At 37.0% G+C, this 72,089-nt stretch overlaps 1 long non-coding RNA gene across 2 annotated transcripts; it reads right to left on the bottom strand.

Moving 5' to 3' along the window:
* Positions 1-33,176: 33,176 nt before the first annotated feature.
* Positions 33,177-67,865, bottom strand: LOC138105608 (uncharacterized). 2 transcript variants are annotated; one of them, XR_011148561.1, is made up of 4 exons: positions 67,780-67,865; positions 48,555-48,652; positions 41,825-41,914; positions 33,177-33,624 (listed from the first exon to the last, which is right to left on the bottom strand). It is a non-coding gene; the product is annotated as an uncharacterized lncRNA (long non-coding RNA). The 2 variants fall into 2 exon arrangements; XR_011148562.1 differs by lacking the exons at positions 33,177-33,624; positions 41,825-41,914; positions 48,555-48,652 and adding exons at positions 54,200-54,784; positions 55,503-55,591; positions 56,477-56,588 and having other exon boundaries at positions 67,780-67,843.
* Positions 67,866-72,089: the final 4,224 nt, after the last annotated feature.

The raw sequence follows: 72,089 nt of genomic DNA, 5'->3' as shown, positions 1-72,089 counted from the left end.
TTAGTTTCTTCGTATATTTTTAGCTTTGTAGATTTTTAATATACAGTTGTACAATTTCTAGTACTTTTCCTGCCTTTCCTCACATTTAGAATAACATGATAACTTTTTCTAACACATTCTTGAAATTCTGTTTGATCTTAATCTTAAGAAGAGAATTTCTAACAAGGACATCTTGTTTTCCACCAGAACTGAAGAGATATAACGAAAAACAGGGCAAGGAAGCCCCTGGACCAACTGCAAGGGGTGGACCCAAGGATGGGTTACCAGGACAACTGATCTCCTATTGGATGTACCTGCTAGATAAACTAATGAATTAACCTTATAAAAATTGTAGAAAGCCTTTATCATGTGTGCACATATAGACATATTTGTGCACCTGAAATCTTTCATTAAAGAATTGCTTTTTATCTTACCACTCTTAATATTGTTTAGAAATTTTTGTCTTTTAATTGTAGGCAACACTAGGATTAAATTTTAATAACAAATTCTATTAGAAAATTAACAGGTGACTATTGCTATGTAAGTGAGCAGGGGACAAGCAAAGAAAGAGCAAGTAATTATATCTTGTTACTCTGGGAACTGGTGAGTGAAATTTTACTCAAAAGGAAAAGAATCAGGAAACACTGTAGTGAATCTGAAATCATACATTCTTAGACTTCAGGCTTATTTCATAGAAATAGATGATTCATCAGAAATCTATTTCCACAGCTCTAGCTGTGAAGATACTGCTTTAGGCTGCATGTGGGACAGTTTTGGAGTGGTAGGTGGCACCCTATTAAAGAGCACATAAAAAGAATAAACACAGCTTTTCTTAAATCCAGAGCATTTTCTATCTTTCCTAGTTCACAGCACCGCCTCTAATCTCAGGAACTTTCAATTGAATAATAGATCACTTTAAATAGAAAAGCGTTGTTTTCCTGCAGCTGAGACTACATTTGAAAAGGGAACAGTGCTAACCTTGAAAATTAAGAGCTGGACTGCAAGAAAGGGTTAACAAAAGCATTCATCTACCAGTCACTGAATAGAAGTTCTCTAAATAATTACATATTTTAAAAAACCCCAAAACTTAGAAACGTCTGAGTCAAGGTGTGATTCCCATATTGCCTGAGAGCAGTGTTTTTCCTTCTGTGGATGGTTCATCACCATGAAAATCTGTAATTTTGCACTGCACGATACTGAACACAGGTGACTGCTGGCTTCTAAGCCAGGACCAGCATGTGCTATGATATGGCATCTGCTACTTTTGGTCTCAAAATAAAAGATTAGGTTTTTTCAAAACAGGAACACTTACTGTCTGAAGTTTTATAGGGAGATAGTGTGAATTTCTGGTTTAATTATATCCTCTTAAGCAGATATGATATTTTGAATGGAAATAAAATTATTATTCCCACAAACTTGATCTTCTACTAGAAATTGGCTTTCTTGATATCTGCTTTCAAGTGATTTCACCTCCAGGAAAATTTTGATGGATTTCTTTCTTATGACAAAATTTACCCCTCTTATTCTCTGAACAGATTTTTAAAAGTTCTCCCTGATCAGCTACAAGTTTGTCACAAGATTCACAGAATGGTTTGGGTTGGAAGGGACTTTAAAGATCATCTACTTCCTACCATTTTCACTAGACCAAGTTACTGAAAGCCCCATCCAGCCTGGCCTTAAACGCTTCCAGGGATGGGTTATCCACAAATTCTCTGGGAAACCTGTTGAAGTGCCTCACCAATTGCCATGTAGCTGTTGATTATGGTGGTGACATGAATGAACTCTGGCCTAAAAGTAGTCATCCCTCTTTAATTTCAACCATTAAGACCATCAGCAAACACACTTTATTATTTGAGATGGCCTTCTCTGTAGTTTTGATGCCATGTGGCAGCTAGACTAGTGAATCATAAGCTTCAAAGGGTCCAGTGTTGCAACCACGTCTACAGTGCTGTACACACAGGTTGAAGGGTAATTCTATCAATGCTTTATACTATATCACTTTAAACAATGTTACAAACCTGTAAGTCAGGCCTATTCTAGTCTGTAATTCACCTTTTAAAGCATTTGCAGTCTCTAATTTTTTAATGTAAAAAGTTCTAGTAAGCTCTACATATTCCAAAATTTTAAAAATATATATTTCACAATTTACAGAGATAATGGAGAGAATTTTTTTGTTTGTTTATTGTTTTTCTATTAAAAAGAATAAGAATTTCCTAAGATTATTTTTTTGCTTTTTTTTCTCTACAGCATCTTTACAAAGCTGCTTGATAACAAGACATTTAATGAAATAGCAAGGAAACTTTGCTCTAGAGAAGCTCGAGCATTTTTTTAATCAGTGGAAAGTAACAAAGACATCTGTGACTGTCTTTTCTACTGGGAGTATCATCTTCTGTGTTTACACTTGCTCCCAGGAAGTGCAGTTTGGTGATGTGTGCTGCTCAGAAACAGACACATTCTGTTGTTTTTATTGATAGAACTTGAGTACTTTTTCACTTCCATATGGCCAAAACACATCACAGATTTCCAGATCCTGCTGTGTGCACTAGGTTGTAGACCTAGCTCTGATATTGTTTTCCTCATGTCTAAAGCAACTCAAGCACATTCTCCACATGAATCATGCTGTCCGCGTTGCTTCACTGAGTTGGAGTGTGACAGGGTATATATATCAAATGCAATTTAGATGGTGTGTTTTGATATGTCGTTGGCACTGCAGCTAAGAACAATAGAATTGCCACAACAGGACAGAAGCAATGGTCCATCCAGTCCAGCATCCTGCCTGAGGCAATGGCTGCATGCTTCAGAGGAAAGCATGAGGCCTTGGCATGCACACAGAATTTAACCATGGAAGGAAATTGCTTTTTGATTCTGTCTGTTGCTCAACTAACGCTACAAAGCATGAGCATTACTTGTCCCTGCAATTGTTATCCTAGCCAGTGGAACTGTGCATGACAGTCTAATTTATAAATGTCTGATTCTTTTTTGAAATGTGTCACGCAATATTGTGAGGGTTACTATGAACATGTATGCAGTGTTGCTGAAATGAAGATTAACTTTTGATTTATTTAGTTTTTAAATGATAAAATCTCTATTAGCAGGTGGTGCTGTTGCAGAGACCTGTGTTAGTTCCGCGCAACCCAACATATGGGCAATTAATTCTTTAAAGGATGATCTACTGTCAGGTGTAATCAGTCCCTTTGGTTTAATGAAGGCAACACCAGAAGAGCTGACTCCCCTTCTTAGTGCTGGCTAATTTATAGATTTTTGTTTCTTAGTTTCAGTTGCTGTTTGCGTTCAGTTCCCATGAGTTAGCAAGTGTTATTAGCAAAAACTAGAAGTTATGGATGTCATGTTGCAATTATTTTCCTATCTCAAAGTGGGTGAATTGAAAATTTGTGTTCAACAGACTAACTAGATTATCTCCATATTTTGCTACAACATAGCAATGAACAATAGAACTCTAAACACAAAGGCTTATTCATCAACATGTGCTTTCCACTCCATTCCTGTTCCAGAAAAATTAAAAACCATATAGTACCATTATCATAGCTACACTAATGTTTAGGTTGTACCTATTTTCATCTGCTTGTTCTGTTCTTCTGTGAGAGGCTGACTCCTCATCTTGCTGTGCCCTCCTCCCTCTACAGTCACCACAAGGAAATGTCTTCTCCATCCTCCCCAGTTCAGTCAGCAATCAAAAGTCACCAGTGGATTGATTTGAAATGACCACTTGAAGGGCAAATGTCATTCCCTTCTGCTGATACCACCATGTAACAACTTTGTGGAGAGGTGTGGGGCAGGTTAATACCTTCTGCAATCTCCTGAACTGCTGCTGAACAGCAGAGCATATTGTGAGAGTACCATGTCCTAGGCCTCACTTTTATGTCAAGAAGTACACTTGCTTGAATAGCAATCTGTTGCAATGGGATTAAAATCCAACTATTGGGCTACAAAGTAAACTATAAATCCAAAGTATTTGCAATCAGTCCTCTTTCTATTTAAAAGAGTCATGGAGACCCTAAATTATTTTTCTACATCAAGTAGAAAGATCGGAAAGAAAAAAAGTTATTTACTAACCAAAACTTATGCCAGCAGTTATATAGACAGAGATTAAAAAGACAAAGACATGTAAAAATTAGTGTTAAAATAACAGCCTATCTGCCTTAGTTTATTCAACTCACAACTGTGAAAGTAATTATTATCATATTCCCTATGCATTTCGAATTCATCGTTTTCTAGATGATCTAGCATCTTGTAGCAACAATTTTTAAATGAATAGAATAATCAGAGTAATTAAGCTGTATGAAAAACTAAGTTCATAGAAAAGACACAAAATACTTGAATTTCATAATCTGCAATAATGGATGCCAGATAGAGTTTATTCTTTTTTTTTTTTCTGTCAGTGTCTGGATCAAACTGAATGTCTACAAAATCTTCACAAGTCACAGGCTCTCATCAAGCGTTGATTTAATGTCATGTTTAACAGATTATTTATCAGAATAGAGCTGGTGGGGGGACACAAATGATTTGTAGATCTGGTTTGGCCAAGTCTATGCTAGACATAACTTGCTAGATCTCAAGGGATCTTGTTACATTGGAGATGCTAGACAAAACCTGTTAGATCTACTTGAACTGGGCACCTCACAAGAAAAAGATGTTTGGTACCATCTTAATAAAAAGTAAGTCTTATTAAATTTTTGCTAAATTCTTTATATCTGTAATAATTTTCATTTCTCCTTTCCCTTCACTCCTCCCCACAAACTATACAAAATAAGGTGTGTACTTTGCTTGATCCTTTAAATATACACATGCATCCCAAAAAAATCATATTCACTTTCACTTACAGCCAATTTTTAGACACAATAAAACTTCATAGGAATATGAAGTTTGGGAGAAAATGGATTCTTTCTAATCCTTATTTTATGAACACTTTCCTTCCTCTAGTAAATATTGAAGATCTTAAATAATCACTTCAAGTGTAGAGTCCCTCCCATCTAATGCTGAATTTTCTAGAATCTTTACATTGTAGGCTGGATAAATGTGTTATGACATTAGAATATTAGGAAAAGACCATTAGAAAAAGCTCCACATTTCATTTTATACCACAATCATACGTGAGGAGTAGTTGTTAAGAACACTGTAGTCCAAATTTTTTTATTAATACTCCTGATAAGATCTGGGAATTTTTGCATATATATTATCAGGAAAGGGAGAAGTTTATGTGGACATGTATGATGCTTTCAAAGAAAAAAGTATGATGATTTTTTGATTAATTTTATTCTCACAAAGGTCTATCACTGATCTGAATTACAGTTTAGTTTAAACTAGAGTCTTCTGATATTTACAGAGATGCAGATAATAGACCGTTATTCCCCAGGGTATCACTCTGATTAAATTGTACATATATTACTTTTTTTATTAGCTTACCCAGTGTAACATTAGTGATATGACAGAAATCTTTCTACATCTGAAGCTAGGTGGTCCCCTGGCTTCAGGCGATTTTGGTAATCCTATGCTTATGATGAAAAAATAATGTAACCATCAGAGGTTTATTAATATTTTGTTATTGACCCCATCCCCTTAAACCATATGGAGTATCGGTTTTCACGGGCAAGATTTCAGAGCTGGCATTTTTTATTGCTGCTTTGTGGTATCAAATTTGACTTATGACTTAACATTGAGGGTTTAATGTGATATTTATGGAAGTATCAAGCCTTCACATTACTGTTACAATGACCGAGTTCTGCTTTTAACAGCTTTCAGACAGTGAAATGTGGCTGTTTTAGGGCAATGTTGACAAGCTTCCTGTGAAGCTCATCTAATCTTTACAGAAGCTCTGAAGTTGTCAGCATTCAAGTGCCATAGCTACTTGGACATTGCACTTTCCCTCTTAGCAGAAATGCTGAAACTGACCCTCACCACTGACTGCTCAACAAATAAGAAATTTTATTACCACAATTAATTTCAATATATGTTAGCAGTCATTGTCCACCTCCTTTATCTTCCTTCTTCCTCCTTCCTCCTTTATTCAGAAGACAAAACTTCTGACCAGTTAGGATTGAGATTGTATCTCACCAAATCACCTTCCTCATCATCTCTTCTTCTGTTTGGAAGAGTTTGAATTCACAACTAGTTCTCAAGAAAAAAAAAAGTGTAGAGACTATGTTCCATGCAACAATGGCATGTGAGCTTCAATTTTCAATTATCAAGTGCTCTCCATGATATTCAGTGGCAGTAATCTAGAATCAAAATAATCTTGAGTGATTTCTTTATTTCAGTTTGGCTAGATTCTTCCATAAAATGTTTTAAAACATGGAAAGGAAAATTTTGGTTTCTACGAGTAAATAAAAAAAAAAAGACATTTTAATTTATCCTATTAGCTTTTACAACCATGTTTTGCTCCTGGATAACAGATTTATTTTATAAACAGCCCCTACTGCATTACAAACCCTGCCCACATTGGCCTGGTAAATTTATACTCTTATAAAAGAGCCTTTACTGGTTTAAGGAAAAAGATTCCAATATTAAAATAAATTAATTTGCCTATTTTCAAATGAAAGATTCTGCCACATTTGAAACAGAAGCATCTCACTGGTCCTCTTTGGTTTTGTCCTTTACTGGATTCACCCACACTGCCACATGCTGCCACATAGCTGATCTCACTCTTAATTTTGTACATTATTGAAAATGGAAAGTTACTTTAATGTTCAAGTTTAAATCAAAATTATTTTTAGTATAAATTGTAGGCCCAGAATTCTTTGATCCTCCGTGACATCTTTTCATGGAGCATTAACATAACAAAGCAGAATAAAAGCATCTGGAAGAGAATGGTTCAGAATTTCTTTGCTGCAGAATTTGAAATGAGGCAGCTCTAGATCCCAGAGACATGAGAGTGTCATTTACTTCTTCAGCTATTAAAATGACTTTTGATAAGAAGAGAAAAGAGAGGGCCAGAGCATCACTCTTTCCAAAGGTGGACAGTAGGCAGGTTCCATATTTTGTAATTCTGCAATCATATTTTATATTTGCCACCATCTTACTCTTGACTACTGTAATGCATATAGTGATGAATTTTGTATTTCTAAGTGGTCTACAGCAGAAAAGTATCTCATGTTTGTGTTCTAAGTGCAGAAAGTTTGTCAGGAGTTCTGTTCAGTTGCATAGTTTAAAAATGCTAATACAACCCCCTCAGTTTAGCAGCCCTAGTGGCAGAGGTATGATTAATAGGGAATCAATAAACAAATTTGATTTGGTTTCAGAGCTTTAGAACAATATTTAGAAGACCTTTAGGACAATATTTTTGCCTCAAGTGTCAGGGTTTTTTTTCATTCTTATTCATGGGGAATATCTTGGTTAAGTTTTATGAAAACTACATCCACAATAAAAATGTGATTTTCCTGTCATTATGTACTGTATTGAACACATTGTAAAATGCCTCTGTACTGCACAAGGTCTTAGTTTTATAATCAAGTGACCTTCAGGGGACCAATATACAGACAATGGATGTGCTGCAAGACAGGTGTTTAAGATAGCCAATGAATATTATCCTTGAGCAATGGTAATCATAGCAGAATGAAAAACTGTATATTTTTATTGGTTTATTATGCATATAGAGCTATGATTACACTTTGGTCTATAGCAAGCCTTATAAATATGCTAAAATGAATATGCTATTTAAATGAATAAATACTTTTTTTGCAATTGCAAGCTAACCTATTACTAGATAGAGTTTATAAATACTCTGAGGAGTATGTGAGCTTGAATTTCAGAGGAAAGTCATGCTGAAGAGTTCAAAAGAACATTGTTCTTTCCTAATTTCAGATGCCTAGTCTTAGCTGCCCATTTCACATTTTACTGATACATTTTTTATAATGAGTCAACTTTAGGGTCATCTGAAGGTTAAACCTTACATCTCTAATATTATAATAAACTAAAATACTTTGTAATACATTCTTCTCTCTCCTGTATCTCTGCATTGAAGCTTAACACACCGTGTTAAAGTGCAGGCTTTTCATGTCATCAATCAGAGGTAAGGTAAGTAAAGCTTCATTAAATGCTTCTGATGAATTTTGTATTTGTATATTCCAGAAATTCAGGAATATAACCAAATCATTGCTGTACATCCAGGCAAGCTGCTTTCAAAACACAGTTTTCTAGGCAGTAAGTGGAAAATAACACAATTTCTTCACTTGAAATAGCAGAATATTCACAAGAGAAGGAGGAAAGGACTTTTCTAAGTCTCCAGCACAAGCAAGAACCTCTTTGTAAGCAGAATTTCCTATTCCTTTATAAAATATCCTGTGTGCATGCAGTTAGTTTAAACACCTCAGTATCTTATTGGAGAACATCTGAGGGGGACAGATGATGATAAGAAAGCAAGTAGGAATATTGCAGGGAGCTGGAAGGGAAATAGTGTAGTTTTGATGAACTCTGGCATTTCTGACAGTATAGAATTCTTGTGCCTGATGTCAGCCCTTCGCTTTCTGCCGTTCATAAACACTGCTGGGTGCAGAGTGCAGATAAGTTTACTTCTGTGCAGAGGGGAGAATATTAAATGAATGTAAAGAAAGCATGCTCCATGGAAGAGAGATTTCATGCTTTTTCCAATTAAGCTACTCCATAAAACTGATGTAGAAATGGCCAAATTTAACATTTTAAGGATTGAGTTCTGAGCTGTGTAAAATAGGATCTCTGCTAGCTTGGACTTACAGGAGCTTCATCATCCTGGGACTCTGGGTTCCACACAACATGTCCTGCTGTGTTAATGGAAACTGAAATCAACAGCATTTTAATTTAATGTGACAGATTGCCACTTATGATGGCTAAGGAATGGACAAACTGCCATTTGTGATGCTTCTGTGAGGGGATGGCAACCTCTGGTCTAAGTACAGAATGGACAGGTGAAGACAACTGCTGTCATTGCCCATCACAGGGAAATCCAAGAACAGCCATCAGTTTGAACATCTACAATGAAAAAAAAATATACTTGACCTAGGCTACAGTGAACTTTCTTAGAATTTTGTTGAACCTAACATTTTATGGAAAAGGAAAGCATGCAACCCATGATGCCTCCTGTACTGTTTTTTTTTCTTTCATAGGCCGTTAACTTAAGGTTTCAACCATGTGAGATTTCATATCAAGGCTCTTCATAAGAAAATACAAAAGAGATCACAAAGTGTAATGTGTTACTTGCAGAAAGAGTTACTGCTCCTACAAGGCACAATTTAAAGTTCAAATCATCCTTTCTGCAGCTTTCAGGACTCAAGCAGAAAGAAAAGCAGTGTCAGGTGGTTTAAATTTGCAATTAGCTGAGGCAACTGCATGTTTGAAAAGAGAAAGACCCACCATAAGCATGATTTAAATAAGCAGAAGTGCCCATGCTTCCCTCTCTAATAAAATTTGTCTGCCTGATCCATAATATATTTTTATCTTTCGTCTGCGTAATAGGAAACAGTGTTTCAGAGATTAACAAATTGAATCACTGCAGACAAACAGTAAATATTTATTTGTACTTAACATTTATACAACACTTCTCATCCACAATGCAAAAAATATTTTATTATGTTAGATAAGCATTACTACTCTGATGCTGTGAAATAAAGTACTGATTTGTTCACAATAATAATCGGGGTAAATAATGGAGCTCAGGTCATCTGATTTCCCATCCAATCTATACACATTGAAGGCTTCAGCTATTTCTATATGCTATTAATATATTTTATTGCATCCAGAAATTCACCAGAGGTTTGTGTCCCAGCTTTCTGGCGTTAGTAGAAACACGTAAGAAGGCATTCTCCAATGAGCTTTAACTGATCAAAAGCAAATACTTAACTTCTGTAGTAGTTCTTAATTTTGATTAAGATTACAGCAATAAGTCTAATGTAATTTTTTGTGAAACATAGTACCATTTACCAAGTTCTGAGGGAAAAAATTAAATTACATTAATGTGAATGCACTGGTGCACAATGAAATCACATGTATAGCAACACATTAGGAAATGTATTTTACCAGAGATTCCTGTATAAAATCCAACTTGATTGCGTCAGCTTGAATCACATTCCAAAATAGGCAGTTTCCTCTATTTTTGATTGAATGGGAACAACATTGTTTAGGCTTGTAAAATATTTTAGAATACATTCCGGTTTGTAAAAAGGCAAACATGCATAAATTATGAGGTCAGAAAACATGCTTAATATCAGAGGAATTATCTATAAGGGTCTCATCCTGACTTCAAATGATCTAACAGAAAACATTTTAAAACTGAAATTACCACATTCATATTTGCAAATACTGCTGAAAAGTGCAAGTTAAGTCATTCCACAGTGAACAAGTCAAGAGTCATACTAATATCAATTTTATACATAGCTATAAAATTTGTACATGGACAAGCATAAAGTGATCAATATTTGATATGCTGACAAAAAATTTCAGAGATTTTCAAAGGTGAAAATAGCTCACTGAAGAGAATTGGGTCACTGATTAATGATCTTGCTAATAGTGATAAACATCCAGGTTCCATTGTTCTTAAGTACTGGAAAACATGTAATTTTTTGTATTTTGTGTAATTGTGTAATTTTTCCTTTGTTCTTGCTTCTGATGAAAAGTGATTACTTTTTTAATTTCAGCCTTTCTTGCATTAACTCCTGATAGCCAAACCACAAGAGGCACTAACTATTCAAAATAAAGCAAAAATGTAGCAAAATGACATATTCAAAAGCAGTACATCACCAGGACCATCATTTATCCAGATTCAGGGGTCAGATTCAGTTTTGATGCCACTGGATATGTTCTCCCCAGACTTGTGCTGCTACCATTCCCTTTTCTAAAGAGCAGACATTTTATAATGTGTCAACAATTAAATAAACAGCAAACAAATTCTTTTACTGCATATAAAATAACTAATATCTGGAATAAAGAAACCAAAATATCCACAAACAAAAAAATGAGAAAAGGAAGCATGAGAATAAAAAATGCATTACACAAGCTAATATAATGTATAAGTTGCATTTTAAATGGAGCATATATTTAAACTCTTAAGAAGACATAGTTCTCCTGGAAACCTGTAATGTCCTTCTGAGAAATAAGTGAACAAAAGCTGAAATATGGCACCCCTATGCCCACAGAGGAAGGTTTACCAAAAGCCAACCACCCCTTCCATTTGTCCTTCCAGCCTGCCTGCATTTTGGCTTTTGATGCAGGCAAATGCCTCACAATTCCTTCTGCTTTCCCCTTTTTGTTTGCTTCCTCACCCATTTCTTTACGGTATGTCACAATGTTGTGCTATAAGAGTCTCTAAAAGTACAGTCGCTTCTTATCTCACTGCTAAACCTAAATATAAAGTGTGTTAAAAAGAAACAAGGTGGGGGGAAAAGTGTTGCTTAGGACTCTGTTTTGTTCAGGGCTTAGAAGACTTTCTTCCTATAGCAAAGGCAAAACACAAAACACAGAAAAGATTAATGCTTACAATGTCTCCAAAATAACTCTGTGTTTTGAGATGTTGTTAAGAATGTGGCAGGTCTCATGTCCTGTGAATATTTCTCATAACTCAGCTGGTCTTTTTTGACAGTATTTGTCCAAACTGGCATAAAATTGAAGCCCTATTATAGCAAGCCTTGTGCTGCTCAGGGCAACGTTCATGCAGGTCCATTGTGGTGTGTTCAGGACAATAACCAGCCTGAGCAGGTGTGCCTAGACAGGAGGGGAGGGGAGAGGAGGGGAGGGGAGGGGAGAGGAGGGGAGGCGAGGCGAGGCGAGGCGAGGCGAGGCGAGGAGAGGTAAAACTCTAAGCCTGAAAGGCATTCTCATTATACCAGTGTGATACCACTCCTGAGCTAATTACCTCTGCTTTTGATAGGACCAGTTATTTTGACTCAGTGTAACATCGATGTACATATAATATTTCTGATTCTCACACTAAAAGTACTAGTTTCAAGATATTTACCCAAAGTAGGCATGTCCCAGATGACTTTGAGCAGATCACAAAGTTTCTACAGCAGGAATAAAGTGCCTAGAAAAAAACTACCAGATAATCTTTGACACCTCTATGAATGACGGATTGGATGCAATGCAACCAAGTTAAAGTCTTTTCATTCCTTTCTGTTTATCATCATATTAATCCCTTCTTGCATGTGGTGTGTGACCCTAATGAGCATAAAAGGAGAAAAATTGAGTCCATGCAACCAGCCTTTCTGTTTCCTCTGCATGTATGGGGGAATAAACAGCATGCTTTGTGCACTGGTGAGGACCAGTTTTTGGGCAGATCCTGAACTGATGGAGCCAGTGTCTGTTGCGGAATGTCCTACTCCACAGTAAGGGCCTGCCATGGCAGTAAATGTGCGTTCTTACTCACTAAAATCATGGCATTTATGTATGCAGGAAGAAAAATCTGCTTTCCCCCATGGTTTTCCTGAGGCCATATCAAGCACTTAGCTGAGTCCCGAGTTCCTGGCATTGAGCAAATTAAAGAACCAAAATTACTCCAACAGAACTGATTCATAATGCTTCAGTGAGGGAATCCTGTCATGATGCTAAACCTGGAGTAAAGGAGAAGACAGAAGGCATCTGCTATTGTATTTTTAAGACTGCCTGACATCTCTCCTTGTTGTAAGCCAATAAACAGTCACTGTTTCTAGTGGAAATACCAACAACTGGAAACAAGTCCTCAGGAGAGCCTGCTGCAACAGGGTTGTCGAGTTTTTGCTGTACTTAAAATGTTGTAAACTAAGTCATAACTCCTTTGTCAAGGCCAGGATGGAATTTTCTGTGTTTGTTCCTGATACCAGAGTGCCACAGAGATGAACCCTATTAATTGTGTATTCCCTAAAATACACATAAGATATTAGGGCAATGAACAAGTCTGAGACAGGTGTCAAACACAATTTCTTACTGTCAGAGACTGAAATATTATAATTTATGACTTAAACATTTTCTTGAAGGACTTTTAAAACTGTGTTACAAAACCTGCAGAGAAGACTACCACACCCTGACTGAGGCCTTACACTGCTCGATGATGAAGGTAAGATAAAGTAACAACTCAGGGCTGGGGACATTCACAAAGCACAAGCTTACCACCTCCAAAATTAGAACCACAGCCCCAGGGCTATCAGCTGCCAGGCTCACACAGACCCTCCACCAATGGGTGGGGGGAGGAGAGGCTCTGGGTATCTTGGAAAAGCCTCTGGTCAGAGGCTCAGTGACCGCCCATCCTCCACTGTGCAGAGGAGCCCAGCTGAGGGGTGCTCACTGGGGGGAAGGAAGCTTATCCACAGCAGAAGGGGTGACATGGCCCATCAAAGGGGTCCCCAGACCCTGCACCAGAGATGATGCAACAGACCCTCAGTGCTGCAAGGGACAGTGTCAAGCCAGCCCTGCAAGGGAGATATGGATGTTCCCACCTGGCCCAAAGTGTATATTAATCCATGGAATTCTGTACTCTTTGGCATGTGGTGTGGTGGCACAGCATGGCAGTGTGGCCACAGTGGCGACGGGGGACCCTCACCCCCAGCAGAGCAGATGGAGGGGTGCAAGGAGACGTCGCTGGGACCTTCGGATGGGTGATTGCTTCCACCTAACCCCTGTCACCTCTCCCTGCTCCCCCACCCCCCATGGACACTTCTTTTTTCCATTTCTTTCTCTCTTTCTTTTCTCTTCCCTTCTCTTTGCCTCTTTTACTATTAAATAAAATACATCCATTTTTTGGCATCACCATCTAACCTCGTTTGGTTTTAATCTCGTTTCTGGGAATATTTTGAACCTTCTAAATTCTTTCCAGTTTATGCTCAGAGACTTAGCTTGCTTTGCTTTTCTGAGTTTGAACCGGATCGTAACACCAAACACTTGTTGATCCTAGACAAATACCAAAGAAGAGTCTAAAGTTCTTCTTGCCCTCTAATGTCTGTGTATCAACATCTAAAAAATATTCTGAGTAAACATTTAAGTAATCTAGTATACGAAGAATGTGATCACCTGCAATTTTACTGTAATTTGTCTATCCTACACATTATGGTCATTAGCGAAGTCTTTTTAAATGAGAATATACATTGTCAAGAAGGCAATAAATATCAGTTATTTGCACATGTGCTCTTGTAAAGTGATTTACTTATCTATCATTTTCTTCTGATATTATTGGTCACAGCAGCTAGGAATGAATAATTTACTCCTAGATTATGGTCTGTTAATTTTTTTCAGTCATACCATGATATAAATGGTGGAACACATAGGGCTTTGCAGACAAATTATGTTTTTGACTCAGAAGTTTTGTTAACAAAATTACCAAAAGATTGTTTGACTGAAAAACAAAAATCAAAATCAGAATCTGTTACATTAGTTGAGATCATGACCCAATCATTTTAATTTACATGTGGGCAGTTGTGCCCATGAAGGCTTTCACAGCCTTCTCTTGCTAATTTTTTTAATCTGTCTGAGCACGGGGGGGGATCATGTGTATTGTCTCAGACATCCCACAGATTCTGTATACTTGTAAATGCAGAATTTGAATGTAATGCCTGCCCATCACTTATCAGAACCATTAGCCCTGTGTGACAAGCCCATAAATATACTTGTCTGAAGATAGATATACCCTTTTGGTTCCTAAAGCATATCAGTAAAAACTACCTCTAACATTGTAAGGCCATGTTCACACAAAAAAAGTGCCGAAAAGCATAAAATCATAGTGGAATCAAAATGCCACAGAGAATCTGTGAAGCCTCCATTGATAACTCTACCTGTTATTGCTTTGACTTAGTTAATGGTAATAAATTGTTTCCAATGTTTTTTTCTGAGTTTTGCAATAGACTTCCAGATAAGGAAGAATAAATATGCCTAAAAGCTCCTAAGAGAGCCCTTTAGGAAGGACAAGCCATTGATCCTGTTACGTTTTCATTATTTTGACATTGATCAGAAAAACAAGTGCTCTTACATTTAGATGTAAACCAGTGTATAATTCCCACAAAGGTATGTATTGTTCTAGACAGCAGGGCAAAATATGGTACTTGTAAAAAGGAAAAAATTTGAATTGAAGATTCTAGATTGTTTTTTTATTACTTTAATAAAATTATCCTAATAAAATAATTATGCACATTCTTTAGTCATACTTATTTCTTCAAGAGATACTTACTGCAAAATTCTTGAAGACTGAAAGGAGAATTATTAACTATTTTCATTACTTCCAGCTAAATTTAAAATTAATTTTATAGCAAGCATGTCAATCTCCAGAAATATTTCTATCTTTTAGCAGCAGTATGTGATACTTTAGAGATGCACCCAATGTCCTGTAGAAGAGGTGTGGTGTTAAAATCCTCTTGATATCTGGATCTCACTGTTCAGTGAATGCATGCATGACATGTTTGTTCTCAGGTGTCCTTATTGCATCATGAGTCCTGGTGAAAGCAAAAAGGACTAAATTCCTCCTTTGTATTGAGCAGAAGAAATGGAAGGAAGAAGAGTTGTCATCTTAATTTCCTAAATGCAGAGGCAAGTTTTCCATTATAAAGGAGCTGTTGTGTTAAAGGAAATGATAAGTTCCGATTTTGGTGGGTGGCAACTATGACATCTAACACTAAATCATAATTCTAAGTGGGCAAAATTAATGTTATTTTAATCAATTGCATTTCCTTTCACATTATCTTATTGAACCATCAATTTATCAAATAATTTAATTTTCAAGTTAGTAAAAACAATGATTTGTCTCACTAACTCACAAAGTCATTGATATTAAGAAGAGAATTGTGCAATACCTGTTATTAGTTAAATACTGATTTGAAACCAGCTTGAAATTTCATAAAATGTTTTGGAGTGTTGTGAATAATACTTAATTTTTAACTTGTTGGAATAATGATTTTTTTCATCTAAATTGGATCTGCAGTGTTTTAAAACCTTAATAGTAGAAAAATGATGCAGATTACATTCACTGTTGTACTTACTGCAACACAAATTGAAATGTTTGTAAAATGAGATGTAAATTACAAAATTGAAAATATCTTCTAACCAATCAGAGCATGTTGATAGAGATAAATCCAAAATTAGTAAACATGGAAGATAGAAGAATGCTACACTCAGAACACTGAAGAAGTCTTTACCAGATTTAAAAGCTTCAAAAGGAAATATTAAAAGACAGTGAGGTAGAAGAAAATCCAGGTTGATTTTCTAGCTGCATAAGCTCTCCCTTCTACATTCCCCATTTAAACTTTTTCCTGCTTTTAGAACAGGTCAAGTTCTGTTCTTTTTGATCTGATAGATATATGAGCACCTAAAGTAGGGGTGACTATAACCTTCATTTATCATCACAATAGTTTGCATTTACTGTTATAAAGACATTTTAAAAATTAAGATAATTTTTTTTTCAATTTCCATACATTTTTGCCCCTTATCTTTCATTCAGAAATTCCAATCAGACTTGCAGAAAGAAGTCTTAAAGTCCACCATAGATAAGTTGGCTGAAAAAGATCAGAGATACAGATGCATTATTGATAAAATCTGTCGAGACACAACTGTATTTTCTGTTTCTAGAGGAACAAAATTTATTTCATATTCTTCTACTCAAAATGTTTTACTTCCTTTCTTCCAGGCTATGTAGACTTTTCCCAAGGAAGCACCCATGGGTGGAGGTACTGAATCATTTGTTGGGCATATTCTTTTTACTTTCTGAAACACAGACATTTCATTTTGTCTTTGTCTCTGTTCCTTCCAACAACAAAAATGCTGATCCTGTCCCTTGCAATCACTGGTATTAATGAATGACCTTCTTTCCATCAGAAACATCTCCCTTACAGAGCACACAGCTGTGAAAGCAAAACACTGACATTTAAGACATGTTAATGTAGGGTAGAGTGAAGCATGGTTTTATCCTAAACCACTAATGTTCAATTTCAATCTGGTTTAGAGTATTGAATGTGATTAAAACTGATTATAAATGAGAAGCTTCTACTTCATTCCATCCACCTAATATTTTAGCCTCTGCTACACAGGATTTGTACTTTTCAACAATTCCTCATTTTAAATCACCTTGCACATGCTTGTTTGTGCAAAGAAGAAAAAAATTACAAGTCTCCATTTGGCAAAAGGACCTCATGTTCCGAGATGTCACATCCTCATTTTACATATAGCCCACATATAAATTTGTGACTTAATCTTCTTCGTGTATTTACGCTATGTCATAGGAGAAAATAAAAGCCAAGGGTAAAAAGGATCAAACTGCCAGCTATTTTTAGCATTTTGTAAATGATTTAGAATCAGGTTGTCCTTTCTGTGCTCAGGGCCGTAGAAAAGAGGGTGGCACATCTGGTTGTGGCTCGCTTGTTCCAAGGGCAGCCCTATGCAGAACACGAGCTGACTACACCTTAGTGGACTATCAGAAAAACAGAACAGAAGTCTGGCTTTACTTTCCCTGTCATTTATTTTCTTTCATGGAATAAAATGTTAATGCACTGAATCCCTCAGCTGCAGATCATCAAAGACTTCTTAACTTCAATAAAGAAATTCTCAAGTCACTAAGACTCTTCATTTTCTCTTTAGTGAATAGAAGGTACAACCAATTTTGGTCCCCATGAAGTACATAATCTCCTAAAATAAAGGAGCTCAAAAACCAGAATCTCAACCTCTTTTATTAGAGAAAGCATCATATTTCCTTTGGGTTTTCTGCCATGTCCGCTTTCAATAGTTGGTCCTCTGACTTTATCCTTCATATCATGGCAGTCACAGACTCTTAGATTTGTGCTATCTGTTTTCAGCATACCCAAAGAAAATCTCAGGCTGTGACTCAGAATAAATTTTACTATAGGTAATAGAATTTGTATGCTGTAATTCAATATTTGTTCAGGGGTTTTTTTCAGAATTTTCTCTATTGACCAGAATCCAGATCCTTCTGAAGATTCATGTGCATCTCTGTTCCAGCTTCAAAGCTGGTAAATCTTTCACTAGTATCATCTTTGAAGTTCAAAGGGCAAAGGATCAGAAAATAAAAGGAATTGTATGGAGGTTTAGATATGAAAATTAATGTCTGCATATGTTCACTAGTACTATTTTAATATGTATAAAAAATGTCTGCATTAAAAGAATTATATGTTTATGAACACAACAGGTAAATCAGACGTTAGTTGGCAAGTGCCTGGTGTACCTGGAGGACACAGTTAAAAATATCTCCAGTAATTGCTTCAGACCCCCATAAGGGCCATATTCTTTGTATGTGTTGCCCCTTAGAGAGATTCACATGTTCATACCTGCTGGAAGCTACAGTCATCATCCATGGCTGAATATACTTCCCAGGTATAATAAATACGTGTTCAATTTCCAGTCCCCGAGAAGCAGGTGCATCTCAAACAGATATGTGGTACATCTGTTTGGAGGCAGATGAATCAATAAGACAATGCCTCTTGGGCAGGTTACTATTCTGACCTGCTTGAAAAGGAGGTCACTGTCAAGGGTGCCTCCAAGGCATCGTCTGTTCAGCCAGCATGCACTGCAGCTTCCGAAGCTGGTGGCATGGCAGGTTTGTTTTAAAATGAGCTACTAGGCATGTAACTGGACTCAGGACTGCAGGGTGGAAACTTGTTCAGGCAGCCAGTCAAGTCAGACTCTCTTAAAGGTCACAGAGGCTCTGTAATAACAAAGACCTCATTGCCAAACTGTATAATTCCTTTCCATTTTGCTCTCTTATTTATTTTGTCTGCTTTAGCCTTTCTTCTTGCTGCTTCACAATCTTTTCTCGACAGTGAATCATGGCCTGAGCTTAGATAACCTCAGATAGATCCCCAGTGAGGAAGCCACAGTTTTTTATAGTCTAAACCTTCTCTTTCTTCAGTGCCCAATGCAGAACAGGTCTCAGACCCAGTGCCACTGGGACAACCTCTGGGCTGATTGCTCAGTGCTAGGGATCTCTGCCTCTCGGGTCTACGGCAGAGAAAAAGAGCACACCAGAATTCAGGGCATTTCCCTCTCTTCTCCATACCTTTAATTGGTATGTCTGGGCACAGCAGGCTGGCACAGGGTTATATAAATTGGTCCTGTGGCTGAAGGGCTCCCCTACATCTGACTTGAAGCCTGTATTTTCCCAATGAATTGCCATAAGGAGAAAAAAAGGGATTAAAGCTGCACAGGAGCAACTTTACAATTTACTCATGACAACGACAGGGCAAAGTATAAGGTATGACATGGTGTTCCTTGGTGGATGGCAAACTGACATTTTACATTGCCAAATCAGTAATAACATTAAATTAAATTTACTATTCTGGTGAAAGAGTTACCATGTCTGTACCCAGTGAAATGCAAACCAGTGACCTCTGCACCCACATTCAAAATTTAGGCTCATTTAAAACTCTCTGCTTTGTTGCTGCATGATGTATGTGCCTTTTGTGAAAAATCAGGAGTGACTGTCCCTCTGCAGCTGATTTCTCATGGTTTATAGACCAGACCAACAGAAGATTTCATGTATCGTAACTGTATCCTGAGTCCACTGAGAAAAATTACACTATGCTATCATTATGTTTATATATATATGTGTATATATATAAAAATTTCTGAAAAAAAACCCTTAAAATTTCCTGTGGCAAAAATGTTTGCCAAATGAAAGCTGGTAAATGTTCCTTATGACAAAAATGTTCTTAAAGTAGAAATTGTCAAAGAAAAGGATCAGGTTCACATAATAACAAAGAAAAGCAAATTATAGAGTTACTGAGTTTCTGTTAGAATTCAGAGAACCATAGAATGACTTCCAAACTATTTTCAGCTATAATTAAGTGTCTACATTTAAAGAGAAAGATGGAAGGAGATATTTCAAAACTATTTACATTAAAGATTTAAAATGCTTCAATCTGAACTTTTGGGTTGCATGGCTCACTCACAGAAATTAAAGAAAAAATAGAATGGAAACATTTGAATGGTGATCAAGGACAGAAAATCCATCATGTTTGATTTTCCCAGATTTCTTCCATGAGTTGCCATAGCTCTATTCAGTGGAGGAAGTTACTTGAGAGGCAGGTGAGTAGCGTGTTGCTCTATTTGCCCTTCATGTATTGCTGCATCTGCTCTCCAGGTTTCAGGCCACCTTCAGGTTCTGGGCTCTGCTCCCAGTGTGGTGCCAGCTCACCTACCTGATAGGCCAAAGCTGGTTTTCTTAGATAGTTTCTACATGAGAGGTTTATTTGGACAAACTGATGCTTCACAAGTAAAGCACTGTTTGTTGCAAGATGGTGGAACACAGAGTAGACTTACCCCTGCAGAGATGTAGGTGCCAAAGCAAGTCCATCTGCTGTGCCATTGTTGTTGGCTGTTCACTGTTTTCTCTGATGCTTTCAGTCACTCTCCCTCAAAATATTGCCCTAAATACAAATTCATTTTTCACTTCTAATAGGTTATAAATTTTCAGAGACCAGCAACTCTAAATTCTTATGACAAAATGACTTGAAAATGATGAGCTACCATTGTCTGACTGACTGGAAATTATTTGGGTTACTTTCTTGTCATTTATAATTTTATAATGGTTTTTGTATAAGCCAGGCATTTGGTTTTAAACGTTTAGTCTTTCTGTACAGAAGCAGCCACCTCTGTATCTGTTTTCATTTGTACCTGCCCCCAGAGGCTAGCAAACAGAAGGAAAGTATTATACAGTCAATAGGAAAGACTTCCAACCAGATTTCCTAACACAAAAATTCCCTTAAATAAAACTCTGATACAGTTTTAATTCAGAAATCTTTTGATTTTATTCATATATATTGTGGTATATACCATGCCATGTGTCAGAAGCAGTTTGGAACTTCAAGAGCAGACAGTTACGTGTGACATTTTTTGACCTCAGCTGCAAAAACGTTGTATGTAATTCTCCTACATGCTTGTATTCTGCATGACAGAATTAATGAATACAAGAATAACAGGCCTCCAAGGTGATTTACATGCATTGATTAAATGTCAGCATTGAAATGCAATAGGTTCTATTGCTACAGATGCTGTGAACAAAGACAGGAGATTGTAACCATTGGTTAAACAAGTTGCTTATCAATTCTTTGTAGCATATAATTACATTTTCTTGTTTTACTAAAAGGAAACTCAAATAATAAAACATTTTGAAAGTTGTGCATAAAGTTATTTAGGTTTGAACTTACAGGATGTATTATTAATTCTCTTACTGTAAGCTAATGTGTACAGTACAGTAAAGCTGGGCACAATACTAACTTTAGCAACATAAACGAGAATTCAAGATATTCATGGGATAGTAAGCATTGATATCAGAGGAAATAAAATTAAAACCTTGCCTCAGTATAACTTAATAGACAGACTGTAAAAATAATTATGGCATGGAGAGAGATTGTTCAATTACATCACTGTGAAAAAAGTTAATTTTCTGTCATCATTAATATACATTAAATATCCATCCTAACCATAACAGCAACACATTTAATACTAAAATCACCCAGGAGATTTCATAACCCATGAGTGACAAAATTCCTTTCTCAACAAATAAAAAAACCCAAACCACAAACAAGCAAACAAAAACACTCAAACAAAAAAAGCCAGCCAAACAAGCAAACAAAAAACAAACAAAAAACCCTGCACAAAACAAACAAACAACCCCCCCACACACACACAAAAAAAAAAAAACCACCAAAAAAATCCCCAGTGACTCAAAATGTCAAAACTACTTCACTATGGTGCTGTCTCCAAATTTCAGTCCAACCTGTGCACAGTGCATCATATGTTGTATTATCCACATGTGGCAAGTACAGGTTAAATAGCTCTGCACTATAATGGTAAGACTAGCCTGCTTGATCAGTGGTAGCAATTAAGTTATGGGACACTATGGTATTTATCTGAATCATTCATGCAAATTCAAAGTGATGATTGATTCAAGTACATTTGAAAGAATAAAGCTTTGGAATATTAATAGATATACATATAAATACCCTATTCATGTTTTTCCGTAATTGGTACAATTTAGCATGTACTGACTCAGCAAGGTATTTTTTTCCATCTATTCATCCTGACTAAATCAGACATTGAGGAACTTTAATGGATTCTTCATGTTGCTACAATTACCTTATTTTGATCAAAGTCAAAATGACAGTATGTCACATCAGAAGTAGTAATAACACAGAATACTGAATAGCTAAGACATACAGGGAACTGAGCTAGACAAGTAATGAGTATAGAAGGAGGCTAATACCAGAGATCTCTGAACCAGCAGAGAAACAGGTGTTAAAAATCTAAGCTTGCTTGTAGCAAGAAAAGTAGCATATTTGCTCTGGGGAAAAAGAATCAACTGGGATTTAAGACAGAGATAGCAGATGTGCACATTTTAAAAAGGGAATGTACACAGCACCATTAAAAAAGTTAAGAATTTTTCTGTTGGTAAAGATTTGCTCTCCAACCTAATACCCAATTATTAAAGATCTCCAGGAAGTTGTTATGTGACTGAATGTATGTATAACTGCAAATCATAACAGTATGACAATACTTGTGCATGGAGGATGAAGTGTATTCTCATGTATCCGTATTACGCAAGTTATTCCTGACTCACTTCAGAAATCGTTCTGTCTTTCAGATCCTGACATTTCTGAATGATTTTTCTGTTGTTTACTGTGGTGATGAATGACAGTGAGAACAACTGTATTGGTTTGGCACAGCCTGGTTTTAGGTAGCAGGGGGGCCACAAAGACGGCTCCTGTGAGGAAGCTGCTGGAAGCTTCCCGCCATGTCCGGTAGGGCCAATGGCTGATGGCTCTGAAGATGGACATGCTGCTGGCCAAAACAAGGCCAATGAGAGAGGTTGGTAATACCTCTGTGATGACATATTTAGGAAGAAAATCAAAACAAAGTCACAAGATTTTGGATTCTGGTCAGAGAAGAGGAGGAGGTGAGAACATGTGAGGGAAAACAGCATGGCAACACCAAGGTCAGTGGAGAAGGAGCTGGAGGAGGTGCTCCAGGCACCAGAGCCGAGGTTCCTCTGCAGGCCGTGGTGAGGACCATGGTGCAGCAGCTGTGCCCTGCAGCCCGTGGGTCTGGGGGATGCACAGATCCACCCTCAGCCCGCGGGGAGGTGCCCGTGCCGGAGCGGGTGGATGCCTGGAGGAGGCTGTGCTCCAGTGGGAGACCCGCTGGAGAGAGAGGGCCCTGCTCCCAGGCTGGAGCAGCCTGGCCTTGGAGCACTGCAGCCCGTGGGAAGAGAGAGCCCCGGCGCTGCAGTTTTGGGGGGCTGTGTGCCCGTGGGAGGGGCTCAGGCTGCAGCAGGGGCGGGGTGGCTGCTGCTCCTGAGGGGGGACCCACGCCAGGGAAGTTCAGGAGAAATGTCTCCCATGGGAGGGACCCCACGGCCTCGCAGGGGAAGACTCCTGTCCTGGAGCAGCGAAAGGAAATCTCGGTGATGGACTGAGCAAACCCCCGTGCCCTGTCCCCCTGCGCTGTCGGTGGGAAGGAGGGAGGGGCTGGGGGAGGAAGGTACTCTAAGGGATTATTTTACTTCTCATTATCTTCCTCTGATTCCTTTAGTAATAAATTCACTTTGCAACTTAAGTTTCACCTTTGAAGTGTTTCTCCCAGTCCTTATTTCACTCATGAAGCCTTTGTTAATTTTTTTCTTCCTTTTCCCTCCTCTGCCCAGCTGTGGCAGGGGAGGGTGAGCGAGCGGCTGTCGTGGGTGCCTGACATTGGGCCAGTGTCAAACCATGACAACAACAGACTGGGTAGTCACATCTCCTCTAATGTTTGGTCATTACCTCCTTCAGGATCATGAAGGCGACATGATCTCGAATTATGAGAGCATTACCAAACCAGCCATTTGTTGTTAGTGTCATCAAAATTATTGGGTGGGGTGAGAGGGTGATGGGAAAAAGACAGATGGCTTATAAAGACATCAAATAGTTAATTTCCAGTTGTTCAGGAAAGAAAGAGGCTCCCTGAGGCTTATACTGCAACTTGGTATTTATTGAACTTTAAGCTACAACCAACAGGCTGGTTAATAACAATTCATGCAGCTGTCAATCTTTTTGACCAGTGTCATCAATATTTCATGCTGCCAAATAACAACAATTAAGAACCAGGGCTGGAAGAAGCACTTAGGGCAAAAGTGTTTCTTACACTATAATGAAATCGACGGTGTAGGACAGACATTTCCTATGGGCATTCAGAGAAAGGCTTTTCTGTGTTTTTCTTTTCAAAACAGTGAGAATCAGTGTTCTTTATTACACACTCAAAGTAATCGTGCACTGGACAAATTTCCTAATGTTAACTCATAAAACTCAAAGTAGCTTTTTTTTTTTGAATGGGCACTAGTTAAGTAAAGGAGATTTTTTAACCTGAAAGTAATACCTATATTTTTATAAATAGAATGCGTTTTTGCAAGCAATTTTATAAATTCCTTTTTAAAAACATAATTTCAGTGTTCATTTTTCATATTAAACATATCATGCCAAGAGTTCTGCTTCCCATCATAAACATAATTATAGAAAAAATGCCATCACTCCAAATATTCCCCCTTGCTCCTTCTCTCCCCAGCTGTTATTGCTGACCATGACATCATATGGTGTGGAACATCCCTCTGGTCAGGTGGGGTCAGATGTCCTGGCTGTGTCCCCTCCCAGCCTTTTGTGCACCCCCAACATCCTTGCTGACACAGTGAGATGAGAAGCAGAAAAGGCCTTGATGCTGCGTCAGAACTACTCAGCAATAGCTAAAATATCAATGTGTCATCAACACTATTTTGGTCACAAATCCAAAGCACAGCACCCTACAGGCTGCTACAAAGAAAATTAATTCTATCCCAGTCCAAACCAGAAAACACAGAAATGGTTCCTGGTTATGAAAGTGTGGGCTCTGACTGTTGAAAAAACTTCTCTCCCATCTTTCAAATTGGAACTATTAAAAAAAGGGCTTATCTGTGTTACTGAATGTGGACAGCACAACACCTCAAATATTGTGTTAAGCTTCCAGTTAATAAATACCTTTGTCATGGTTAGCAAAGCATAGTCTCGGAAGTGATGTTCTTGCAAAGGGGTGCTTACAGCTCCTCTATGACCTGACAGAACCTATTAGCTGGCCAGTTTGAATATGGACAATTCTTTAAGCCACTTAAATTCTGAACACATCTGTGATCCACACTTAAGAATAGACAAACCTCGGGCAGAGCTCTGTCTCGTTTCTGGTGCTGGGACAGGTGGCTGCAGGCCCTGTGCAGGGGCCAGCGGGCCCAGCCCAGGCCCTGCTTGGGCCAGACCAGGCTGGGCCACGGCCATCCTGGAGCCATGGGCCAGTTCCACCCGCGGAACCCCCCCACAGCCCTGCTGTGGGCAGACGGGCAGCTCCCCCTCTCCAGTGCGGCCAAGATTCAGCTGAAGCTGCCCCGCTGTCCGGCACAGATCATGTGACCAACAGCGATAAGCGACATTCCAGCTGCAAGGCCGAGGTGAGATTAACCCTTTTAGTGCTGTGAAGAGCTGAAAACCTGAGGGAGGAGAAAGAGGAGATGCTTAAAGCTGAAATTCTGTTGTAAAGCTATGATATATCAGAGTACCCATTGTAATTTCATGAAGACATGGGGGGTGGAGCGTTCAACTTGTACTTGTGAGCAAAAGCACCTGCACTGAGATAGGCAGATGCTGACACAGCTGTAATTTCATGAGAAGTTTGAACAGGGAAAGATGGAAGCAATGAGGACTTTTGCTCCAAATGGAAAGAAGACCTCAGTTCCTAGAGATGCTCCTAGAGATAGTCCTAAAGATGAAGATGAGGAAGACCCTTTGCTCCCAGGGAAGGAGAAGGGCCTCTGTTCTTAGAGATGAAATGCTCCCAGAGATGGGTGAAGAGAACTTTTGTTTCTGAACGGCTCAACCTTAAAATTGTACCCCAGTAGCTCAAGATTGGACCCTCGAAAGCAATTGTGGGAAAAGCTGCAAGTTGTGGGAGGGGGACTCTCACATGATGCAAGCAGAGAACCAACCTGGGAGGCTGTCTCTATTGTGATAATTTCTCCACAGCATGGGCAGGAGAGATTCCTCTTTCTAAATGGACTGAACAAGGCTATTACGGAAATGGTAAACAGACTGAACATCTCAAGGGTTGTCTTTTTACATTGTCAGTGGGAGAAGGGAGAAAATGGGGGGGGGGGGGGGGGGGAGGAGAAGAGTTCTGAAGGTGTAGAATGATTTTATTTTTTCTTTTTCCCTCTTTTAGGTCTGTTAATAAACTTCTTTATATTCTTTCAAGTTTGGTGCCTGCTTTGCTTTTCTCCTAATTCTTATCTCACAGAAGGTAAATAGTAATGAGTATTTTGGACCAAACCACTACAACCTTCTAGCTGATTTTATCTCTGAGGAAAGTAAAACAAACAAACAAAAAGGTATTAAGATCCCTAGGGTGTACTTTGATAATGAATCCCTGTGTTCATGCTGAAATGACAATCCAATGTGGCTGAAGACAAGTATGTTCCAAATTTATATCACTGTATGTTGTATCTTTTATTGAACAAACAAATGGAGAAAGAACATCAACACGTGGTAGGCTAGCACATAGTTTGGACTGCAAAGCCAAGCTTTTTCACTAATAACACTATGAACATTTTTATAAGTGTGCTATTTGTACTTCCCTTCTGTCTACAGAAAATATCAACATTTCAGGATCATTTTTGGACTATTTTGCATCAAGAAAGCGCACTTTGCATGGCACATTAAACTGAAATATTGGTGCATTGGCTCAGCAAAATACATTATTTGCTCTCTGGACCTGAAGACTAAAGCCTAAAGCTAAAATTAAAAACTAAGACTAAAACACAAACCAGCATTGTGTAGAATGTTTCATACTAAGTATTGTTATTGGTTGTGGGGCAGAAGAGGGTTTCTCTGTATGTGCAGAATTTCTTAGAATATTAAAGGTAATTTTTCTGCCCACACAGATCTGCAATTCAATAGAGATCACATTGTAGAGGAGCCAGAGCTAGAGGAAAGGAACCCCAACAAAACAGTTTTCTGATACAGTAGAATAGAATGAAATCACTGCCTTCAGAGAATATATTGCAAATATATTCTCTTAGTATACTTTAGATTTGAAAGGGTTTGAAAAAACATTAGGTTTGAAACACCATTATTAAGAAATGTGCAAGGTGTTAACAATATGTATATTTGCAAATAGAAAATCTGCAAAATATAGCCACCAATTTGAAATTAAAAAATGGAAGTGAGAGTTTTAATCTTCCAGTGTTTTATAAAAGCAATCTGGAAAAGATTATTTTGTTGTTGCATGTAAAGTGGAGGCTGGTTTATTTTTGCTTAGTTTGGTTTAAATTTATAAATGATGGCAAAAGAAAAGTCATCTATAAAATCTGAGATGACAATTTCTGGAAGACTAAGCAAAACCAAAAACATTAAGAATTCCCCCAATCTGGACAAAACAGTCTAGGATAATTTTGATGAATTTAGCTTTTTAATCCCTTTACATTTTATCTCATTCTCTCATACTTTTTTTCTTATCAATATGCAATCCTGGTCTCCTTGAAAAGTTTAGAAAACTGACACCAGTTTTTCAGATCTTCAATATAATTAAGATCTGAAGTTGCCATCACTGAAATGACACTAGTAGGAATAGTAGGAACTTCTGCATATCAGGAATGTTGTCATTTAGTTCAAGTGTAATTTTTTATTACTTTTTCAATTTGTTTGTGGAAAAACTAGGAATTATTTAACTGACAGACCTTAGTGCTTTGTATTTCACATACACTTCAGGTCCCATTTCTGTATTACTGAAAATGTGATCAAAGTAATTCTTATAATTAAAAATAAAGGCAAAAAACTGGTTCTGGAAAGTGCAATTTGCAAAACAGTGGCTCCAGGTTACAGGCCCATAGTGATACAGGCAGGCTGTGCCATATACTGCACAGTGCAACGTCTCTAATTAAAAAAAAAATACTGAAGGGTGCAAGGTAAAGTACAGAAGATCCTTTTGTATCTTCCCAGTCACCAGGGTTAAGGTGAATCAGCTCTGAGCAATAAGCTCCACTCTGTCTTCTGCTAAGTTCAAACGGTTAAGGAGGATCCTGATCCTCTGAAATTGTTGGAAATGTCCCATTCACACCAGCATGCCCAAGGTTTTATTTGTGCATTATGAGTTTGTCTTGGTGTCTGTATGGCATTCTCAGGAATCAGAAATTCTTTGCCTTCTCAAAGTGTTTTAACTCACTTGGAGCAAGGCCATTGCATGCATCAACCTGTGTGGTTCAGTCTTCCCACAGAAAAGCTCTGAGATACTTATATTTTAAAGGAAGAGCTTTACAGCATGGAGAGGATGCATCCTCTTGTGATCAAGAAGCTACCTGCATGGGCAAAGATATCATTACTGACTTTCTTTATATGTAGCAAAGACCTCAAATTGCTCTGAATACTTGTTGCTATTTTGAGACAATTGTTGACTGACATAAATATATTTACCATGCTCAGTTTTTCAGGCCTATACCAAACTTCTAGGTAACAGCTTATGCTAAAAGAATGCTTCAGTGTTCAGATTACCACTGTTTTTCTTGTACCTTTTCTCTTCACATATGCTTTGCTATTTTCTCCCACATCTTCCTCATTCTTTTTCTGAGCAACAGCCTGGATCTGGACAGCCTATTAGAGCCAAAGAACAGACTGAAACCTTGATAATATGTAGAAATATTTTTACAGGAGTTACTTGTTATTCAGTCGATGTCAGCAATATCTTCCTCTGCCCATGCACCTAAAAAATGTAAAGTGAAATTCTTCTTTTCCTAGAAAGGACATGATCATAATAAACCAATTCTTGCTAATTTATATTTTTGCAAAGACATCTCTTCTGGATGACCCTTTGGCTGCTGAATATTAAACTTAAGTTGGTACATGCTGTTAAAAATATTGGTCTATTTTGCCTTTAGCAATCAAGCAGCAAAATATTTCTCAGCATGAAAACTAAATGATAAAGATAAGGTAGTTAATAATTGCAAGATATGCTACTGTATCTCCTGTTATTAAGATGAGTAACATGAGAGGATTTGGAATACATATCCTTAATTATTTTTGTCTGTCTATTGAGGAAATAGAGAACCAATATAAAAAAAATCACAAAACCACAAACTCAGTTTTTATTTTATGGAATTCTTTTTTTTCAGGGCATTTTCTTTGCACAAAAGATCTATAATTCCAATTAATTTTTTAAGTACTTTTATCAATTATTTATAAAAATTAGCATATGCCAATGCAAATATTGGGAAGGTTAATGTTATTACATCTGGATTTTTCTGAAGTACCCCCTAAAAATGTCGTTTCCTACCCATAAAAGCTTTGTGTATTGTACCTTCAATGTGACATCAGCACTGCTGTCTTCCCCTGCCATGGCTTCTGTTCCCATGATACCTTGATATAAAGGATGAAGAAAGGACACAAACAGAGAAAAAATAAAGTCCTTCAGAAAAGGGATGTTTGATTTAAGAATAAGATAATTGCACCCACTTGTTTACTACAAGTAACCCAGTCCAGTGGTCCAGGTAGAACAAGGTGATCAAATGTTTAAGGATAAAACTAAGAGCCTTTCTTCATTTCCCCATCTCACTATCAAACAACCACCCAATAAATTTCTATACAAAAAAATCCCATTTTTTGGATATGAAATAAAACCTTTTTTTATGGGATGTGTATTGGAAGACTATTGCAGACACTTTCTCCTGTAACTTCTCCTTTTAATTAGTTCAAAAGCAAAAAAGGATATTAACTGTCTGTAAATGTATTTAACCACAAAGATAAAGAACTTTTCACAGGTATTGCTTGAAGGGATTTCTCTGTCTTCTAATTTGATTTGTGCTTTTAATCAAAATTGCATTTATATTTGATCATAAGCCTTTTTTGGCACTCTAAATCACCTGTGTTAGAAAGAGCCCAGAATCAAGAAAATGTGATGGCTGAAGTGGTTCTGTTACAATATTCTTCAGATGGGAAAAACCTTTTTGTGGACAGCAGAGCGCCTGGAAACTAGAGGCTTTCTTCTTCTGGAAGTCTGTCCACCTGCAGTGCTGGAGCTGGCTGCCTCCTCTCACAGCTCGTGTTCACTCAGTCTTTCTTAATGATGGTAGGAAATCCCAAACCTAGAAGAGATCCCTGCTTCAACTGCAGAAAGAACAAAAGTAAGCTGGCTTCAGCTCGCTGCTGGACCATTGCTTTTTAACTAAATCTCCCCTAATTCTTTAAACATAAGCAGACTAATCAAAATGCTCTATTTCTAGGCTGTGACATGTACTCCTTCTTCCCAGCACAATATTCGAAGGATATTTATGGTACCACTGCTACCCCAAATTCAGAAAATATTTTTAAGTAATAGTATTTCCAAGGAGATGGAATTTTTGGGTGCCTTCATTTTATTTAGAAAACAAAACAGTGCATCAGGACTTGCAAGAGAACTTGATACTCCATAGCATAAATAAATCATGGAATCGTAGAATCATAGAATGGCTTGGGTTGGAAGGGACCTTAAAGATCATCTAGTAATAATAAATAAAAGTTATCTGTGAATCTTTATTTTCTCCTTCCTTGAGCCAAAAGCATTTTGTCAAATTTTGCTTTAAAAATATGGTTGCTGTTGCTGAATCACTGACATTGATAAAATGGACAAGGTCCCATCAACTTGCCTGATGAAAAGCATTAGTGAGTCCTCATCTGACAGTTCCAGTGGTTCTGTGATACCTGTCCTATCCATTGTCATGAGTAACTTGGAAAGAGTGGTGTATTGTCCTGCTCTGATTTCATGTTCTGAGGGCATCCAGATTTTAAATATCATAAAGCTTTAAGCAACAGAAACTTCTGAGATTTTTTTTTTTAACATGAAAACCTTAAATTAATTAGGAAAAAAAATCTTGCCCTTACAGAAAAATAGATGCATTCCTCTCAAGGTTTTATGAAACAGTATAGGCATTGCAACTTTATGTGCCATAAATATATTTCAGCATGTATAACTCTCCTTGATATCTGTTCTTTCCTAGCAGAGACATCAACAGCAGGGCCTATTGCTTAATTATGTTACTAAGTTTTAGTAACTAATTTCTTTAGCTTGCAACATAGATTGTATAGCAATATATTTCTTTTATTGTTAGTGAGAGAAAAACCTGCAGTAGTGGCCAAACCTTTTTAGCAAGCACCTTTTCATTTACTTTAAACTGGTTAACATCCAGGATCAAAGTGTAATTCAATGTATAAGGGTCTTTGCTCCACAGGGAATAGGAACTAGTTAGTCAGTAAATTCAAAGTATTAAAACAGTACTGCTGGAAGGGACTTTAAAAGGCCATTTGTCTACCTCCTTGCCTTCAGGTGGGATCTATTATTGCCAAATTCAAAAATCAGTAAATTAGGGAGATTAAAAATTAAAGAAAATTTTCTTTAATATGTAATGTCAATTTTTTGCAAAGTATGACTTTTGCCACATGTATTTTAGGGTTTTTGTTATATTCTCTAAGCTCTGTTTCTCAGATTTTTCAACTGTTTCTAACTTAACAGGAAAAGAAATCAACTCCTCATCAAGTCTACATTGATAAGGAAGTGGGTAGACTTTTAGAATTGCTTGACATTGTTTCAAAGTCCAGCGTAAAGTAGAAACAAAAGAAAGGATTAAAGAGATAAATGTCTTCACAAAGGCAGTCACATGTTCTTTCTTCCAGATGCTTCTATGATAGAATATCCTGAGTTGGAAGGGACCCACAAGGATCACCAAGTCAGTATTGAATAGTTACATTATTAGTAACTACTTACCTCCCTTTTTCTGAGTTCTCTGCAGTTTACAATCCAGCCATAACCCAGACTAAACTATTACTTTAGTTTCCAGAACTGTGTGGGGTTTGTTGTTTGTTTGGGCTTTTTACAGTTAGAGGAACTATTTCTATATCCTAAAAGTTTTAGAATAATTCTCTTTTTTTCCTCATGGCAAAGATCTATACTGTAAGTAACCTAGCAAAATATCACTATTAAAAAAACCAAAAATATTAGAAAATTGATCTGGAAGGGAGCTTGGCAAGTTAATTCTCCCTGGTGAAGGAGGATCAGCTGTTGCTGTGTAATTTCTGACAGAGTTTCCTACTTTATTTTAGAAAGTACCCATGTTAGAAAGGTCACAGCCTCCTGAGCAAGCCTTTCCCATGTATAGGTTTGAGAGTTTGTTCTCATGTTTAACCTAAATCCTCTTTTCTGCAGTTTAAGTCAGTTTAAATACAGTGAGCTGATACATTCGCCATTGGTGTGGGATTAGTGTCTTTTGTGTTGGGAAAACCCTCAGGCTTGTGGTATGAGAGGGTTAAGGAGAGTACAAACTCTTTTTGGCTGTGCAAATAAAAAAAAATAAAGAGGTTTTCTGCTCATTAATGAATTACACTTCTCTTAACAAAGTTGATAATTTATAGGTAGTATTACTCTCTTTCCCTTAAAGCCATGCAAAACTATGTGAGGTGTTTTTGTGGTTGAGGAGGTTAGTGAGTTTTCTGATGAACGTTCTATAGCTGTCACCTATGGTCCTTGCAAAGAACAAAAATGGATTCATTATAATAAACAAACTTGTGGTTTTTAAACTAGTAATTATTAATAACAGTGGATGTATTTTTGCCAACGTGTCCTTATCGCTGGGTTTTTTTTGGGGTGTATGAAAACTTCCACTTTCTGCAGTAGGCCACTGCTCTTTGAGTTTTCCTGGAATGTACACTTGTTTATAAGCAGGGAGAGAGGGAGAGTGATAAAAAAATAGTGGAAGAGCTGTTGGACAACCTGCCTGGTCATGCAAGTGGTGGATCAAGTAGTCCAACCCCAAATGGTCTGTTAGTAGCAGCCATCAAATTTGCATCTGTGTCTTGAACAGAGCACAGTCCTATGCACTGTGGTTCCCCATATTTTTCAGCGAGAGGAGGGAGCAAGGAGGGTGGTTGCTGGACCCATGGATCCAAATCACCCACTAAATATGTCTGTGCAAATCTTACCCATCCTTGGTGCACATGTAAAGTGACTGGAGTTTAAAGGTGAATCTAAATAGCTTCTACTTTTTCTCTGAAAGGAGGAAATATCTTTATTACCATGAGGGGGCAACTTACGGAAGGAGGAATTTAAAATCGGTCTCAGACAGGAGGTTTTGAAGCACAAAGTTTCAGATCCACTCAGTTAGAAAAACATCACAATTAGCAAAGGTTTTTTTACATAAATGCAATTGAATCTCAAGAGAAAGCAAGTGGAAAATCCGGGTAATGATCAATAATGATCTCCTTACCAAAAAGCCCAGGTTATGGTTTTCTGACCCATAGTTTGACCACAGTCCAGAGAACAGTTCTATGTGACGAATATCCTCATCAGCACCAAGGAGATTATTTAAGTAACTGCAATAAAAGCTCATACTTTAAATTTTCACTTGTTTACCAAGCTTAGGTAGTTCCACTTAGTGTCAAGCCACCAAGGAACCATCAAAAATAAACAAAATGTAGGACATAAACCCTGTTTAGTACTACTTAAGTGGGAAGCAGGGAATTGTCTTCTCCCCTCTCACCACGCTGTCCTTAATTCTTTTTTGTCTGTCCTTTTATTGTGGGAGCATTTGCTCTCCATTAGGAAAGGATCTGACACACTCCTGGGTGTCTTCAGCAGCACTGGCTCTAGTCCTTTAGAAATGAGATTTCCTGGCCATTGATGACTCATAAGATAGGATTCCTGTGGGGTTAATGGAAAAATAATTCAATATATTAAGAAACACATATGATAGAAGTAATTAGTGTCAGTTTCTCAAAATTTCTTCTACCTGTCTCAGTGTTCCACTTAACACAAAGTATGTCTGTCTGTTCAGTAGCAGTATCTAAGTTATTTACCAGAGAAAAAATAATAATATCATGCAGCACAGACCACAATAAACATAATTTATTCCAGTGATTCTGCAGAGCCCTTTTAAAGGACAAACAAAGGTTAGGTGATATAAATAAAAATTTGGCTGTCATTTCCTTATCCTACATTTCCATGCTTTATTAATTGGGATAAGTGTAGGCTCATCTAAATCATATCCATAACAGTGGCCACAGCATGATAGGTGAGGTGAGCATTTCAGTGTATTGGAAGAGCCCAGGAAGAAAACACAAATGCTACTCCAGGCAACACCCAGGGGAGAGCATGAGGAACTCCTCTTAAGCCCTATAGTTTGTCAGCAAAAATGTCTGTATGGTAAAGGAATTTCTGCTGACAATTTAGGATGGAATTTATTTATTGTCCTACTATTATGTCCCAGTGGTTATACATTCTTTTGGGTATCACCAGATCAGAACAGAGGAGGGCTTCCCAATCCAGTTCAGGGCAATAAAGCTATCCCAGTTTTTCTCTCTGGGTAGTTGAACGTGAAATGTCTGAGTTTTCAGACTGGGAGCATGATGTGCTCTGCAGACCATTAATGGCATCTATTTAACTTAAACTATTCCAGTTAAGATCTGCCAGGGGTAATCAAGCTGTACTGTCACTGTTGGCCTTGCCAGGCAAGGCCAGAAATTGGTGTCCAGAATAAGCCAGGCAGCTTGCTGTCCATCCTCCTCAACATGCTTCTTTACAGTAGGATTGACAGGTTTCTCTTTTTGTTTTAGGGCCTCCATGTGCTTTCAGAATTCAAAAGTTCCAGAGTATTTCCATGAAAGGTCAACTATTCTCTTCCCAAATATTAGATATGATTCTATTAATTCAATTAATGTGAGTATCAGTTGCTTTGAAAATTAATTTCAGATCCAGAACAAAAAGAAATCCACATTTTTGAAACGTCCTGCACCATATTCTAATTGTGAATGTGTTTCAAATTTTTTGTTTTCATTCTCTTTGCATGGCTTGTTTTTTATTTTTAAATGTTTCACATATACTTTCAGTATCTGTTATATATTGCTGATGACTTATTTTAGGTAAGAAAAGTTTGGCAACAATGTTGTGTCTAACTGTGCTACTGTGGTATGATTTTGTTTTTTCAAATCAGTATTTACCTTCTGTTATATTTACATATATATATATTTTGTGGTAAATGCTAATTGGAATTGTCAGAGTTCTCTTTCAATTTAATTAGCACACAGAAAGAGTAGAAATCTCTTTTAATTAAAATGACATTTATTAAGACTGCCCAGAATATTATTGTTGTTGGAGTTTTCTAGGTAATAATAAGCATTTTGAGTGTCAAATTACAGAGCATGTTGTCGTCTGAAAATTCCTGCAAAGTTACAACACTGGAGTAGGGATGCCATTCAGCTCCTTGATTTACTCCATTTTTACCTATTCCACACAAAGCATTAAAACACCTGCTTTTCAGAATCTTCTTTGATTCCTTCATGTGTCTATCTTTTTGCTGTGTGCTTTTTGGAGACAAAAAGTCTCATTTGGGAAACGTGGTCCCTGTTCCACTACACTCACAGAGAAAGTGAACTAGTCCCTTTGTTGCTGACAGCAGAGAGGATGGTCGGTGGATGTAGCTGTTGGGCAGATTTCTAGTTCTATCGAGTAGATCTGTCAGTGGAGTTTGCTCCCATCAAAAAGGCAGGATCTAAAGAAAGCAGCTGTGGCTGGTATTTTCTGGCATGTGTATGAGTCAAGAATGGGTAAGTTGGTTTCCAGCGATGACATGTGAGGTAGGCTGTGGAACTCAGCTACAGACAGATCATAGAGAACCCTTTTAATCAGTGACATGCAATCTCTAAATGCCCCCCTTTATTTTAGGTAGGCCATTTCTATTCTGCCAAATTCCCTCACACATGGCATTCAGATAGAAATTCACAGGAATGTACGAGAGGAAAGCATTATTTGAGTTACCATGGAGAGGCCACAAAACCTAATTTCCCAGGTAGTACTTACCTATCAGAAATTCAGATCCACAGTAAAATATCCAAAACCACAGCTGAACTATCAGAAGCTGAACTATCTGCAATATTTCTGAAATCTGCACAGGCAGTTAATATGACCAAAAACCCAGAAAATAAACAGTCTAATGCTTCAAAAACTCTCGAAGGGGAACTTTTCCACAGATTTTTAAAGTCCTTCTTGACAAAAGGACACATAATCTCCATTGACCCCAAAGAATAAAATCCTTATATATGTGCAAAGCAGGGCATTTATGAATGGACACAGTCATAGGTAAAGTAGATTAACATCATATAAGGCTTAAACCACAATAAGAACTCAGTACTCTTTTTAGAGTAAAAATCTTTGGAGAGACTTTAGCAGATAGAAACATAAAAAGTTACAAGTGTTTGTTTTGATTTTTTAAAAACTTATTTCCATATTTCACACTTTCATAGAAATGACTATTACATTATTACATTATTACATTATTACATTAAAATTGCTATCTAAGTGATCTTTTTCTCACCATGAGAACAGATAGATCAAATATGGAAATAACCTTTCCATGTAAGATATGAAAAACAAGTTTTTACTTGTTTTAAATAAAGGGTAACTTTCTTAGTATTTTTTTAAGCAGAGTTTTTCAGCAAAGATTCTCCCTCCATGTAATAAAGAAAAAAAAAGAAAAGAGGAAAAAAAAGATAGGTAACTTCAGATAGCTTTAACAGTGCATCTCTAAGCATTTGACAAAATTAGGTCTGCTGTTTGGGTTGTTGAGTACTCTCAAAGGCCACAGTCACAACTCCTACAGCAATGGGTTATAATGTTATTCAGAGATGTCCTTCAGCCTGATACAGGAGGCAAATTCACAGTTCATCTTTCCTCTCTTACTCCATTTGCAATATACTAATCTCCTTTAATAGTGCTTTTAGATAAGCTTATGGAAGCTGATATAATTTCATTCATTTTACACAAGCTACAATAAAAATAATACCTCTTTAGAAAGACCTGGAAATTGTACACTCCAGTATCTTATTAACATGAGCATATACCACAGAAAATATTAAAAGTCATGCTATGAAAATTCTAAAAAATTAACCTGTGCTTTGTGCTAAATAGTGTGCTGTGTGGAACAGCTCTGTTAGATGGGTTGTATAACTGTCCTTGTTTTTTCCTAAAGCTAATGAATTCCTAACTTGAGTGGAAGTTAATTATAAAATAATTGAATTTAATTCCGTTCAAATAACACTTTGGAGCTTTACTGGAAAGACAGCTGAGCTTTGTGCAAGAAGGAATATTTCCAGAAGCAGTCCAGGGCTTCACACCACAGTCCCTGTGGTGTGGCTTCCCTTTCCTCACTGTTTGTAACTTAATGATGCAGTGGAGTACAAGTGCAACAGAAATGAAACAGTGCTCAAAAATGTTTGAAATTTAACATCTGTTTTAACAGGTGTCTTAAGTAATTGGTAAAAATCCCTTTTATTAAAAAGTTCACACTGCACAGTCTTTTCTTGGAGTGTTATAACAATAGAGGGAAATTCCCTTCAACAGAAATGTGTCCGAAGGGAAGTTGATTTACAGCTCTTTCTTTTGCTGCTGTAGCTGAGGAGGGCAGAGGGAATGGTTGTTACTGGTGTGACAGAGCTGGAAAAAGGAATTAAACCTTAGGCTAAAGTTGGGTTAGCAAGCTCTAGGGCCTTATTTCCTATCAGCAAAATCAGTTGGGTTTTCTGCACTGCGGCTCTATGGCTATTAGGATAAGCCTTTGGGCTGTAAGTGGGGCTTGGGCTCACAGTGTGGTTCAGTCCTCCTTGTGCATCCATAACGACTTTGTGGGCTGCACAAATCACTTACAAACCCTTCTGGTGTAGTGATTGTCAAGATCAGATGGCCTTTTTATGTAGCCAAGTGAAACAGACTTTTCAGCCTTGGAAAAAAACTGAGGAAAATTTGTAAGGTGGTATGGAAACTCTGAACACTCAATATTCTGCAGGAGAACTCAGGGACTGATAGGATGAGTTTGCAGTGTTTCTTTTTCCCTTTTCCACCTCAGTATAAACATTTCAGACAATGTCTGGCTAAGATGGCACTAGCCCTGTTCCCACAATCTGATGGTTATCAGTGATGCTGTCTCTCTGCTCATCAGGCTCAGAAATTATTCCTGTTTCTGTATTCACAACTTCAGTTTCCCCTGAGCAGAAAAAAATGCTAGTGATAAAATAAAATGTTATTGATAAAGGTGTACCTAGATTGAGTGAGTTGGTCTGAAAAGGGTCAGGACTCTGTCCCACATGAGGAAGAGGAAAGCTCAGTAGAATTGGGAACAGAAGTTCATTTGCTGGGCTTAATGTGGGCATCATAATGATGACTGGGGCAGCAGGAGTGGGATCAGTCAGAATAGCTAAACACTTGCTCTGTGTGGGAGGCAGTCAGCTGATCTTTCAACATCCTCAATGCAACATATTCAGGGAAAAAATAGTTGTCAACACATATTTATCATTGAATAATCCTGGTGGGAAGGAACATCAAAGTGTCTAGTCCAATCTCATGCTCAAAACAGAGCCATCTTTGACATCAAAAAAGAAAGGAAACAGAATTCAAGCATTAGAAAAAAAAAAAAATCTAAATCTGAACTGTACTCACTTCTGTCATTAAAGTCATAAATTTTTTGGAATTTGCTGCAAAAATTTTTTCCTCTAAATTATCTCTCCCTATGTCATTTCCTCTAGCTTTGTTGGGAATCATCTGAAATATACTGCAGTATACTGACTCCTCTCATTGAGGAAAAAACCTACTGTATCTACTTCCACTAATAGCTATCCCGAAGGATTTTCACACATTCCAAGTTCAGTGTAGCAGTGGGAATCATATTTGCAATTTGCCTGCTGTGCTATACCTACTGTGGCTGTGTTGTGCTGCAAGAAGTGATATAAGGGGGAAGTCTTCTGTGCTGCCTGATGTATTTCCACTACCCAGACCAAGAAAGCATCTCAGAAGTGTGACGAGGAATTGAATAACATGACATGGATGAAAGCATAAATGGGGGTGTGGAACTTCTGTGCATTTCCTGATGTTGTTGATGCTTTACCTCTAAGAACAAGGCTTTCTATTTCAAAGAAGTCATGCAGAGCTGGACTTCACCAGAAAACAGAAATACTGGCCAGAGACTTAGTGCATCCCAGCATAGAGAAAATGCTGCTTTCACTCAGAGCTTCTGCCACCATTGCCTCATTTCTAAGTGTGATGCTCCCTCATCCGCTTCCTCTCAGGCTGTTGTTTTTCAACCACAGAGGAAGTTTCATTTGTTTCCAGATCGTTTATCCTCTCACTGCTTCTGCAGGCACTTTCAGCAGCCTTCTCACTCCTGGCAGCTGTGCTCAGCCAGCTCCCAAGACAGAGCTCAGCTCTGATCATCACGTGAAAGGAAGCTGTTTGCATAAAAATTTTCACTTACAGCCCTTGAAGCCAAGAATTATGTGAGACCCTGGATATACCTGCACTGTGAAAAACATTAGTCTCCTCCCCCTTCTCCTAAACCATTCAGAAGTTCAGTAAGCAGTGGGAAGGTAGTGCAGAAATATGTCAGCTAAGCAGGACCTTGTTCCTAATAACTAGAGAATGATGAACTGGGTGTGTTAGGTGATGATACAGCTTTCTGGATTATGACACTCAAGATGCTCAAAACACCTGTAATCTCATTCTTGGCAACTGTGATTCACATATGGAACAATAGAGAAGGGCAGGAAATTATTTTGATTATTTTGGAATTTATGAAACAGAAGAGGAAAGAATCAAATTCTGGCACCTGGCATTTGATGCAAAAATGCTGATGTAAAAGTCGCCATAAAGTAGATAAAAAAACATTAAAATCCTTCACGAGATGACCTGTAAGTACCTCCAAATTATTTCAGTCAGTGACTTGATTTTTATACCGCATCAATTTCCACCTCTTGGAAATGAGCATTTAATTTGTGGTTATTTATTTTCATTGTCTTTGTATCAGGCCTCTATTTGAGAGTGCAAAAAAGGGTATAATGGCATAATATCACAATTCTTGCTTATCTTTATTTTCCATTTTCTTTAGCCTATTTCCAGGCAAAACTCTATCTAACCAGGTGCTCTTGATTTGTTGAGCTGTTCTGATAAAAAGTCTGTGACTGTAGCTTACAGAAGGTAGTTCCAGCCACACTTTGGCATTAAGCTGGTGTCCCTTAAAGCTTCATCCTGACTCCAGTTACCACTGAAGGAAAATTACAGGTAAATATAATGAGCTCATGCAACCTTTTCACTTTTGAGTGTTTCTCATTAATGAATCCCAGCTTTTCTAGCCCCTTCTATGCTGTTTTGTGGTGTGGAAGGAGGCTGCAGTGAAGCTGTACCTTGGCACTTCTGTAGGAGTCCAGTGACAGATGTATTTCAGGTAGCTGGCTGACCACTCTGATTCTGGTTTATGGGCTGTGGTGTTTTTCTTGGTTATCTCTAACCATCAACTTTTTATTTTACAGATTAAAGAACTGCCATTTTGTCACTCTCAACTCTAAAATTTTGGTGGCTTTGACTTTAAAGTTTTACTTTACAAGGAAGATTTCCCAGGAGAAAAAGAAAAGGATCACAGTCTCTTAGCATCAACCAAAATAAGAAGTGATATCTGTAACTTGGGTATAAGCATTCTCTGACAATTCAGGCTAATGAAGTTTTCTCTGTGAATTGCCACAGAGGCTTTTATGACAGAAAAGAGACCAGTAGTTCCATCACTGGAGTCTCTAAGTATAAAAATGTGCCTTCTTTAGCAGCCTAAATTCAGACCTTATTTAAGTGATAAAACTGAGTCAATGATCACAAGCTCTGAGCATGTCTTCGTAACTTACTAACAACTAAGTGAAAATCACTTCCCAAAAGCTTTAAGATTTAGGGAATAAAAGATAAGTCATGTATCTCTCTTCTCTCAGCACATACTTTTCTATTGAGACATAAGAACTGGTTACAAAGCAGAGTTTGAACAAGACTTTGCATCATGTATTGCCAAACTTTGAATTGTATCAATCCCCAAAAATTATCACAACCTAGGCAAGGAGAAGCACAACCCTTTCAGTGTTATGGATTCAGATATTTGCTTTTGGGGATTTGATCTTACCTTCTCAATTTCATTATAATGAAAAAACTTCTCATATAAGTGAGAATCAGGGATTCTTAATTTTCACGAATTTGTTCTTTAACTTAAATAAAATTATCACTGTAGGGGGTGCAGCGGGGGAGGAAGGCGAAATGGACATGACAGCATAACGTGGGAGATGGGAAAGGACAACTCTGCCCTTCTTTGTTTCTAATTCTGAGCTCAGTTAAATCAGTGTAAATTGGCAGCTCTCTAGAAGTCTCTGCAGACAGGCCAGTTTTACAGCAGTCTGAGAGAACTAGGTACTACTTTGCCTAAAGAAGCATATCAGCTGCAATAAGACTTCAGGACTTGTTACAGCTGTGGAAAACTGAATATCATTAGCTTCCCCTCATTTATTTTGCTGTTAGGCTTGCAGTTTGAGCTGAAGTGGCACACATGAAAATAAAAACAGTCTGTGTCTCTTCTGTCCTATATTTCTCCATGACATTATTAGTGAAAAAATTAAGAGAGAGATTACAATGGTAAAAGGTAAGCTGTCATCTACATTTTTCTATGGAAGAGAAAAATGTCTTTTTACCCATTTATTTCTGTGAATATATTTATTGTAAGGTGAAAGGTGCAGCTGACTTATGAAAAAAGAGAATGGAAATGACATTATGAGTAACTTTTTACATGGCTTTTAAATAGCAATTATCCTAACATTTCTAATGGATATATGGAGCTCACCATCTTCCTTGTTTCTTAGTACCACAGGCTAGATGTCATCTTTGACCTTTATTTCCTCACAGGTAGGTTTTCTCACTAAGAGTTCCACAGACATTACCAGTACTCAGCTGATATATAGAGAACCTTTAGAAAATAGTGGTTTATATTTTTCCATTGTCTGCCAGTTTGTGTTTTCCCCATCATTTTGTATGTATCTCACATGTTTCTTGACCTTACCTGGGAACTGCTGCTGAGTGACTGGAATTGAGACTGGAACTTTGCTTATAGCACCAAGTTTGAATGTTGTCCAGAAGGAGCACTGGGTACCTTGGAGACAGATATATTCAATCACCAGGGAGAAAATCCTCCTCTCAGCAATAAGAAAAGCAAACAGTGATTGTAAAGACTGCTGTAATGAACATATCAAGAGGAGTCTGGAATGCCTGGTCTAACAAAAGTGGATTGGGTTCTCCCCTGTCTTACATCTTGCCCTGTTGGTCATATTTAGCAATAAGAGATAGTATTTTTCCTTCACTGAATACTATGGCAGGGCAACGTACATAGTACAGTAATTTCCATCATATTAGTGAGAGGGTCTGGCACAAAAGAGCAACAGATTCTGCCTGTGTGACATCACCTCAAAATCCTGGTGAAATAGCCACTGTGTCTAGTGTTCCTTGTGGGGAATTCAGGGAGAAAGTAGCAATTATTGTGGGGAAAAATAGGAATTTTAAATTTCAGTAAAGTGAATATGATCGGTGGAACAAGTTTCTGATTTTTTTCAGACTTTTGTATAATTCCCATGCTAAATTTATTCTGTATTCATACAGCAGTACATAATTTTTTAACAAAATTCAAGATCATATACTTTTAGTCTTTATCTACAGCTATTCCTCATTCTTAAAATTGCATTTGAGCAATGAGCCTGCAGGTTTTAGGAATACAATTTCTATTAAACAGATAAGGATATTAATTGTGCAAAAATAGTGTACCAGCATTCTGTTTCTCTTCACAAAACACAAGTTTATGATTTGCCCTATAGCTCTCAAACAACCATCTCCCATCTATACCAGATCTCAAAATATCCTCAGACTAATATTGTTTTTGTAGAAGACCATTTCCTGCAATCAATCACAGCACCTTTCATGAACCTCCTTTGCCATTTACTAAGCACTAAACAACAGTGGTCTAAAGCAGGTAAGTGGCTGTTTCTGAGGCCAGTACATATAATTTAAAGCAAGACAATAAACTAGCCTTTCATTCTCTGATTATGTATATTACAATTACAAAAATAACTATATGTTAATTGATAGGGTTGGTATAAAAAGTACAGGGATAATATAAAAAATAAATGAAAAGGTCAAAGAAGATAATCTTGGCTAACTATGCTGCAAACATGTCATCAGTGACTATCAAGTTGTGTCCTTTTACTTCCTTTAAGAAGATGTCTCTAAAGGACTTTGGTCACCTTCTGTCTCATTTTGTCTTTTATACATATTGCCACTGATAGAGCTTTTGCAAAGACTAAAAGGCTGACTGACATTTCTGAAAAGCATGTAATTAGCTGCACATTAGCGAGCTTTCAGATAGCTGGAGCAGGTCTGCTTTTTAAAAGCATTCAAGAGAAGCTAGCCATTGTCATGAGTATCAGCTTTCTTTTTTGTGGCTATGGGCACTACAAAATTATATTTAACTGCAAGTCTGCACATATTTGTCGTGACATGTGGAAAAGGTCAATCTGCAGGCTTTGAATATACACCTATGACAAGAATGTTCAGGTCAGAAGAATTTAAGATGCAAAGGTTCTTACTGTTTTGTGTATTTAAATTAGCTAAAGAAGAGCATTTGGCTGTGGTAACACCTCTCCCACAATGGAACATCTGAATGTCAGGGAATCTCTAAGAGTAGAGACACCAAATGAAAGTGTTATTAGGAAAAGGTTCTCCACTGAGAGCATGGTCGGTAACTGAAAACAGAATCCTCAAAGAAGTGGTCAGAACATCATGCCTGCCAGAGTCAAAGGAATATCTGGACAATGCTCTCAGTCATCTGCTTTGTTTACAGGTAGTCCTGAAAGGAGCAAGGAGTTGGACATGATGATCTCTATAGGTATTTTCCAACTCAATTTATTATTTGAAGATATTATTCCATGATAATAAAAGTATATTTTTCCAAAGGTTATTGCATACCAGTTGTATACTACCAATGGTAGTTGTAGTTATAATCATATTTTTACTTCATTTTTTTAATTTGTGACACAGCCGAACCATATGATTTCCATCTCACTTAAATGGACATAAAATCAGTAGAACTTTTCATAGGAACTGTTTGAGTGATTTATTCTCCCCAAGAATAGAGTCAAATCACACCTAGGAATTTTTGTGGTGCTTTCAGGTAATAGAAGCAGATTGTCTCCAGAGAGATGTGCAAAATGGCCCAGTGTAATTTCTACTTTACATTTTCATGAAAACTCAAATTTTAGATGAGTTTTTCAAGAAATTTAATATGGATGATGAATTTTTGGAGTAAACTGACAAATTTATGGGTCAGAATTAATGTAATTTGATAGACTGGTGACATTTGAAGTTCAACAGTACTTTCAAATATGGAAACATGAAGTGAATATCATGGGCTGTAAACTTTGAAAGCTAAAAGGTGAGAAAGAAATATTTTACAATTGAGGAAATTACATCATTTTTGATACATTACCTGTGGGGAGTTTTAACTAAGTGAGAATCTTCCAAATTTTCCTTAAAATGAGCAGTGGACAGCACATTTAATGAGAGAGCTCTGGGATCCATTGAAGAGGAATATATTTTCTTGGTAAAGTGAGTGGCATATGCCACCATGAGGCTTAAACACTAGAACCACTACTACAAATATTTTATAATTGTTCCCGTAAAGAAGGATTGCACAATGGTTCACAATGACCAACAATATTTTGAATACAGACTTTGGCAAACACTTGTTTATTATGTCCATAAATAGAACACAAAAAAAAAATTATTATTTCCCTTTGTTAGCTTTCTGTATGTGACATCCCCAAATCGTTCACAGAATATACCTGGCAGTATCATATTTGCCATCCACCTTCCCCGTAACAGGACCCTCAGCTTTCCATAAACAATTTCTGGCAGCCATTTCTCTAACCTGTTTGCAGATGTCCCCAGTGAGAGACCTTGCACAATTATGCACACAATGAATTCCAGCACCCATCTGTCCTTACAGCTAGAAATTATTTCCCAATGTCTAACCTAAATCCAATATCTCAACTACTTTACTCATACACTTGAGATCTCTCATCTGCTATTTCTCCGAATACTGCAATCCCAAAGCATTTTGGGTGGTCTGCAATATAGGCAATAAATCTTGTCACTGGGACACTGAGTGAAGGATTACTGTTCTTTATGTGCCAAAATGAAAATGCAAAGCTTGACATTTATGTCTGTTTCTGCTGTTATCTGCTGTTTCTGCATAGCTTCTAGCACTGTTTCCCAGTCACGGTTATCAGTCTAAAATGTGACTGTGACTGCAATAAGGATCCTTATTCCTCCATGCAGTCACATAACTTGGAAGACCAAAACTTCTGTTATTCCTGGTATAGAGAATTCTGCTTAGAAAAAGGCATAGCAGGTATGTCATACAGAAACCTCCAGTACTTCTTACACTGGTTTCTTCAATGTTTGTGTAATTTCTGCCTGTATCTCTACTACTATTTTGTTTGACACTTGCCTTGGAAGGCATGTGAAGTTGCAAGTGTTCCCTGTTACCTGTTACTAGCAGGAGAAAGCCTCCGTTCATGGTGGTTTGTAGGTACAGTCTTAATATACACAATAGTAATCATATCTGGAAAATGACATTCCTTAACAAGTTTTTTTGTGTTTAGTATAATTAAAATCTTCAGTGTTTATCTTATTTTGGGTACAAGAAATACTGTAATTAGGCAATTGCCATTTGGAAGTTGCAGGGAATGATTTTAATACAAAGCTTTGTACTGTGTATCCATAGGAATTCCAGTTGCCATGAAGCTGTTACTGAGGTAATGTCTAGCAGCACCTACTCTGCAGATACCATGGAGTGATCAGCTGCTTAGGAAATTCATAGATCCTGAGAAGATGCCTCTCTGAATCCACTGATCTACAAAAGCCACACAAAGGAAAGTTTAACAGAGTCAAACATAACAGGCACATTAATTTTTATTTGTTCCTTTAAAATATTATCATTTTAATAATAAATTACAGTTTAAAAATATTTTATACTTGCAAAACCAAAATTTTTGGGTCTTTGTAGTCCTTAAATATGAAATGTTGACACAAAAAACATGTTTGTTAGTATGTTCAAGCTCAGCAATGAACTTTCTAGCAGTCTAGGCCTTTTGCAGTCCTAAGCATTGCCACAAGGAATAATTTCTGTGCAATGCAAAGCAAAAGAAAACAGCAAATGTCTTGAGATACTCTTTATGCTTCAAGAGCATGGCATTCCAGCTGACATACTCATGATATTAAAACACTCATGCCTCAAGAAGTGCCCTGATGCTCATCAAGTATCTCATTACCACAATTAAGCAGACTTTGCCTTTCAGTAGTTAGAGTAATTCCAGGAGTTAACTTCATTTACTAGTCTATTTTAGCAAATTTGTGTTTTATATACATGGAAAATAACTTTCAGTTGGTAAATCTGCACTCATAGCTGCTAAGCAGCCTATAAACAAACACACATTCTAAGATGAGACTCTAATAACTGAGTCTAATTTGTCTTAAGTCCCTGAAGTCCTGCAGTACTTGTCAGATGCCCAGTGGGTGATTCACAGCTTGCTGACTAAAATGAAAAAGAACCCCTGGGTTATTGGAGCTAATAAATAACGTCACATATTTCTGCCATTAAAAGCTGCTGAATTGCTGTAAGGTAAGAAGGACAAAATCAACTTTTTTATTCTTTAGTACTAATGCACAGATTTAATGGTTTAGCACTGACACCTCTCACACACAAAGACACCTTTCATTCCTGGAGACACTCATGGCTGACTGATCTGGTTTACCACAGATCTGTCACTAACCAGCCCTGGGCTGAGTGACATCACTGTTTTGAGAATAAAAAGGACTTCAGTGCAAAAATTGAAAATAGGGGTTTTTTTCCAGATGATTATATAAGGGCAGGGAGGGGGGACAGAATTTGCTAAATAGTACATAGAAATTGTGAGACTATGCCTCAATTGTTGCAAAAAATATGTTTGATAGGAGTATTAGAAAAGACAAAATGGATGCCTCAGAGAGTGAACTCCAGGTATAGTGAAGTATGAGATGAAATCAGAAAGGGTCCAGCTGCAGCATTAGACATCCACATTCTTCAGCCTTTATACACAATTATTTCTTATTATAGAAAGTAAATGAGCACTTTGTAAAAGGAATACAAGATATTTGTTATTTAGCACATTCTGAAAGATAAGAAAGAACAATCATTTTTAGAAATCTTTCTAATGCTAGCAAATATGCAAAAATAAATTTGGTAGACTGTCTGAACAGACGCATTTTTAATTTTTGCAAATATTGTAAACAAACCTGATGACACTTTATTTCTTTATTGCATAGAAGAAAATAACTCCAGTTCTTTAAAGAAAGACTTTATCTTCTCATTAATGTTGCTGCTTCCAAATGTTTGGGGTTGTTTTTAATGAAGACGTAGATGAGAATTGTTCTACTAGATATATCAAGATATTTATAGGATTAGATTGTAGATTGTAGTCTTGCAACTTGTTTCTTTTGACTGCTATCATTTTTTTATCATCTTGGAGAAACACTCCATGTATTATACATTTTACTAATCTCTTCTTTTGCTGAGACTCAGAATAGTAGCTGCTACTGCATCTCACATTTAGCTACCAGAGCTCTCGTGTGTTTTATTGTAACAAAAAATACTGTACCTCGCAAGAAAATTTTCTAGTTGTAGAAAATGAGTGTTGTACAGTAGATGTGCTCCTTCTGAAAGAATCCAAGAGACAACTGTAGCAGTCTACGAATTGTCTTTCCATTAGATAGCAAAGCAAAAGCCCAGATGTTTTCCACATGAGTTCAATTTCCTACCAGCACACCCCTAAGAAAAGTTTTATCCTGAACATCTTATAGACTGTCATTAGGATCCCTTTAGGCTTTAAAAACAGTGAAATGAGAACTCTTTCATGTTGAGACAACTTTGATGATGAAAGTTAGTAGCAAAAGACACATTTCTTCCCATAGAGGGTAGAATTACTCTCCAAGATCTCATCAGAACCCCCTCCACTTGTCGTAGGGATGGAAGCTCTGTTATTGCTATTGCTATAATCATATTGTTTACAGACTGCTTATAGATGAGGCAGCCTTGTGGGTGTGTTGCCTGCTTCAGCTGGAGGTAAAAGGCACTAATTAAATATGTCTAGCTGGCTTGGAGGTGTGGTTGAACTACATGAACCCACTGGCTCACCTGAATTTGCTAAACTGAGAGCTGGAGCATGGAGAATCCAGAAGGGCCAGGGGGACAATGTGCACCTTTGAAATGCCCATCACTCTGTGTGTGTCCCTCAGAGCATGGCTGGCACAGAGCATGGCTGCTTTGCTCCCTCCACCACAGCCTTTTTTCCACAGCGCTTCCTACCTCTCCCACTCTGTTCATCCACCCATGAGCTCCCTCACCTCACTGAAGGTATTGCAAACTACATCCTTCAGCTTCACTCTTCACAGCACAGGAGCCTCTCTGCCATGATTCCTTACTATTTTACAGTCCCAAACTTTTGTAAGCAGTCCTGTCACACCACAGATTCAATCCTGCTTTCCAAGCACATTCTTGCCACACTTGACTGCTCCTCAGCTGCTTCTGCTCCTCTTTGCTTATTTCAAGAGCCAACAAAAGATCTGGTTGAGAACTCCTGGGCTGATTAACATAGACACTACAAATATTCCAAGCTTAGGTACAGATTGACATGGATGGCCCCCACCTGAGGTCAGAGATAAGATGATCCTCTGGAGGTGTCTGCCACTGAAGCAATTTCTTGTCAACTGGAAAGGCAATCTCAATATCTTACTTCCCAAAAAGCTGCAAATGTAACCAAGCAAGAGAAATCAGCCTTCTGCACTGCATATTTCTACTGTTACCCCTCACAAAACTTACAAGACTAGAGCTTGTGTTATGTCAAATCAATATTTTCCTTGTGAACACAGAACAAATGCTCTAAATTGCTAGTGATTTTTAAAATAAGCTTAATTCCATTTATTATATCAGTTCTTTTATCTTACATTACTGACAATATCATAATTCACTAGATCAGAAAGTTGGCTGAGAGAGGAAAGGATTTTATCTTACAGTGTTACTCACAAGGGACTTGGAACAGCAGCAAATATTTTGACAGTGTCCTGTTTCCCAACAAAGCTTAAAAGAATACCATTTAACTAAGGGATACTTTCCTGTGATATAGTGGAGTTATATTCAGCTTTCAGGGCTTAATCCATCAGTGCAAATTCTGAGACAATTTCTCAGGTGTTGTGGACGAAATCTTTCTCTAAATAATGTTCAAGTAAATATGAAATAGTTCCTCTGTTGTCACCCTTGGAAGGGTAACAGTAGCCACAAGAACAGGACAATTTTTCTTTTCCATGGAATAAACATTATATAAAGCTATGGCAGCTGTGGAATTAGGTATTTCTAAATGCTTGGCAGGTATATGTGTGAAATACTTCTCACTATGGTATCATGAAGAGACATTACTAAAGGAGCACATGGTTAGGAATTTCCTAATTCCCATTAAGATGTCAGAGAATTACCTAATTTTTGTTTGAAAATACAGAACCTGGGGGGAGTTCACAGACCTGTTATGTCACAGGTCTCTACTGCTGACCACGGATAAAGAGAAGGGAGCAAAGAGGTCTGGGTCTGGAAGGTGTGAGTAACACTGAGGGGAAGTGAACCTTTCACGTTCTGAAAGATGCCATGAGCAGAAAGGGAGGACTTTGCTACACTCAGCAGAGGCCCATGCAAGTCGTGCAGAAAAAACAGTCCCTTGACTCCTGCACACAACCCTACTGCAGCCAGACAGACCTGAAAAGGCACAACTGGATTTTTAATCTACACTAATTCCAACTTTCCAAAGATCTCCTCTGTCTGACTACTGAGCTGAGAAATTTCTTCTGCTGCTGCTTTTATGCAGGGTTGCCTGGATACTCATCTCATCGAGGATCCGGAGGATTAAAATGTGGCTGCAATTTGGTGATTTGAAGTCTCTGATCTGTCATCTAGATAGAGAAATCCTTAGCAAAGAAAAAGTGATTTGTCAAAAGCCTGCTTTATCCAAGTTACTTAGACACAGTTATCTACAAGGAAGTTCATTACAGATTTTTCCCTTATAAACATCCTAAACATGCAGTGAGGTTTGGTGACTTCATGACATTGTGCAAAGCAGAACATTTTTGGGCATGATGTAGTCCCATACTATGTCTCGCTTATGTATGATATACAAGATGATGGCTGCTTCCAGCAGCAGGTAAATTCCCTTCCCAGTGTGAGAACAACACAGGCTAGTCAGTGTGTTCTGAGCCTGTTTTCTCAGGACTATCACAAGTTCCTCATTTGGTAGAATGCTAAGAAAGAAGCCACAGAAAGCACACCAAATTCTAGCCAGATAGGAGAGGCATTGGATTTTCGTCCTCCCACATGCAGAGTTCAGAAATCTCTAAATTTCCTTCTTGGTTGGTTTTTGTTGGATGCTGAAAGTCAGGCATCTAAATGAGTTGGTTCCATCTGGTGTAACTACATGTACATCTTTTTTTTTTTATATACTGCGTTGCTTTTTCTAGAATAACAACATATTTAGCAGTAAAAATGACCAGAACTGGAATCAATAAGTTAACAGAGTGCATTTCAGGAATTTAAACCCTGCAGGAAATAATCATCACATAAAAGAAATAAAGTTTCCATGCAAATAAGACAAAACATGATAAAAATGTGATTTGAAATTTTCTACAACATAAGAAATATTCCTCTGTGCTGGGGGAGGAGAGTGGCGGATGGGAGAGGGGGGTATTTAGAAAAGGAAATTCAACACAATGTATAAAGGCCAGACATTCCAAAGGAATGATTGCAGAGTCTATTTCTCAATTTTATTTTTAATGGAAATTTTTATTTCATATCTTTTAAATGTTTCCTGATCCAAAATTTGGCAGAATTATTTAATTATTGAGAAAATATTTGGTCTCCAGAAACTGAATTAAAAATAGTTTTAATAAGTGCTTCATGTCAATTTGCTTACAGTTTGATGTGAAGAACTTAGATTTTTGTAATATGGCCGGTTATCTAAATAGTATGCTTTTGGGTTTTATTTTCTTTGGAATAATGAGAATATTAAATTAATTACTCACAATAGTTAAAATTCTTGGACACTTTCAAAGGAATTTTTAAAAAATTATTTAATGGATTTATTTTAATTTTTTTTATTATCTGTGACTTTTTGAAAGCCTTTGAATTTTTTTCCAGAACTCATTTCTGAATTATGGGAAGGCAAATAAAAAGTCCTTCCCATTTTAGTAAATTTTAAGGCATTTTCCTTGCTCCTATGTAATTCAAAAATTCAGAATTGCTGCAAACCAGATTTTCCAAGGCCACTAGATTTCTAATATTATTCAGCAATACCTAAAATATCTGCATTGTTTTAACACATCACCAAAGAAAGATTTAAGGACATAAAAAAGATTTTGTTCAATTAAGTTTTAATTTCTTTTTTGGGAACAAGGTAGTATAACTCTTTTATTTGCATTAAGAAACAGTATCAAATTCAGTTTTTCATTTGTTCATTTCCAGTACTGTAACTTTTGCTTTTTTATAGCTATGATCTTTCCTTCCAAATAAAATTAATTATTTGAGGTATGAAGTTGTGCTGAAAGCCTAGTCTTGCTTCTACCTCATTAGGAAAAAGACCCAGATTTTGCAGTTTTCCTGTCACAATCCCCTTCATCACAATGTAAGCAGCACCAATTCTCCTCCTCAGGTAGAGCAACAGGGGAAGGGAATGACTAATGCCATAGCAAGTCAAGGCAGCAGAGTAACAGAGCTCAGTTACTTGCTGGGGTTTTTTTGCCTTCAAATAACGTATAATAATCTCTTTTTTAATACTAAATACAAGAATATATTTACTACCATTACTGATGATGTCAAGTGGAAATCTGTATGCTGAAAGTCAGGCATGTAAATAAGTTGATTCCATCTGGTATAAGTACATATACATCTTTTCTTTATGTACTGAACAGTCTTAGCAAGCTGTACTACAGCAAGACACTGGAAGAATGTACACTTTGTTGCCTTTTCAGAGAGATGTCATAGCTCTTTTTTTAAATTTCAATTAGATCTACTACTGGGATTAATCTCAGAACATGTTAGGCAAGAAGACGACAAAGACCTTTAAAAAAAAAAAAAACCACAGAAAAATCCAAATTCATGACAATACATGGCAATGGGACAAAACCTCCTATGCATATGGAACAGCATTTCACACTTACAGACCTTTAGGAGGTTTTGACACAGGTGCCCTGATTTCACAACCCAAGGTACAAAAAAAGAGGTGGCATGCGGGGGAAAAGAATAGCGTAATGAAGTGAAAGAACAATCTCATTCTTACAGCACTGAGTGATTGGTCTTAGTCAATCTTTGGAAAACTAAATATAGAAAGGTTCAAAGAGGATTAAATCTGCAGTAACTGAGGGTGTCTAAAGTGGTTATGAAATGAACACAAATTTTTAATCAATTCAATAGATGAAGAACTGCTTAATAGCATAATTACTTGAATTTATTGCAGATATTTCATAATATGTGTGAAATGAGCACTTTAACCCTGAAAATACCGAGATTCATGATTCACTCCTTGCTACTGAATAGATGATTCACTTAATTACGAACAATTATTGTATTCTATTATTATTATTATATTCTATTATCATTATTCTGTAACTTTTAAATATTTATGCCATGATTTACATCTCTCAAACCAAGTCTCTTCATTTCTGAAAAAAAAAAAAAAAAAAAGATAAAAACTATTTACTTTCTAGAAGTGCATGTAATGCCTGGGTGATGCTGTGTGGGAGGGTATTATTTCAACTCTAAATTATCCCTCTACATTTATACAGGAATGGGAATAATGATATGATCATCACATCTTTTGCTGTGAGGTAGTAAAATTTAATTACCATGGAAAACTAAAAAAAAAATATTTTCTAAGTTCAACAACAACAAAAAAGGTGGCATAACTGGGTTCCCATGAGCTATGCTTTACTGTAAATACAGAAAAATACATGCAGCTATAAATCTCATGCTCCTTCCTGTTTCTGGTTTCTTTTAAATACTGGACATAATCAAAACATCATTGGCTCACAGACTCCTTATGGTATAATACATTACTTTTTTTCCTCTTAAATGGGTCAGGAGAATGTCAGAGTTACTATTGCTACTTTATTTCTGTTCATATCCTTGTTTCAGTATTATCTGCAGATCCCTGGTTCAGATCAGGTTCTCTCATTGTTGAGGTTGTCAAAATATCAAATGACATTTTTCTTTTCCCAGAAGATCTATTACAACCAATAAATTAATCATGCCATCAGTAGGAAGTTTGTTGTTGAACAGCATTTTGTGAACTTAATGAAAGTTTATTTTAGAAGTTTGTCCTGGGGTTTTTGCAGTTATAATACTACTATTTTATGATGCAGTTTCTTCCTCTCAAATTAGATGCAGAGACTAAACTGCGAGCTTTGAAGATCTGGATCATTGGATGGTTTGGTATACGCAAAGAGAAACAGCTTTCTGAAGGATCAAGGAACTAAAATAAATTAAAGAACACCTGATGTGATAAGTCGGATTTTACCCTGGCTATTTCATCTGTGTTAATCAATAAACCTATTCCCTGCTTTCAAAAAGCTTCGGGGGCAAATAAAAGAGATATTTACCCAGTTGCACTTTCAAAAGCACCTAAATGCCTAGTAACTTTAAAAATTGATCTGCTTACATTGAAGAAACATGTACATTCCATGGATTGAGTGGCAAGGCACATTAACATGTAGAGCTGCCTAAACTGAGCAGTAACCTACATGTATCCTCAAAAAGAAAAGGTTTTAGGTAACACCAACAATGGTTTTGCCTTCCTTTATTGAGAGAACTTGTCCATCTAATAATGGGTGTAGCTCTGCCTCCAGATCTAAATCCAAGAGCTTCTGGAGTTTGGGGAAATGGGAGTGTCTCTATGTACTTTACTGATTACAAGCCTAAAAGTTGTTGGATAGCAACCTACTTTTTTTTTGGTTGATGATAATGTCACTATTAGGTCAAACTATTATTATAATTAATCATCATGGATTTGTACATTAACGAGTGCTTTGACCTGGCCATTCCATCTTATGGCTGATGTCCAGAAATCTTCAAGTAGATGGGCAATGGATCTTTATCACTGAAAGTGAAAAGCCCAGATCACAATGCCACAGAATAGAACTACTCAGATGCCTGTGGTTTTAAGCCATGAATAAGATAACTATGTCTTTATTTCAGTATTATTTCTATGCATTAGAAACACAAAAACTTTAAAAATATAATGCACAAAATGAAAACTGAGGAAGTTGCTGACAGAGATGCATTTTAACATGTCATGAACTGAGCTACCAATGTAATAGTGTGGATTTTCCACTGATAATCATGAGCTTTGAATTAGGCCTTGCTAACTTCCTATCTGAGAAATTCTAATTTTTAAAAAGACAACAAAAAGGGCCTGAATGATCTCAAACTAAAAATGTGGTTTAACACAGAAATACATATGCTGTATGGATCAAATATCTTAGGCATTTAAAAGTTCTTTGCTCCCTTCTTACAGAGGATACATAATTCAGGTGAAAATGCTCAAAGGACAACTCAGTTTCATATGATTCCTGCTCTCACAAGCCCAGGAAGAAAGAGCAGCAAGAAAAATCCTTTATTCTTTGGTGGGGATAGATTCACAGAGACACAAAAAATGCAGCAGCTAATGACAATTCGTCCCAGAAAATTCCTCTGCATCAGGGAAGTGGTGGTCCATCTCTTTCCTGTTTGGCACAGAGCTCTGATGCAGCAGGAACTACATCCAATTAAATAGCATTGCTTCTTAGCCCGAAGCAAGGAAGATAGGTTTCAGCACAAAAACTTCAAACTTAAAATATTCAGTACTTTCTGGAGGAAAAAAAAGTCTCAGTCATCTACTCCACACTTTTTAATAGCAACAGCTGATAAATACTCATCTCCTATAAATAGTTTAATTACCAAATAAGTCAAGGATGTTTAAAAGATCAGTCATAACTTCTTGAATAAAAGAGTTCATATATTCAGTTTTTAAAACCAGTTCTCAATCCATTATCATCAAGATTAATCAACTAATATTTGGATATGAGGAAATACTGAGGAGTCATAATTGCACAATGTTAATCAAAGACAGGAAGAGTGATGGGAAAATAAAATAAAGGGAGCAGAGTTTTGTCAGATTTTTTTGTCAGGTATTTGTGCTTACCAATTTTCATTTGCTTATGTGACCTGACTAAGCATGCAAGGAATGCTTTCACATTATAAGTCAACAACAGTAATGTCAAAGAATTACCAATTACTTAAAATAAATCTCAAAAAATTGCTTTTGAATGACTTTTCCACAGAAAAATGTGGACAAACATGCTCTCTCAACTCAGGTTATATTAAGTCTCTGACTTTCACCATCATATTTTAGATCAATGAATATCTTTTTACTTCTACAAGAGGAAATCAGTTTTCATATTTAGGAGTTGGCAAAGATTTAGATTTTAGAAAAAAACCCTCTCCATTTCTTTTCCTCTCTATTTTGAAATATTACTGTTATGACACATGGATTTTGAGTTAAAATATGAACGTTGGAGGCACCTACCAAAGCAGACCATCTGAGAAAATATGCTAGACGTTATCTTTGAAGCCTTGATCCAGAAAAGCTAGGGTCAAGGAAGGCAGACTATCTTCCTGAATAAATAAGCCAAATATGACAGCAATTATTCAACATTTCTTAAATAAATCCAAATACTGAAAAAGAACAAGTCCTAAATATATTAATCTTCTGGGAAAAAAAAAAGAATTTATGTCATAAAAAAAGGAATTCCAATTCTTCCAACTGTTAATATATTTTGCTCATCTAATTCCAGTACCATTTTTCATATTTTTTATTATATATTTCACCATGGCTTCTTAGCAGGGAGCATTCTCATGTCAGCTGCTTTTATGAAGTATTCTGTTTCACTGACACTTACTCTCCCATCTCAGATCAATTGAGAGTATGAGTAACTTAAAATATTGACAATGAACAAAGATATTGGGATGTACTATCAACGTTTTTCTTATAGCTGGTTTCAGTAATTTTCCTCAGAAGAATGTAAATAGTCTACCTGAACATAAAATGTCACCTGACTGACATTTTCAAGTTCAGAGGAAAATAAATGTTCTTCTCTTTAACAGCAGAATATGAAATCTGAGATGTAGTTTCTACTGCATTGCTTTCCTGTAAAATAACTAGAATCATGTTAAACCAAACTTGAGATTCCCACCTCAACTAATTGTGAATATACTTTGAGTTTGTAAATATGTTCTTTTAGAAGTAGGTTGACTGGGCAGTCTCCGAGCTTTGAATTTTAACTGACCATGGTTATGGATAAATTCTGGTATTTTACGTGACCTAGTCACCTAGATGATCAGATCAGAGGCATGGTAAGGATGTTCCACAGCTTCCTGTCAGAGTACTAACCCATGTTTCCCTTGAAAGAAACCATCAGCAATGACAATGACGTGTGATTGAGTCAGTCTGTCAGGGAAAGACTAACCAAAAACTTCAGTATTTGAGAAGATTGGGCATACCTATTGCCTGTTCTTGGATGGAATTTTTTGCGTGCTTAAAGGCAGGTGTCCAAATATTTTGTTGATCTGGCAACTGCAGCTAATCATTTTCTGGAATTATCTTCAAAATTTCCTGAATGACAAGCAATAGAGAAATATTTTTTCTGTCACTAGTTTCTGCTAGTGAAGGTTTTCTTCTTTCTTTGCCACAGCTATCTGCTGAACATTTTGCGAAAACAATGCCTAGTTTCTAAATGTTCATACTTTATTCCATTCATTACAGACATTCCAAAATAAAATTCTGGAACTGAAGAGCACGGTTTCGTGGTTTCCATTTCCAAGTTTCTGAGCAGTTCTGTAGCATATTCTTTTGTATGTTCAAAACTAGGCTATCAAAATATAATGCCAATTTAAGCCACAACCATTATTTATATTAGTAGTGAAGGACGGAAAACATAGTGGTAAATTAATCTTTGTGCAGCAAAGAACTCCTTTAAAAAGGTTTTCAGCATGCATAGTAATGAACTATTGCTATCTCTCTGCAACAGACATCTTTAAATAACTATGTCCAAAGTTGTTTAAAATCCTTTTCCCAGAATTTCAGTTTCAGTAATGCAAGGAAGACTGATTCCTCACTTATAACGCTGATCAACACAAGCCTCCTTTTTTTATCTTCTGCTTAATATAGGGAACTCATGAATCAGCTATGACTTTTACATGCCTTCTCTCTGACCTTCCCACAGATAATCATAATAACACTGGGCTGCCGAGAATCAATCAGTTTTCATAAAGGCAGCAGCCTTCAGATTAATCTCATATTATTAATTCTGCAAGTTAAAAAAGACAAGCAGAAAGACAAGATGGCTCTCAGTGCTATTTACTTCCCTAAAAATATTTCCTGTGGATAATAAACAAACAAATTTCCAATCTGGTGAAGCTGTAAATTTGCAGCCTTCACGAAAATTAATTTAAATGGATGTGACTGTGAGGTTGGGATTGTAAAGATTAGGGAGACTCCTGTAGTTATAATTGCCTGTTCAGTTCATCTGCTGCTCTGTCACTCAAGAGTGGCACAGCTGCATTAACAACTCTAATCATAATCTAATTCTCAGATCAAATTCCCATCTTCAATATATCCTTTAATAAAGCTTCCATACCCCATCTTTTAGCCTTAATTATTGCTTCCTGTCTCCCCTGACAACCAAATTAAAAGGTACATGCAGCACTTCTACAATAAAAAAAAAAGCACAGATACAACAACTGTACTGCAAATTCACACTAACCTTGTGAAGGTTGGATGGCTTGTGATAACTAGATTTTTTACTGATAGTGCAAGCACTAGAAGATAAGAAATACAATTTTATAATCATGTATTGATTTTTCTTTTTTCCTGCTAATATGGAAAATTACCTGGGCCGGTTTTTAGATTAGCAAAGCGAGAAAAGACAATTTTATAGGAAAACTGTCTAGATCCCAACATGTAAACTGTTTTAATTCTTAAACTTGGAGCTCTTGACATGTCAGTTGTTGACAGCAGACACTGTACTAGTTAAAGCTAAATCCCGTTCAGAAACTGAGATGCCAAGTCAGCAAGAGACTTAATCACACAATCCTTTTGGCATATTGTTAATGTCAGGACAATAAAACTGCTAACATGTTTAAAGTTAGTAAATATCAAAGTACTTTTTGAGCAGGAGACCCTGAATGATTCAGTGCCTTGTCCATTCAGGATTCTGTTTTGTCTGTCTTACTCTGCAAATGAGGATTTCAATAGGAGAGCTAAACTGTCATCTATGCAAATGTAACAAGATGGCACCTCCACATTTCTGAGGTAGAAATATATTTCCCTGAAAGTTTAATAATGGAGTAATGAGATCATGGGTAAATTGGGAAAATGATTAAAAATTTAACATGACTGGACATCTATGGGCAAAAAAGAGAAGACAATTTTCAGCATCCGTAAGGAGAAAAAGTTAATCAATTATCAAAATATTTCAGCTAAGGTAGGCAGGTTTTAAATAAAAGAGCACACTATGGTGTTGAGGTGGTTTAAAAATGTAGCCTTGGATTTCAAGGGCAGTAAGAAAAGTCTTCGAATGGTTTCATAGATAAGAGAGACCTGCAAGAATGCCAAAACTTTAAACATGGCAGATTTTAATTATCCTGATACTGGTATTGATTTGGATAAGAACTGTTTCAGGGCTAAAGAGACAAATGTGTTTGAGAAAGTAGCAAAGGATTTATTTTCCAAGCAATGTGCTGACCATTTTTAGTGTCTTGGGGCTATCTTAGAAGTGAATGGATCTTGAATAAACCAGGACATTGTGGACAATTTAGTGTAGGCAATGAATCTGAAACAAAAAGTTCAGAAGAATGAAAAGGGTTTATCATTTAAAAGGATACAGAGTAAAGAACTCTGATCCAGAAAGGAATGTGTTTAGTCATTCTCACTTAGGATATCCAAAAGTGAGAAATGAAAAGTGTTGCATAATATTTTAGGTCAGTTCTGAAAATGAAGAGATTTTTTTCCTGCACCTAGATTTCTGTTGTCACATACCAAGTTTAAACAAATAATGTGAGACACTCCAATATTTAAAATTCCTTTTGTACTGGATCAAACATTTCTGGTAGTCTTGAAGACTCCCATCAGTTTTGCAACTGGTGAAATTTTTGACTTCTCACTAAACAACAAAAAAACCTCTCTTTTTCCTATGTCTGCATTTTTTTGAGACTTGAAGGATGATGCTATTAAAGTGCACTTAAAGAAGAAAACACATTACACAGATGTAGATACATTACTTTTAAACATTAAACTAAATAAACATAACATAAAATTAATAACTTTAATTTCTTTTGTATTTGGTTGTTTTATGATCCCTGAGATCTTTCCAGACCTGAAGCTGTCATGCTGTACCAGGGTCAGTAATTGTCAAAGGTCTTTTACAAACCTTTCTAAAATCCTAAGCCCTCTCTTTCCATAACATTTATTTGATGGCAGTAATTATCATACAGTTTCTTCGATCCTTTTAATGTATTTATCTTTACAAGACTTTGTGGATGCAGGACTGTCTTACTATTCCCACCTTTTGTTTTAAAAATGGAAACAAACAAAAAAGGAGATGTGATTCATCTCCACTTGTCAAGAAGAGGCACAGTTTAAGAGGAGTCTATAAAGTCTCTAAATGGTCAGAGAGCAGCTGCCTTCAGAGGGCAACTCCAGTTATGACACAATAGCACTTGAGCTGAGCCATTGGAGAGAGCTCTAGAGTCCTCTGGTGTTGGAACACTTTTGTATTCCAGCATCGGATCCAGTGTTCCAGAGCTAAGCAATAGCAACCTGTGCAACCCACTGTGATCCCATCAGGAAGTGCTAATGTCATCCCAGGAGTGAGAACTACACTGTCCCTTTTCACTGCTTGGAAACCTTAACCAGGGAGGGATGGGGAAGGGAGAACAGGGGCTTTTCTGAACACTGAAGAATTACACCTTATAATTTTTTCCTGTAAAAGCAAATCCTAATCTTTTTGTCCTTAATGTGGTTCAGTTGGAACTCTGTGTATTCATAAAAACAAAGAAGAATTAGCTGAAGACCAATGTCAGAACAGTAAGGGGACTTTCTTTCAGCTCAGTATCAGATTTTTCCCTCTGCCAATCAGAGCTTGAATTTAAAGAAATTTCCCAATCTGAGAGATTGACATCCTTAAAACAAAATACTGGCTATTCTGAAATGAAAGGCTAAACATATTTTTTCTTCTTTTAGATAAATTCTTTGGCTCAGAGAAATACTTAGAGCTAAAACTTTCTTTGAAATCAGCTTTACATTTTGCTGAAACAACATTTTTTAAAGAAACATATAAGTGTCTGAATAACTCCTTAAAAGCTCTGCTCTACAAATTTGACATTAAAGCTACACTTATAACTACAGGAACTATTGGATGCTTCAAAAGTTGAGGGCAAAGAGGTATGGTTCAGTACCCAGAATGCAAAAGGCTTATCTGTGCTACCCACATTTCTTGTGTTTGCAAAATCAGAGTACAAATTCTGTGAGAAAAGTCTTTTATCAAGGTTTCTGACACTCATTGTTCTGTTGTTTTTCTTTATTGCTCTTTTATTCACAAATGTATAAGGGTTTGGCTCTGGGAGAACTAAAAGATGGGGGGGTTTTATCTTTTCACCTCTGCAACCTCACCAACTTCCTACCCTGTAAAAGCCTGAAAGAATGTCTATCGTATTCCTATACCTATTAGGAAGGACAGACAGACATCCTTCCTGGCTTCAGTTCCTTCCTGATCTTTCTCAGCCTCCAGTTGAAGTTGAAAAAGATGTTTCCCTGTTAGTCACAGCAGGTGAAGTCACACCAGGTAGCACAAGTTTTGAACAACTATACCAATATATACAGTGAGATAAGCTCTATGTAAAATTTCAAATGCAAATAATCAATCAATTTATATTTTATCACTTGCCCTCAAGGGTTATTGATCTAAGAAAAGAGGGAAAGCACGTATTTATTTTGACAAACTCTCACTACCTACATGTCTATCCATAAGCATAGAAATAAAGAAAATAACAGTATTTTCCACTGTGTATCCTTTAAGAAGACTTTGGAATTAATAACTAAAAGATACCTGTAGAGAGCTTTGGCACTTCTGAACATATCCACATGAACACGTTTGTAGGCCTAAAGCATCTTACTGATAGAAACTATCAGTATGCATATCTTGCATGCAGGCAAGGCATGGGGCAATCAAACAGCTCTTCAGTCTATGTTCAGCACAGTCTACACTATTTCCCAGATCCAGTGCCCCCTCTGTGTCTGGAAAACTTCTTACTCTAGAAGCTGCATACATATTGCTGAGCCTGTAATTCCTTTAAACTTAAATCTTTCTTTAAACTTAACATTTCCTTATTAGCAATGATCATTCTGAGTGTCCTATTAACATTATACTTCACAAAGGAGAAAGTGTTAACAAAGATAAAGAAACTTGGTAAGAAGTTTAAAAAAATAAGTTATACCGCTTCAGCTTTGATTTTACTATTTATTTTCTCTGCTTCCATTAAGCAACATCTATACATTTCTTTCTTATTGCCCTGCTTTTTGCATTTTTATGTTACATATAAAATGAAGCAGAGTTCAGAGCCACAGATTAGAGACAGGTTTGGTTTTTTCTGCTGTCTTCTGGTTGTACATTTGCCCTGCTTCAGGTGGGTGAAGGGCAAGTGTTCCTACATAAACTTACTCAGGCTTAGCTTCCTTATAGTTTAGCTATTCTCCTGAAAGACTATAGCTATCAACCCAGTGTTCCTCAGATTGAAAATATCTGTGTAAATTTCAAAGCCCTCTAAAGCATTACACAAATTATCGGAGAACTAATTTGTGTTTCAGAGTCAGAGAAAAGTCCCTCTTTTTTAAGTTGTTCCTGTGTATCCATGGATGTGTGTGCTTGATAAGCTCCTGCTGGGAATCCTCACCCACCTGGCCAAACTGGAACCCTTGAAACAGGAGCTAGAGCCCAGGAAAGGTCGTGTCCAGTGACTGGTCACTGGAGGGCCATGGCAAGCACCTCTCAGTACAACATCTGGCAGCCTGGCTGAGGTGTGGAACCAGGTACATGAGCCCACGTATTTAAGTAAGGCAAATGACTTCATCCACTCAATGGACATTTTCAAATGATGAATTTGTCAATGCCTTTAGGAAAGAATCACATTAAAAAAAAAAAAAAATGAAAGGACCATGTGAGAAGGTGTGAGACCAAGGATTCAAGGATTCTTCAAGATTTAAAGCATCTCAGAAGCCAGTTTTAAATGACCCAGGTAACAGAAAGTGACCCCTCACTAAGTTCCCAAGTTCCCATATAGTTATTTGTCTTTGCTTATTTTATTTATAAAATATTTAATGCTTCCTTTGTTTTGTTTGTGAAGGTGATTTATTCCTCTAGTCTCCTCTTGATCTCTCCTGCATTTCATGCTCTTTTTGCAATGAGTTGTCCCCATTGGTGCATCCACAGCTAATTGCATATTTTTTTTATTCAATTAGAGTTAATTTTTGCCTGTGAAGAAGGCTTTCTTCTAGCATGAACTGCATCCAAAGGAAAATAAACTACTTGTCTTCAGGTGCTATTATTATAGAACATATGTTTTGCATTGCGACAGGGTTTATTTACATTTCCCTGATACTTTGAATGTCCTGATGATAGATCAATAAAAGGATGTCCTCCTGCACCTGATTATTTCTGTTTTGATAACAATACCAATATTTTACTTCTCTGCACTTGAAAAAGCATTGTTTGTATTCATGTTCTTGTAGGTAGGTATATTCAATAGCTGCCTGGTAGTTCCATAAGCCTATGCTAAAATATGATACTCTTTCTTTTTGAACTCAAAACCTTGTCCTCTTTATTCTGTCAATTTCAATAAACCACCCATAGTCTGCCTTGTTTGCCAGTGAATGTGAATGTGTGGTTCAATTACAGGAGCTGATGCTCTGAAGGTTAAATCACTTCACTGCATCTCTTCTCCTCTGTGCAAGGAAAGACTTTGATTAACCAAGTCTTTCACATTAACAATGATACTCAACATATGTTGAGTATAACATCTTAGAAGGAAAATGAGCATTTGGATTCCCTTGTTTAATCTTTTTAGCATTATAATGTTAAGGTTTCATAATTTTTTCAAACACTTATAGCCACAATTATTACTTTAGAGAATAATCCCATGTCTACAGCCTTGATTCCCTGAGTTTACAAATGAGTGTTATGCTTAAAATGGTTTCCATGCTGAGGTGTGAAAGGTGGCATTTTCTTATAATAGTATTTACTATTCTCACTGCTAGTTTCTGAATGTGAATGAATATTACCCCTTTAAATAATTCTTTACAGAGCTCTTTTTTTCCCCTATATTTTGTATCAGAAAATTTGGCAAAGGAAGTTCATTCAGGAATTAATAGGTGTACAATCACCAACCCTATTGTAACAGCCTAATTCTTTTTAGATTATTCAAAACAGTTTTTGACACCTCTTTTACTTCACAGTCCTTCAGGGTAAAACACAAACAAAAGCTATAATTGTAGATGCACGTTTACACCTTCATGAGGTCCGATTCCATGACTATGTCATGCCATGTGTATTTCTAAAGCATCGCTCAAATGAGAAGCATGTGAAAGTAATTTTGCTTGTAATTTTGGGCAGTACACAAATGTAATGATTGTGAGCTGTATTCCATTTTTCATGTATTCAGATTTGTACTTTTTGCACAGATAATCTCAAGTTGCAATTCTCAGAACTCTTTTTACTCATCCTTGGCTTATTATCTAACTTCTTTTCACCTGTGACAATTGTTTCCTGTGTGGATATGAGTAATGGAAATAAACCTCTCTTTCACTGACTTGAGCTTTGTCCCAGCACATAGGAGGTTAGCAATACAATCTTACTCAGTTTCTGCAAGCTGCTTTTGAAAACTGTGGTCTGCCCCACATATTTGTCAGTTCTGCCTAGTGTTTCTTTTAAATGTCTAATTTTTTCATAATAACTCAGGCTATTTCTTTCTTTTGTCTTCTCTGCATTTTCAAGATCAAAATACCTATTGTGTTTCTATTTTTTCCACTTTATTGTGTTTCATATAATAGGTATGAAATGAGGGGTTTTTTTTCCCTAATTAATGTATTGCTTACATTTTCTTTGTTCAACTCCTTGTTATATTTTTAGCTGTCATTAACGTGGGTCATGGAGAGACCTCCTGAAAAAAGCCAGTACAATTTGATAAAAGCTCATGCTGATATTCAGACACCCTTGACTTCAGGAGAGAAAGACGTAACAGCAAAAACCAAAAAATGGTTAATTACATTTGTCTCTTGATTTCTTCGGAAGCAGAGCAGTCTTAATTTCTAAGGGTAATGCAATGGGGGTGATGGGATTTAGTGTCTCTGACAGCTATAGAACCTTTGGAGCAAAAAGTGCCTTCAGGACATCAGAGCTGAGAATGTCTTTCTTGGAAAAATCCACGTGTCTTTTGACCACCCACAACAAAAGCAGGTCTACCATGCACATAGTGACCAGGATGAATTTGCCTTTCCATGTAGCTCAGAGCTGAAAACCATTCCCACGGCTGTTGTGTATCTTCCTACCCTTTTTCCCCCATGACTCCTGGTTGGCCACAAAAACCTGTATTTGCAGGACTTCACATCATGAACTGGGGTAAAAGATTTTCCAAAGATGGAGGAAATGGCTTTGTTGAAGACTTAGTTCCTTTTCTTTCTATTTCAAAGGGACCTTTAGTTTTGCTGTTCAACAACCTGAGACAGGAGTGCAGGACCCAGACCTGGAATTTCATAATTGCATTCCTAGCATAAATCAGCTAAAGAAAACTGTGTTATTGCCTTACAGAAATGCAGCATAGGGCAAGACAGATGAAACTGAGTCTGAACAATAGATTCAATGCAGCAGATTTACTGTAAATCATGTGCAAAGGTTAAGAAATTTGGCTTGTTTTCTCCCTTGAAGAAAAAGGAAACTTTGGGATGAATGGAAAACAATTTTGAATCATCAGAAGGATTGATAAAACTACTAACATCACTTACTTATGAATACTGGATAAGGGATTCAAATAAAAACTGGGGGACACAATCTACTAATTTCAAAATTTTTCATAAATAATGTTAAGTACTTCTACCGCATATGAAATAAATGACCTGATAGGAAGAAGAACTAAGTCCATAATACTCTTTTCCCCCTGACTTCTGTGCACTTTGTAATCAAGTCCTTAGCTGCCAGAAAGGCAATATCTCTGAAGAGCAGCAGTAAATTATAAAGACATTCTCACCTTATTCCAGGTATGCCATGTATTTACATTTCTCATTTTAAGATCATGTTGCAATCTTTCCTGTACCACTAGGGTAAGAACATAAAAAATGGATCAGAAATGGACTGACAGCTCCTTGGATTCTGCATATGTTTGGGACAATTGCAGAATGACCTCAGCTCTGAATTAGCACATGATCTGGAAGATATCTGAAGGTATAAAATTGCAGAATACTTAATTCTTAGGGAAATCATAGAGTAGATTCTAGATTTTCACATCATTTAGTGCTTCATCCCATAATTAGACTGACTGCAGAGGTGTTATTTAAATCAATAAAATGCTCTATAGCAAGAGAATGAACAGTGCAACAGTACCATTTGAGATCGTGCTGCTGTTCAGATAACCCTTAACTTCACCAAAGAAAAGACTTAATAGTAAAAAAGCAAACTTATATCTCATTTGTGTAATAAATAAAGGGCACTGTGAAGGATACCTCCAAGCACAATCTTTCTACCCATTATTTAAACATTCTAAATTCAGATTTTTCTTCAAAATAAATTTTCCTTAATTTTTGTCCCTCTTCTGCTTATTTTTTCTCTTTTAAGGAAGAATGGAAAAGCTGCTGATGGCCCAGGTTTCATGACAATCTACCAAATTCACATACAAATAAGACAAAAAATATATAAAATTCAGCAACTTCCACTCTCAACTTTCTAAGATATATACTACAAATAAAAACAAGAAAAAAATTATTTGGGGTAAAGGAAAATGCTTCAGCAGTATCCTCCTTATTTTTCTCTCAAAGCAGATTCTTTTGAGTGCACAGTGGACACAGCTGTATCAAAGTTTGAAGCACTACCTGTATTATTTCATTAGTCAGTGCAAGACTTAGAGTTTCTCTGTACAACACAAGCCATGTGTGTTGCCATATGCAAAACTGAAGTTACAGAATTGTGTCGTTATTTGTTTACCTTACAGTTATTTCCAAAATCCACAGCCATAGTCTTTGTCTGTGGTTTGATGAGATCCAGAGCTTTTCTTGCCTTGTAAGGAAGTATAGCTTGAAGGGGAAATAAAGGCTCATAGCATCAAACAGTGCCAGGAATCCAGCACCACTAGTTTTAAGAGGAAAATGTTCCTGACAAATAATGGAAGTACTTAGCTGCTGATACCTTGGAGGAAAATGGGGCTCCTGAGGGTTGGCTGAGCTGTCTGACCTGCTAGGCAAGCTTTTTCTGAGCAGAGCCATGTACCTTGGCGGCAGGACTGATGTCCTGATGTCTGTGGCTGTGTTCATGGGAGGGTGATGAATTGAAAAAGAACCAAAGCCCCCCCTCCACTGTTTATCTACAAGCCAAGCCACTGTCTTCAAGATCACAGCCAAGAGTTCTGTAGCTCTGTCATCTTAAGAGATGACACAAGAACTGTTTATTTCTCTAGTATTTTAAATTTCGGGGCTGGTGGTTTTGGTTGTTTGGTTTTTTTTGTTTGCTTGTTTGTTTGTTTTTGTTGGGAGGGGGGTTGCTGTTTTTGGTGTTGCTGTTTTTTGTTTTCTGCAAGCAGAACCTTTTTTTTTAGACTGGAGAATATTTCTTCTCCTTCTGGAGAAAATTAGACATAAATGGTTTTAAGGCAATGCTGCCAACATTTATGGATATCCTGTAGCTCCCAGAATATTACCCACCGTGTTCATAATGTCACTTGTACAAACATACTACCCACATGAGTACATTTTCAGTAGTGTAAATCAATTTAGAAACTCACTGTGCATTTATGTAAAGGCCAGTTCATATAGGAGGAGCTGTAAACACTTGTCTCAGTTTCATCACAGCACAACGGCTTTGTTCCCTAGGATGCTCATTTTCCTTAGGCCTTCCACATAATACTGAACAAGTGAAAATACTGTCACTATGTGGTTGCCTTGCCCTTTCCTGGAACTGTCAGATTTATACTTCAGTAGCAGTCAACAGGGTGGTATTGTCTTCAAGTAAAAGAAAAATCAAATCTGTTTGGCACTGCAAGATATGACCCCCTGCTTTAATTAGCATTTTTTGCAGACTAAAATCTGAAATGATAGCAAATACTCAAGAGGTACACTTTCTCCATTTCATTGAAAGTACAAATAAAAGTCAGTTTTCATGCTATTTGAAAATTAACTAAGCAATTTTGCTTGTATAGTGTTGCAGAAATTTGTAAACTAATATGATCACTTTAACTTGCTTTCCAAATGGAAGCAAAAAAATTAGCTTTCTGAAATCTACAAACTAAATGGAATGAAAAAGCATAATTTTATGTAGATCCTGTCAAGATATACCCAGAACACAAAAATATTAATAACTCAGGGAATTCTAAACAGCTTGCAAAATCTTCTGGTATTTTGCATTAACAAAGCTAGATTTAACACAGCCATGAGAGCAGAGATGATATGAGTAGGACACACCACGTTATCATCTCTCTGCTCTCCTGAAGACATCAAATATAACTCACTTATTATATATCCCATCATAACACAAATTTGAGAAGTTGTTAACCTGCTTGCTGGTGGCCTTCTGTTGAAATGCTCCACTGAACTGGTCCACTTGCTGCCCTTAAACAGGCACCTGAATCCTTATTCAGCTGCAACTTCTCAGTTATTATCTCAAACGCTGTGGGAAGGTGTGGAGAAGTGTCATTGCTTTGTCTCAGCAGAAATGGTGGAGAGGTGGTGGAGAGGTTATCCTGTCTTTTTTGTCTTTGTGTTTAATTTAAGCTAAAGTAATAAACCTTGCCAGGATCCCTTTATTCAATATTCCAATTCTGCCTATTGAAAAATACATCTTCAGACAGGAAACTATTTCCCAAAAAACAAAGCAAGTGTAATGATTCTGATCTTGTGATGATGTAGCCTTTAGTGGGTGAGCAAACTAATTGCACCACCCTCATCATGTTTTTCTTGTAGGCAGGTGGGGGACATTTCCAATATCCATCAACCTCCTTCTTCAGTATTGTCTTCATTCATGTTCTGCCATGTAAAATATGTTTTCTATTCTGGGGTGGGGTATTGTGACATGCTGCCAAATATTGTCAATCCAAAGAAAGGGATAAATTCTGGGTTAGTGGATATTGCATCCCACTGAGGTAGCATCAATTAAACACACAAATTATTTATATATTTTTAATAATGGCTTTAGTATCTTGTCAGCCTGGTGTTTTCTGAGAAAAGATGGTTTTAGTCCTCAAAATGAGGTTGTTGTTCTTATTATCTCTAACTATTTGTATAAGTAGAATTATTCAGAGCAATAGGTACCAGTAACTGCTGATTTTGCCTATCCCCTTGTATTTTTTTACAGTTTGCATGACTGTTTACAGGAAGTCCCTGCTGAGATCCTTCACATCTTTCACATTTTTAGTGACTAGTTATAAAGTCCTCTTTTCCTTATGGTGACTGAAATTTTCTGAACACTAACTACTAAATCTAAGATGCTTTTCACCATTAGAGACAGCTTCAAAACTACAGCCTGTAGTTTTAGTCTTTTTGATTTTGTAAAATGCTGTTTGGAATTGAGAAAAAGCTATTTCATAATGGCCACAATGATTTATGAGGTGAAAAACCTCCAGAATTCAAAATCAAGATATGCATACCTGCTTTTAACATATATGAAAAGATAATTGCAGCATCTGATGTGTCCATAATTCCTAATAGATCTTCCAACAAGGAATTTTAGCAGGTTCTTAGCTTTAAAATGGTGCAGGAAAGTTTTTCCTATGCTATTTATTGAAAAATGGATTTATCTTAGCATATCACAAAAGTACTTTTGAGAAGGAACAAAAAGCTAAGATTACAAGTGTTTGAATTTATTTGAATAATCAAGAATCATTTCTAAAAACTTTTTTTGCTACTGATTGTAGGAGAGTTTGAGTCACTGAGATTTCCTTATAAAATAGCTAATATATTGAGATTTTTTATGTATTTTACTTTGAGAAGATCAGTTAATTTTTTTTTCAGTTAGCAATAATAATGACTGTTGAGTAACACTACCCATGCTCCCAATCGCACCGGCCTGGGGAATCCAAAATACATTTTAGAGGTATTTATTTGCAAATTCTACTTTCTAGTTTCTGCAATGCCTGAGCCAGGCCTTTGCTGTAAACTGACATAACTCCAGTGAAGTTGTGTGTGCCTTTCTGCCAACTGGTGACCCACACTGTGTTTATTTTCATCTATTTTAAGCCAGCTCTTGGAGCAAGACTATAAATATTGCAAACTGAGGAAGCAGTACCACATTCTGCATAAACATATACACACGCATGAACTTCCACATTAAACTTTTATGCCTCCAAAGATCATTCTGAAGTCTCTTATCAGGTTTTCTGGATGTTTCCACTACCAAATTAGCACAGTGGTGCTGTGCTAGCTGCTGTGGCTGGCAGCCACTCTCCTGCAGAGTAAAGTGTCACCCTATGTCACTGCCCGTGCAGAGGGCATACTGAGCACTCCTCCAGTGAGCTGGATGATGAACTGGAAATGCCATTTCAGATAAGCATCCAAAAGTTCCAGATGCAGGCTTAGCCTGGGAGCAGTTGACTGTTCCAGTATAAGACTGAAGCAGGTGCAGGTTGCTGTGGGTAAAGGTGAGTGTCAGGGAGCTGCTTGGAGATGTGGTCCCTGAGGAAAAGGACCCCACCCCAGCTGACAGCAGCCCTGTCCCACAGCATGTGAGGAAAGCAAGCATGGGAGCACCCCTGGAGCATTTAGAATTGTCTTGTCCTGTTACTCCTTCTTCACCAACACAGTCATAGGCGTCTTGATAGGGTGTTAATGTTCACACCTAAGAAATGGCCACATAGAGGAGATGGACAGCCTTTTAAAAACCTACATTGATCAGACCTGATAAAAGGAGTCAGGGAGTTATCTCATTGCAGGTGTTGCTACACAAAAATCAGGCTGATTTGTAGTTTCCAGCTAGAGGAGGTCCTTGCAAAGCCAGTGGTCTTGGTAGCCACATAAGTGGATGTTCTGCCACTGTTCTATGCAGAAAAACCCAAGAGGACAGAGGCCTGGATATCCTTCTTACTCCTTGGATAATGATCAAGCAGCAGTGAAGCAACAGAGTCTGGGAGTTTCAACTGACAACAGACTATTTATAAATGAATGGCATAAGGGGTCAAAGAAAGATAAAACTCACTCTCAGGAGCAGAAGGCATAGGGGTAACTGTTCCGTTCTACATAGCCACTGAAACATTATGCCTACTTTGGGAAGAAAACTTTAACAAAAACTGTAGAAAAAATTTTCAGAATCCAGGATCAGGGAGAAAAAAAATAAAGAAAATATTATTTTAATTGCTAGAAAGAGAGAATACAGGAAGAGAAGGGAGATTTAAAAATGCTTCTAAGAGAGACAGAAATCACAGTCTCTTGCTATGTGTAATATTTGTCTAGAAATTTTTGTGGATTCTGTTGATCTCCACCCATAATAATGATTAGACAGTAAACATCAAATAAGAGGAATTTTTAATATGCTATTTTCATATTAAATTCCATAAAATCTAGGATTTTTAGCAATAAGACTTTGTCTTTCATAGAGCTTGATTTTAGACTTACATAATTTACGGAGATTGCAAATTAAAATTATTTTAAATTTTTCACTTTATATTAAATCTGAATAGTCTATATTTTCTCTTTCTTTTCTCTCTTCTTCTTCTTCTTCCTGTTTCGTATTTGGTGGGGTTTTTTTTGGGGGGGGAGGGAGGGAGGGGAGCTGTGGGGTTGTTTTCAGGCAAATCAACTCTGTTTAGAATTTATCAATTTTCCAGGAAGACAAGCTTGCTTCATTGACTGTGTAGCTAAAAGTACCAGAATAAGCAGTTTTATAAAATACTAGAAATAATTTTAAATTGATTGTCTAATCTTTTACATCAAAATTAAGGAAAAACCTTATTTTAAACTACAGAAAATCAGTAACACCTGTAAAGCCCCAGCTATTTATAACATCTATTTCCTACAATGCCTGAGATTATTTACTTCCCAGGTTTACTGATAAAACCAGCCAAACCAGGCTGTTTTGTTCAGTTCCTAACATATGTGATCTGGCTAAACCTGACCTGTACATTTAAGTTGCTTTTACTTTTGAGGACTTATTTGTACTGCTATATGCCTCATTTCTTAATATCTCATTTGAATACTTTTACATAAAACAGAAGTTTTACTAAGCTATCTGATCTTAAAGTAAAATGCAGCTCCCTGAATGTCGCATCTAGAGCCATTTGACACCAGCTCAGGTTCTGAGATATGCATCGAGCTCTGCTGCATGTGCTACTGTAGTTAAATACAGAAGAGTTGCAGCTGGAATCCCTCCTCTCTGGGGAGGTGGAACAGCAGGAAAACCCTGAATGCCAATTCCCAGTTGGTTTGTAGCAGAGCCAGCACAGAGGGAATCAGCTGAAGGTTTAGTTGCCAAAATCTTATTAGTCCTGCTTGAAATTGTCTGGACTGACCACTTTGTAGGACATTGCTTTGAAGAAGGCATTGATAATACAAAAATATTACAGGTTTTTAGTGTTTTCCAGGTCTTTATTTTAGCAAACAATTTAAAGAAGTGAAAACAAAACAAGTTTTCAGCAACTCTTTGTGAAGAATTTCTAAATCATTCACTACATCTCCTAACAAGCTCTCCAAGCACCTTCACCCTGAAGCAAGCACACAAAAATGCAGCCCAGATTTTCCATTTGAAAAACGATTGGAAGACAGTAACAATCAATTGCGGTCTTAACTTCAGGCATTGCTACCAGTCCCCCTAATTAACAAGAGGCATCACTCCTGACCTGCTGTCACATGAAAATTCAGAATACAGTACAAAATCCC

The sequence above is a fragment of the Aphelocoma coerulescens genome, chromosome 2, assembly GCF_041296385.1.
Source record: "Aphelocoma coerulescens isolate FSJ_1873_10779 chromosome 2, UR_Acoe_1.0, whole genome shotgun sequence".
NCBI classification, from domain to species: domain Eukaryota; kingdom Metazoa; phylum Chordata; class Aves; order Passeriformes; family Corvidae; genus Aphelocoma; species Aphelocoma coerulescens.
The sequence above is the reverse complement of the archived record's forward strand: the minus strand, read 5'-3'. Positions and strand labels throughout refer to the sequence as shown.